We start from the raw sequence: 72,089 nt of genomic DNA, 5'->3' as shown, positions 1-72,089 counted from the left end.
CATCATTTATTAAAAACAATATTTATAATGATAATGATAATTGAAATACTGACAATAATTGAAATACTAATGATAATCAAAATACTGATTGTCATAATATTAAAATTATTAACAATTATAACAAAAATGAATTAAATTGTTAATAATGATATTGGTGATAATAATAATAATCATGAAAATATTATTATTATTAATAATAATAATAATAATAATATAAAGATGTATAATAATGTAAAGAAAAAGAGCTAAAACTCTCAAAAGTATTTTTCAAAGGATGAATAATATAATCATTGCTCCAGGGTGGCCAAGACCCATTTAGTAAAGATGGTCGGGTACCCGGAGGGAATCCTGAACCTGGAATACAATCCTGGATTCCCGGTCCGGGGTTTATGGTTTGATAAAGAGTTGGGAAATCTTGTTAAAGTTGATGAGCTGGGACAGATACTTGTCTGTATTCACGGATTCAGGTAAACATATATCTATACTTGTCTGTCTTCATGGATTCAGGTAAACATATATCTATACTTGTCTGTCTTCATGGATTCAGGTAAACATATATCATACTTGTCTGTATTTGATGGAGTCAGGTAAACATATATCTATACTTGTCTGCATTCACGGATTCAGGTAAACATATATCTATACTTGTCTGTATTCACGTATTCAGGTAAACATATATCTATACTTGTCTGCATTCACGGATTCAGGTAAACATATATCTATACTTGTCTGTATTCACGGATTCAGACATATATCTATACTTGTCTGTACTTACGGATTCAGGTAAACATATATCTATACTTGTCTGTATTCATGGATTCAGGTAACATATAACTATACTTGTCTGTATTCATGGATTCAGGTAAACATATATCTATACTTGTCTGCAGTGTTTCGGATCCGTATCATTTTGATGCGGATCCGGATCCGGATCCGCGGATCCGCATCCGTGATGATGGATCCGGATTCTGACTCTGATACGGATCCGGATCCGGATCTGGATCCGAGGTAACTTTTGATTCTGTGAATCGGATTTTCCCTATTAAATGTTATGCAAGGTTATAATTTATAAACTATATTTATTATATATTCCGAAATGTAACAAAAAAAATATAGACTTTTTGGAGTAATCCTTTGGACAGGCCGATCAATCACTTCCTGAAGAGATAGTCGCTGTTAGCCTTGAGCAGGAGAAGGGCGTCCAACACGTCGGCCTTGATCCGGTTCCGGATTTATTTATTTATTTATTCCATGGTTTTGGTTAATTTTTGGCACTACCCTGATCCATATCAACGTTTCCTGATACGGATCCGGATCCGGATCCGACCAAATGATACGGATCCGACCGGATCCGGATCCGGATCCGAAACGCTGCTTGTCTGTATTCATGGATTCAGGTAACATATAACTATTGTAAACATATATCTATACTTGTCTGTATTCACGGATTCAGGTAAACATATATCAATACTTGTATATATATACAGAGTGTATATAAAGGGTTCCCCACAAAGGATGAGACTATAAAGACGACCTGAAACTCTTTAAACACGACAATGTCACGGATGTATTAAGTTTTCTACCTTGATTAAAGTCTGTTATGGATCAATTAATGATTTTGCAAAGAAATAAACAAGTTTAATTTAACAGGGAATCATTGTAAGGAAACGGACATTATTGATTCCGTCGTCTCTGAGGTCTCATCCTTTGTGGGTAACCTTGCAAATAAAGTATAACTTGGTAATGTTCTTAGCTTGGTTTAGAATTCTCAGTTGAGTGGGTTGACTTTTATAGAGAGAACCCCAGGCACAGTCAGGTTCCCAAGCTAGTCATTTGTCAGTCAGAAATTTTTGAATGGAGGGATATAGTTTAATATATTAGGAGTTCAATCTATTTCTTTGAATTATGTCAACAGTTTAAGTCATTTCAACCTCAATATTTTTTACGTTAATGTTAAATGGTTTACATGCATATCAACGCGAGGAACTCCGGGCAGAGCTTTTATAGACACATTTCTTTAGTTTAAAAACAAAGAAAAACTTTTTTAAAGAAATGATAAAATGTTGGTTGAAATATTCAAGAAATACAACCCGCGTAATAAAACAAAACTGCAAAATGAGAAAAAATTTTTTTTAGAAAACTTGAGAGGGCTGAGATACGAGCTAAATATCCTCATGAAATTCAGAGAAATGACAAGGATAGAATATTTATCATGAACACTCTGTTTAACCTGGCTGAAACCCACCTGCTGGCCAGTATCATCGACTTCATAGACAGGTAAATAGACATGTGTATTCAGGGCTTATAAAGTACCCAATTCCCGGTATTTTTTTTCACAGCAAACAGGAATTCTGAGATTTTACATGCTGAGGGATGTAAAGGAGTTGAGTTTTTGCCACAAACTCTGATTTTCTAATCTCTATATCTTTGTAACCCAATATCGTAGACCTTAGCTATTTCAAACTATTAATACTTACAGATAATCTTAGTTTGAAATATCAAAGATTTGCACCATAAGGTTGCAAAGCTATTGGAATGAGAAGATTTCAGTTTGTGGCAAAAACTCAATTCCTTTACATTCAAATAAATTAGAACCAATGGAAATTTATACCTCTGATGGCGTAGTCTAAGTAAAATATAAGCGATCGATATCGATTTCAATTCGGGATCAGCCAACACCCCAATTCATTTTTCGCAAACACTCCCTTTAACATGAATCTGCCTAAAAAGGTTTCTACATTAGCGGTATTTATAAAGGAATTACAATTTTATGGAAAAGTATGAAAAAAGATAAAAACTAGTATGCTATTTTAACCTCAAAGAAGCTTTGAAAATTACTTGCTTCAACATGGCGCCTCGGTTATTCTCAAATGCAGCAGATAAAAACGTTCAAAATTAATGCCTTCTGAGCTGGAAACCCTTTTAATACGGATCTTTTTTTAATCTGCAGGTTACTTTAATCTTTATTCGATATCCCGCATGGTAATATTACCCCTGCATGGATATCATAAATAAAGAGACTCGAAAGCTTAGAGTCTCAAATCAAAAGTGCTTACAGTGGATATCGAGACCAAACGATCGGGCCGGATCATGAGTATCCATGGCACAGAAGTTTCCAACTCTGATTGAATATTACTTATTTCGTATTTAGTGAGGAGAACATTGTTCACACTGAGAATGGGTGGATTCTGTCAGGGGGAAAAGGAAAGAAAACCTTAACCTTTAAAGCCTTATTCCAGGTAGGGATATTTTCTTTAAAGGGATTATTCACGTTTATAAAAAAAATCAGAATGCATCAACATTTCATTGCAATTTGCAATGAAGTAGGTTATATTTAAGCTACAATAAGAGGCCCTTTGGTTAAATTGTTTTTTCACACGAAAACAACACTCAGTTATAAAATATCATAAAAAATTTTGTTTTTGTTAAATAAATTAATCAGAAATTGAGTCATTAAGTCTAATTTTCTAATCCTTATTTCTTGGCAACCAGATGGTTAAAACCTGTTAAATTTCAAACTTGAAATTATTTGATCTTACACAATTTATAGTTTGAAACATCTAAGGTCTACACTATTGGATTGCAAAAATATAGAGATTAATCTACGTTTGTTGCAAAGACTTAATTCCTTTTTGTTTAACTATAATTTCCATTTTCAGGATTGTAGAGAGACGATTGATTATGTTCACATGGATTCTATGGAACTCAAGAAACTGACAGTTGCAGATTTGCCCCGCTATGTGAAGAAGAACAGCTGTTTGCTGCGCATGCTTAGAAATATCAAAGATGGCGGGAAGAAATCATTTTTATTAACCAACAGTGATTGGTGGTACACGCAGATTATAATGAAATATCTGTTAAATGATGAAAACTCAGATGAAGGTTAGTTTTTCTTGGGTGGAAACTCTTGTATCATGGGACAGTGGATATAGAGATCAAAGCTTAAACTTTTGTAAATCTGCAGATTAGTTAAATCTTTTATTCGAATTCCCGCATGGTAATCGTACATGCAGTCAGGGGTTTAAGGAAAGCAAATTGCGGGAGGAATAACTGAAATAAAGAGATTAAACATTGAGCCTCAAATTAAAAGTGCCCACACAGTGGATATCGAGATCAAGTATCAAGATCAAGTATCGAGATCAAGTTTCGACTGTTCTCACATTGGTCTAATATTGATAATTACGATCTTTTTTAAATAATGGGATTTTCGATAATAAGTTTTCTATTTTCAGATGAATGGATGTCTTGGTTTGATCTAGTTATCGTTGATGGTCAGAAACCTCGGTTCTTTAGCTCTGGAACTCCTCTTCTTAGAGTGGATAAAAAGGTGGTTAGTATTGGGGTATTAAAGTGAGAATTAGACAACTGGGGAATTGAAAGACGACATTAAAGCATTACTTAGGCGTAATTCATGTTTTTTTTCAATGCAAATAGATTTAACTTTTAAAATCAGTTGTTTCTCAGTTGTTACTGTTAGTGAAATGTGTCGTATTACAATATCTATGTCTCATCATAGTTTCAGTAGAAGTAAATATTTCCATTTACTGATAACGCTGATTGAAGGATTCATAAATCTGATTAGATAATGAAATAGATAGAAAGATAGATGTTACCGCCATACTATTTCTATATTGGTTCAGAATAGACAAGAAACACATGACTGAACCCTGATTGGATCAGGCGCTAATGGACTCGGCATACACGAGTGGTTTCATGTGTTCATTGGACTTTTTTATGTCATAACTGAAGCTTAAAAGTCGTCTTCCTATTTTAGAGTTTTTAAATTCTTACTGTAGAGTTAGGAAACTTTGGTTAAATAAAACACTTGTGAAAAATCTTGCCTTGAAACAAATTGACCACAATATCTTTACAATCTGATGGTAAAAAATATGGTATTTTAAATATTGACCATTTGATTTTATATTAAAAATGAGAGGTCTGGAAACATATCAAATGTTTGCACCATCTGATTACAAATATCAGGTTGGGATTAGAAAATAAGAGTTTGTGGCAAAAGCTAAATTCATAAATTTTATCTTGTGAAAGTATCAAGTATTGCTGATTACAGACCCTGGAGAAGATTCCAGTAGATTCCGTTGCATTAGACTCTAATCCAGGAGGGTTGGTTTACTCGGGAGGAGATCATACAACTTTTACAAACATGCTGGGTGAGAAATATTGATTCACTTTTTTATACTTTAAAAAGACAAATATATGTGTTTTTAAATAGTTAGCATTTTCAGAATATTGTTGTGTATTTTTGAACCAAATTAACAATTTAATAGTCCAATATTATATATAAAGATTTTAATAACATTAGAATGGAAATACCAAACTGATATTTTTAGGAAAATTAGGATAAAATAAATATTATAAATGTGTTTTTGAATCATATCATTTATTTTAGTTGTCTATTTAATGTTATATATGGATTGTGGAAAAAAAATTTTAAGAAAAAAATCTTTCAAATTAATCCAGGATGCTATAAATAATATAAAACATCCCGCCTCAAATCTCGACCATGGTGCATAAATTGTCATTATTAGTGCTGAGTACTGTTCTCTCTAGCTTTTAAGAAACTTAACAACATTTTAAGAAAAGTTGTATGCTCTTAAAGTTTGCTTTTATTACACTGTTGAAAACTTCGACCGAAGATATAAGCCAGAATTTGTTTTCAAATCTTTTTGATAACGAACGTTTGGTTTTGCTTTGTTAAGGTTTTTATCCTTTAGAATTAATATTTTGCATAATTTTATCATATGAAACTTGTAGTGCATACAACCTTAAGAATGTTGAGTCCTTGGATATTTTGTGTAGTCACCTTAAAGCCAAAAAAATAATGTTTAAAAACTGATCAAAACATTTATACCAATTTAGTCACACATAGATCCAGACTGCTATGAGCAGTTTCAAAAGTTTCAAGACTGAGTTGACTTTAAAGTGTCGCAATGCCTTGGACTTTGATTTACCTTACTCACTTTCTTATGCTTTTTTAAACCCTAATTCACATTAATATCCCCTGATTCATTTGGCGTCCTATCCCGTTTTACCGTCTTAAGTCTGTATGTATACTTTAACAACTTGTACATATATGTCTATAGCTGTTTTATACGAATTGATACATTACTTCAAATGAACCAGAGTTTTAGCGCTAGTTTTTAATAAGTAAGAAGTAAGGAGTACTTGAACTTGAAATAATCTACATCCAAAGAGAACTTGAACCTGAAATAATCTATTTTATCTTAGGAGTACTTGAACCTGAAATAATCTACTGTGGAGACCACCTCTATGCCGATGTTGTCAAATGCAGGTTAAAAATTTTAAATTAAAAATACTGTTTTCATCCAAATATTTACGCACAGTGAGAACCAGAAAACTCTAGAATATAAAAATGACGTAAAGACTCTTGTTATGACTTTAAATAGTGCAATAAACATGGTATATAGTAACGGAGCAGTATAAACAGACCAATTGAATTAATAAGTTATTTATAGTAAACATATTTGTTTTGTAACAACATCCAATACACTTAATTATTACTTTAATGTCTTCTTCCTATTCCACAGTTTATTGGTTTAAACTGTACAAATTTACGAACTAGGTCAGCTAGCTAGCTATAAGGTCAGTAGCAGGGGTAACGGCATGTTCAACAGCGAGTTTTATGACCGTCAATTGTTGCATATAATACCCTTTCAGAAGTTAAATTTCACAAATGTTCTAACTTTAAACATGAAACATAAAAATTATGGAGCTAATCTATTTTTGAAAATTTTGTATTTCAAATCGAATGGATCCTTAAATATCCCTAGATATATACGTGAGCTAATTGATCGTGTACTCAAGTTGACAATAGAAGGCACTGTAGAAAAAAATCGCATATTCTAGCCATCAATAGATTTCTGTCTTTCTTATGTCTGGTAAGTTGTACGATTCAACCCTTAAAGCCGGCCAAACAGCTGAACTATTTTTAGAAAACTCATGGTTGCTCTATTTTTTTTTTAAAATTCGAAAATCGAGATTTAAACATTTTTTCTTTACCCCAAAGTGTTTTTAAAATTCCACGGGCAACACGAGCTCTTCCGTAAGTATATATAATAAAGCTTTTCGCTCATCAATATATATCGATAAGTTAGCTATACCTGGCCAAACAGCTTGACCAAATTAGCTAATTTCTTTTTTAATTCAAAATTTTTCAAACGCGTTATTCTTTAACATCCTCTGGCAACGCGCGCCGCCGCCGTGCACTTTAATCCATAAGTACAAAGTATTAATCTTTCTGTGTCTGTTTGTTTTTGTTTGTATGTCCGATCATAACTCAGGAACCCCTTGGCCGATTAGAAAAAAGCAAAAAAAATTGTTTTCAGGAAGGAATGCGACTGGAGAACTCTTCTTGTAGTCCCGGAGTTAGTGTATGAGGTAATACAACTAATGTTTGTAAATATAATTTTGTATTTTTTATACTAAAAATTGTTCAAAAAGTTAGTTTAAGTTATACTTGATATTTTAAAAATAAATATAAATTTTACAAGTTTAGCAGGGAAATTCATTTTTGATTTTAAAACATCTTGCATGAGGATGAAACTGACATTTAAAATAGGATGAATTGTTAATTTTATTTTTTAATGTTTTATTAAATCTAAAAAAAATTTTAGGGGTTAAATTATACATTGTGTTCCGACCAAGGAATCAAAACTGCAGTCCAGACAGTAAATTATTTCTTCATCTAGGGGACAGTAATTCAGAATGAAAGAAATATCTTGAAAGAGCTTCATCATCTTGAATCCATCCTTAAAGAAGATGTTCCGGAGGAAAATGTTTATTTACAAAAATCTAAATTTTCATTGGGACCCAAAAAGTTGTCTTTCAGTATTGGTAAGCCAATAACACAGATAAAGAAAATAGGCTTAATAGTTTCAATTGGAAAGTCCATTTCATTTGAATTTAAAATCTTTAATACTTTAAAATACAACTTGTTCTTTTGTAGAGATTTTAATAAGGATAATATTGTTTTAAATCCTTATGTGCATTCAAAAAAGTTTCTTTTTACTCTAAAAAAAGAAAGCTTGAGAAGGTCTGAGGTCCCAAAGTCCTACCAATAAATCAGCAAACATTGAGATTTAACTTAATACAGTGTGTACACACAGCATTTAAAGGGACTGTAAACGTATTTTTAAGTAAACCTCCATTTAAAGAGGTCATGTCCGAAAAATTTCTTTCGGCCGGTGATGTCTTCGGATTTTTGTTTCATACAGAAATCACGATTGAAAACATGTAATTTACCTTATTTTATGGATATCTCATTCATCGATCAGAAAAAAATATTTATGGTTTAAGGCCCACATGTCACTTCATCGTTGAACATTCTTAAATTTTTAAGTTCAACATTATATTTGAATAAATAAAATAAACGTTATATGCAGCTGGAGGATGTAAGGATAAAGGTTTCTGATTGTATTCAACGCTTTGACACAGCTTTTAGCGAATCCGGTTCCCTTTTTAGGTATCTATTTATCTATTTATCTAATTATCTATTTATCTATTTATTTATTTTTCTATTTATCTATTTATCTATTTATCTATTTATCTATTTATCTTTTTATCTATTTATTATTTATCTATTTATCTATTTATCTATTTATCTATTAATCTATTTATCTATTTATCTATTTATCTATTTATCTATTGATCTATTTATCTATTTATCTTTTTTATCTATTTATCTATTTATCTATTCATCTACTCTTCTATTCATATATTTATCTATAACTATAAAGGTAGATACACCACATTTTGATGTGAGTTTTGTCATTATTTATTTTAATCATCATGTTTCTTGGAACCCTGTAGTTAAACTCATTTTAATCTTGCCAAAAGAAAATCATTTTACAGGTGTATCATGTAAAAATTTAACTATATATAAGCACCTCAACTCATCGGTTTAGACATCGGCAGTTGCAAAATTTTTGTGAAATTGTAAAAGTAAAAAGAATGAACGAAGACTAAGATGATTGATTTGATATTGTTAGGTCTGGGAGTTGATTGATTTTAAATTGTTAGGTCTGGGAGTAGATTGATTTTATATTGTAAGGTCTGGGAGTAGATTGATTTTAAATGGTTAGGTCTGGGAGTAGATTGATTTTATATGGTTAGGTCTGCGAGTAGATTGATTTTATATTATTAGGTCTGGGAGTAGATTGATTTTATATTGTTAGGTCTGGGAGTAGATTGATTTTATATTATTAGGTCTGGGAGTAGATTAACCTACTTTGGATTCCAGATGTTAGCCTGGGCTGATTTATATACAGGTAAAATATAATTACTAATAATTTTATTAATTCCTGGAAGTTGTAAAATTATTTCTGTTAAAATATATCTACAAGAGAAAGAATTCAGGTATGCTTCTATAACCCCCCTCTCCCCTCCTATATTCGTCAAAATTCTATTTTATTTTTTTCCCGAATTGCCATTCATAAAAATTTTTAATTAGTAAAATTTATTTTTCAGGAAGTGTAGCGAACCTTGGTAGGTACAGCTTAAACCAGAGATTTGTTCCTCCGCCTCTTGTCCTTCCTCATGAAATTATAGAACCAGTCCATCATATACCCTCATGAGAACCAACATCCTTCCTCATGAAACTATAGAACCAGTCCATCATAAACCCTCATGAGAACCCTGAACCTACTTCATGAAATCATGGACACAGTCCCTCCCTCATTATTTACCTGGCCTCATGATATCATGATATCATGTTATCATAGAAATAAAATTATTGAAAGAATCCTGAATTTCTTTCTCTTGATTCTCCCTGATGTATATCTATTGTCCCCTACATCCTCCTCCTCTCATCATAGAAACCGCAAGTTTATGCAAGTTTTTTCTTACATTAATTGATAGAAAAAACTTATCAAATTTCGTTGAGGAAAGTTTCTATAAGAATTGTGATTTAAATAATTTTATGTTAGGTTATTGACATTTTAAGATTGTGATAAGTTTTTATTTATTTCTCTAGATTTTGTGTTTTTCAGGATTTAAAATAATTATTATTGACGAAGTTTCAATTTTTCTTTATTGTAATATCTAATTTAATTGAAAAGCTAAACTTTATATTCCCGTAGTGCACCTCCAATTTGCCAAGACGAAATTTCGGAATTGACAATTCCTGAAAAAAATCTAATGATTATTTAATATCTTTATTGCATATAAAATAAATGCAAATTAATAATAGTCAAAAAAAGAAAAGTCTTTCGCGGGGCAAGAACAGGATACTGCGGGGATTGGGCACTGGGCAGGTTTCTGCTAACTAGCTGGGTTTGTGGGGCTCACGGCCGTATGGCCCCCTCCCCCCACCAACCCTATCTCCCCTCTCTGAAAATATAAAAAGTATAGTGGTTTCTAAAACTTAAAAGTTTAAGCCCCAGAGACAAATTTATCACGACGACCCTGAACAAAGTGAAAAATTTGAGTGCGAAAGTTCGCAGCAATATTTAAAATCAGTTTAGTGATTTGAACGCCCAAAAATCTTAATTTCGACAAAAAAAAGAAATATTCGCCCAAGAGGTGGAATCGAGCTACTGCGCCTCATGACGCCTACAGGTTTGAAGCCAGCACCCTAGACCACTAAGTTCGCCCGGACAAGATATTTTACCAAATCTTCTATTTATTTTACTGACAGTGTCGTTGAGTATTTTCACTAATTCCTTCAAAAATACGCATATTTTTTATTCTAAGCATTAAACGGTTGAAAAGATATTTTCTTACAACAGTTTTTTCCTGGGAAAAAAATAAAATTAAATTTGCAATGATCACAAAAACATCAAATTATCAGTAATTTAAAAACTCTGTTTGTCAGAGTCATCTAGCGGCCGATTCGAACAACTTACATAAACATGAAATGCAGTTTTATTCAATATCACATCATGCAGGCCTGAAGAGGGAGGGAACACCCGGACGCCATGAGCCTCTGCTATGCAGACACGCAGAAATGAGCATGCGCAATACATCAAAATGTGCCTGTATATAATACAGTCACATTTTTCTCATTTTTTTGTATCTTGCAGATTTTTTAATAATTATTTTTCTGGAATGTTTTGTCATAATTCCTTCATTTATGAATGTGCTTTGTGAAATTTTGGGATTAAAACATTTTCCATTGATTTTGGAACAAAGTTGAATTTGTCATAATTTTTCGGGATTTTTTTAAAAGCTAATATCGTTTTTTACTCACCCTATAGTAGGCTGTCTCATATATGTATATCATTATAGTATAATGTATATTGTAAATGCAATACGCATCTATATAAATTATACAATATGTAAAACATGGGGGGTGGATTTCAACAAATCAGGAGTAGGTTATAGGCTAGTTCCTAATCTAATAACTTTTTTATTAGATATTTTTTATGGAATTTCTGTTAAACGTTTAAAAACTAGAAACTAATATACTTTTGCTTTCTGTATGTGATTCTAAATCCATCAAAAACGGGGAATTACATAAATTCCGACTAAACCACTTTAATGGAAATCACAATTTTGTTTAGTCGGATTCGGAGAAAACGTTCAATTTATTTCTATCTTGACTAATCTCTAATCTCTAATCTCTAATCTCTATGCCCGGCCCATTATCGTCATTTTAAAGTTGCATATTTTTGCTAAATAGGTTTAGAAGATATTAAAATAATTGCTTCTGGTTTATACCAGTTTAAAATCAGCTCAAGACCGTACCATGGTGTAATATTGATACCAGGGCTCCGGTTCTATATTTTCCAGTCTTCATAAACAGACGGTACAGTGAGGATCAAAAAGAATAATTAGTGAATTTAATGAACCTAGAGGTGATGACAAATGATTGAAATAAGGTATTTTAGTTATAAAAAGTGCAGAATTATTTTCAATGCAATATAAGTAGAATTGAAAATTTTATAGAGCAATTTTCTATCTTAAAATAAACTAGCTGTAGTACCCGGCGTTGCCCAGGTTTATATTATTATTCATATCTGTCTATCTCTCTATCTCCCCATCTCTCTATCTATCTACCTTTTCTATCTATCTATCTATCTTAATCTATCTATCTATCTATCTATCTATCTATCTATCTAAATCTATCTATCTATCTATCTAAATCTATCTATCTATCTATCCATCTATCTGTCTGACTATCTATCTATCCATCCATCCATCTATCTATCTATCTATCTATCTATCTATCTATCTATCTATCTATCTATCTATCTATCTATCTATCTATCTATCTATCTATCTATCTATCTATCTATCAATCTATCTATCTATCTATCTATCTATCTATCTATCTATCAATCAATCTATCTATCTATATATCTATCTAGCTATCTATGTATGTCTATTTTCCTATATTTATTATTTATATATCTATTTATCTATCCATCTAGCACTTTGTGTAAATCTATTTTCTATATTTTGCTATCTGTCTATCTATCTATCTACATTTTTATCAAGCATCTAAGTTTCTATCTTCTTGTAAATGAATCAATTTAGAATCTTTGAAATTGTAAATCTATTTAATTGATTTTCATTATTTTTATAGATGAATTGGGACCTAATCTAATTTATTTGAGCTATTCGATGATTCAAATTTGAACCGGTGTTAGGCAGTTAAAGTTCATTAAATTTGGTCCTTGGTTGGATAATGATATTATGAATTAGTATTTTTATTGTCTAGTATCTGGTGTCTATTAGCTAGTATCTAGTGTTTTGTATCTAGTGTCTATTGTCTAGTGTCTAGTGTCTAGTGTCTAGTGTCTAGTGTCTAGTGTCTAGTGTCTAGAGTCTAGTGTCTAGTGTCTAGTGTCTTGTGTCTAGTATCTATATTGTCTAGTGTCTAGTGTCTAGTGTCTAGTGTCTAGTGTCTAGTGTCTAGTGTCTAGTGTCTAGTGTTAACTCCGGGAATGGAACTATTTTAACAACAATATTTCACTGAGCAATATATCATATTGACGAGAACTGAAGAAGGACATGAGAAGGACTAAACTAACTTAATTTCTATCTACAGAACTCATGTACACCACAAGTACTCAATGACATGAGAACAGCCAATGTTCACAACCGACCTAGTTAAACTATAAAATAGGAATATCTTTAAAACATCTCTGTACATTTAAATCTTTCAGGATGAAAAATGTCGTCTTATGCGCAATCTATCTTTATCTATGGAAATGTCTATCTTTAGAAAGGCTTACCTTTGAAATGTCCTATCTATAAAATGCCCTATCTTTGAAATGAACTTATCTTTCAATGAAATGTCCTGTCTATAAAAAATGTCCTGTCTGTAAATGTTCTATTTATAAAATGTCCTATCTATGATTTTGTTATCTATGAAATGTCCATAAATGTAATGTCTTTCTAAAAACGATAGATTTTCACACCTGAAAAAAAAAATCCCCCCCCCCCCCCAAAAAAAAAACTCTTTTACCATCTGTATAATCTAAAAAATCATTTATAAAATACATTCTCACTATACAGTATAATACAGGTGCATTAGATATATAGATTTCCACAACTAGTACAGAACATCACATGTTCACTGTTCAGTATTGCTAAACATTCATACCGAAAACTTATCAGAATTAATCATAGAGTAAAGAATAGATTTAAATAAGAGTTTTCTTCGAACCTGAAAAGGAGTTCAAAGTGTACAATGTACATTTCTAGTGAATGTTCCAGGAACCACTTAAAGGGAGTGTCTGGCTGAACAGTAGACAAGACAAGGTAGTTGAACTGAGGTCCAGTGCCCCGCCACAACCTGCGAGCGCCAGGAGGACTTTACAAAATCGATTTTGCGCTCTCACAATAGCAATTATACGCCGTAAAAATGTCTTATAGGTCTAAAATGTTTCTTTAAAAAAATACTCTACAATACTGCACTCTCAGCTTAACTCCCATGTCTTGCCAGACACTCCCTTTAAAGAACTGCATAGGATCACAAGGACTGCAAATAAGGAACTAATGTGAGGAGGAATGCGGGCCTTGTTATCTTCAATCATTCGATTTTTTAATTTATAAATATTACATCAATATTTTAATGTACACAGGAAAATCTCTAATATCCTTTTTCAAGATAACAGATTTTCTGTCCCAGGGCCCAAAAGGTTATCAGCACATAATGTGTGAAGTACGTTTGCAATACGATGACAGTTCAACAAAATGGCGGTTTTACACTTTTTCGGAGTAAATAGCACTAGCTCTATACATATTCTCTACTCTGTGGATTTAAGTTTTATATTTCAATCAATCAATTTCCTAATTCTTTTTTCACGCCCCTGCGCAATTCAAGTGTGCAGGTTTAATAATCTGTGATCCTTCACTTTAGACTTTTTTGAGCCATTAAATTCTATTTTGTGTTTATAAATTTTGTTGGGTTGAAAAAGTGTATCGGTCCAAGGTTAACGGTAGAAATCATTTCATTTATACTAAACTAACTCATTTAGTTGTATTATCAATGAAGATAATAATTGTTCGAAAAGTCATTAAGCATATATACAAAAACACAATTTTTTTGGTAAATTGTAAAATCAATGATTTCACTGATTTTTCTGTTCAACTTGGTGCATTTAAAAAAAAATATAAACATTTTTTCCGGCAAAATTTTTAAAATTTGACCTAGTCAATCAAGGTAATAAGGCAAGGAAAGTTAATTGCGGTTGAGTATTCTCTGCGTACATATTGAATGAAACCAGTTCTCTCTGGGCGGTATTTGTAAACAAGAATTGATGCATCAGTGCTCCTATAGTATCTAAAGAGGATAAAAGCATTTAATCTATATATAAATTTGGCTTGTCTGTCTGTTTGTTTGTATCCAATAAACGTCAAAACGGCTGAACCGATCGGGCCCAAATTTTTTGTGGGACATCNAAAAAATTTGGGCCCGATCGGTTCAGCCGTTTTGACGTTTATTGGATACAAACAAACAGACAAACAGACAGACAAGCCAAATTTATATATAGACTAGCCTTAGAGTTTATGAATGATCAAAATTTCAAATATTTGTCTCCATCAAAATTCGATCTTCATCAAATTTTTGAAAATTTTGAAAATCCACGAAATTTTTTGTGAAAATCCGCGAATTTTTTTTTGTTTTGTTTTACGATGTACACAAAGAGAACATGTTCACAATTAATTTAGAAGATGGGCGCGAAGCGCTCTATAAGGCTAGTTTTGATAATTTTGATAATATGACCAGAATATTTCATTGGTTTTTTATGTGAAAGATGGATCCCATGTCAGGCTGTGAGTTGTGACATCCGTCTTATAGCCCAGAGACAATAAACTGCAGTACACAAGATGCGTACACCTCTAAAAACTATCTTTACATTATTATTCTTTGCTGGCAATAAACCTCTACTGGGTTATTGTGAGTTGCTAGAATAATGCAGGCCCGATCGAAAAACCGGTTTGACGTTTACTGGATTCAATCAAACAGAAGGACGAACTAAGTTTATATATTATATATATATATATTATATATATATAACTTTAAGTTTCGAACGAAAAGGAATTTGAGAACTTTATAAAACGTAGAACTANCACGTGACCACTTTACTGCACTGCCATTGGTGGAATTTCTGGTCAAGTAATACGGACGTAAAAATAATATTATGAATGAAATCTATTGAAAATAGAAACAACAAATATAAAAGTAAACCTAAATTACAATTAGCTTTCTCTGGGATATCATCTTTTTCAGATTGGTTGCTGTTTTTCTGAGCATGGTCTGTTTAAACCTACTATTTCTATACGAAATTGTATATATATGCATTTTCGTACAAGTTTGAAACAGCTTTATATCAACTCTCGAGTTAGGAACTTCAGATAGGCGTCTCAAGGGTCTCGATGAAAAGCTAAAGTGATTAGCTTTCAGCCTATACCCCCTTTCATTTTTCCTTTACTGTCCCTTTAAAAGGAAAAAAAATCATCCTTTTATTTTGGAATATAATAGCCATTTTTGGGAGTTTCAAAAACATTATTTTAATTGCTAGGATATTTGTCATTTTTAGTCAAAGTAGAAGGTTTTTTGAGTACTCAAAAATTTACTAAGAATGTCTCAATGTCAATTCTGTTTAAACAAAATATTAGAAATTTTATTTTTTATTCGTCTTCATAATATCATGATGAGGCCGAGGAACAAGAAGCCTTGATTTTAAATAATGAATTTTTTCCTCAAGCTAAAGTACCATTCATTTATTTTTTATGTATATTGTATATGTAAACTGAAAAGTTTCAGACACTAAAATGTAACCACACTTGTACACTTGTTAAAAAGGTCAGTCTTTATAGAGTACATTGAAAATGTAATAAAGAAAACCATCCCCATAAAAACAAACCAAGCATTGCTTTAAAAAAAAAAAAAAAAAAAAATTTCGCCTTCGGCGCCCTTCTTTGCACCCCCCCTAGAAAAATCCTGGTTACGGGCCTGAAGATGCTGATAACATTTTCAGTATTAGAGGTTCAGTTAAGATAAGAACATTTTAAAAAAGAAAAACATAAGTTGCAAACTGTCAAGACGGGGACTTGGGGGAGATGGGCATTGAAAATTGAAGCCATCCTGGAAAATCTAAAAAGTTCCGATCCCCTGAAAAAATTCTCGTTTTTTTCAGGGGATCTGAACCTGGCCCCCCCCCCCCCCTCCCTATACCTTTCTTGTTTGTGAAGATAGGGGAATTAATATTGATATTTAAACTGAAATTAAGAACATTTTTATTCATCTAATTAAATTTAAGAAATGTAAATGTTTTTAACTCTATCATTAATGCCCTAAATGAAGACAAATTTAAATTCAAGCGGCCTGTAAAGTTTTTAAGAGATAGTGAGGACATACTTTTTGTCATTAATAACAAGAAATTCAGTAGAAGATAACTAGAGAAATAATAGAATAGAGGGGAATTCTTTATAAGCTGTACTTTTCAATGCCATTGTCAAGAAACTTATTTTAATAAATTCATCTCCCCCCCTTTTTCCACGGAGGTGTTGGATGTTTAGTAGTATGAAGTGATAATCAAATCAAGAAGATAAAAATGTTTAGGAATTGATCAGTTTGTGATTTATCCTCAAACATTTGATAACTTCATATTGTATGAAATTGGTTTAATTTATAGAATTTTATCATTGAGACAACAAATTGCTCTTGTATTCATATGTTTAGTTTTTACACAAAGGAATTGAGTTTTTGTTACAAACTGAAATTTTTAAATCCCTATATCTTTGGAACCTGATGGAGTAAACCTTTGATATTTCAAACTTAGATTATTTAATATAACAGTATACTTAGATTGAGATATATTGGGTCTAAGACATTGGGTTCCAAAGATATAGGGATTGGAAAATCAGAATTTGTGGCAATGACTCAATTCCTTTGTTGTGTAATTTATTTTTCATAAATCGAAGCCGATTTATTAACATTTTTTATTTAAAGCTGTTTTTATGCCTACATTTCAAAGATATTAGGTAATTTTAAAACTTTTAAATTGTTCTATGACGAAAAATCCCTTGGGGGTTGAAACTTCTACCAATTTTAATTGTTCTGAGAGTAGAATAAATAACCAACCATACATAGGATACATCAAGGTGCCAATGCAAGGAAAGTTAGTTGTGGTCGCGTATACTCTGCGTAACCAGTTCTCTCTGGGAGGAGTTTGTAAACAAGAATAGATGCATCAGTGTTCGTTAAGTATCCAAGGAGGTTAAAAGCATTTAATTTTGATAATTTTGAAAAATCACATAATAGTTTCCTATGACCAGAATATTTCATAGAATATTTTTGTGAAAATGGATTCCATGTCAGACTATGACATCCGTCTAGTGTTTACTTTTCCGTCCAAAGACAGTACACTACAGTACAAAAAATTCGCACACCTCTGAAATAACTTTCCTTTCATTAGTACCTTGGGATACATAGAAAACTGTTCACGATATAGTTTACACTGTACACTGTACAATATTCGATGTTACAGTGTACATAAATAATAATATACCGCACAAATGTACTTTAAATAGATACGTCAAAGTAATTGTTATTGATTTTTATCCAAATTCTCAATTATAGACATCTAAATTCTACACGTAATGTATATTCAGTATGGCTGAATATGCATATTTTAATTTTAGTAAAGCTCTTTGCATAAAAATTTATATTTGTTTTATATTAATTTATATTTGTGAAAAGGCTGATCTTTTTTAAAGGAACCCATGGGGTGATGTAGTCTTAACAACAATTATATTTTTTCAATTTAATTTCTAAGTGTTTTTAAAACCTACGCAAGGCCGGGTATACAGCTACTTTTCATTGTATTCCATTCCTAGGGGGTGCTTTTAGTTCTCAAACCTTTAACCTGTTTTTTTCAGAAATGTGAAGATGGCAGGAATATTTCTATATATTCTACTCCTGCTGGTTTCCACAGCAAAGGTTAACTTTTTCAAATATATTAATTTTGAAGATTGATTTCTATTTGGAGAGACAGTCGACATAATTTATAGCTAGACTAGATATAGCAAATAGATTATCAAGTATAATAGGTTAAATTTACAGCTATAGACTAAATATAGCAAATAGATTATCAAGTATAATAGGCTAAATATATAGCTATACTAGATATAGCAAATAGATTATCAAGTATAATAGGTTAAATTAATAGCTAGACTGGATATAATAAATAGATTATCAAGTATTACAAGTTAAATTTATAGCTAGACTAGATATACCAAATAGATTATCAAGAATAATAGGTTAAATTTATAGCTGGTCTAGATATAGCAAATAGATTATCAAGTATAATAGATTAAATTTATATCTGGACTAGATATAGCAAATAGATAATCAAGTATAATAGACTAAATTTATAACTAGACTAGATATAGCAAATAGATTATCAAGTAAAATGGGTGGCAACAGAGAAATGAACAAATTATATTTGACGTAACAAGTGTCAATAATAACAAGGAAAACAACATTTTCTCCCATTACTGATAATGTTTTCCAAGATTAAATAAAAAAGATTAAAAACAGAAAATAAAAACACGAAATTGCAATTATTTTACTGTAAGATAAGCACTTTATTTTCACTATTATTAAACATGTTGTCGGACACACAAAACTGTTGACACTTGTGACGTAAGAATTTATCTGTTCTGATAGCGTACAAATTCTACATTACCATCAATTTACTTGATAATCTATCTGCACTCTGCAGTATTGGAAAAATATAAGTTCTCTTTGTAGAATCTTTTTTAAATGCTTAAATCCACTTTTCTGAAGAACAACGCTTGAACAGAAGTAAAACTAGGATATGTAATAATTCTTAAATTGAAACTCTGTACGTCGATAGTTCCATCAGACTGTTTTTTTTAAAATACATCCTCGATATAATTTTTTTATGAATGAATAGTTATTGTTTTTTTTTTATAAAAGAGAACGTAAGCGTGCATGGAAGTGACCCAAGCTATTCAAGAATTGTATTGTCTGATTCACAACGGTTTTCGTTTTTTTTTAGGTTTAAAAATGTTTAATTTTGATCATTCCTATATATGTTCCTGCAGTAGAAATGCGCAAATCACCTTTTTAGAGAAACCTCAATTGAAAATAACTAGTTTTAAAGATTATAAACATTGATTTCTAATCATACTTGAGAAGACAAAGCTTTTAAGGTACCGTTGAAGTTTCGTTTACGGTCCCAAATTGATATTTTTATATTTCAGGGCAATGTTCTCGATGAAGTAAACGCGAAAACAGATGAATATAAAGAGGCACAGAGTTTTAAACAGCAGTTCTTTTCTTTTAACTTTTATTACTTTTTTCATTTTCATTGTACTTCAATCTTTAACCATACAAAATATGAGGCATTTGCCATTTTCTGTTGTGCGCGCATGCCCCGTAAAATTCCAAAACAGAGAGAGGGGCATTGAATTTTGTAGAATAATATCTGTGGGATGCCTGCGTAGAGACTAGCAGCTGGTGGGGTCGTAAATGTAAGGCATCTGGCCGCAGCGCTCGGCTCCCTAGCATGTCCTGCGCTCAACCCCAAAAAGTGTCATAACTTAACCTAACCCGTGGCCTGTCCTAGCCGCAGCGCTCGGCCCAGAAAGTGTCTTAACCTAACCTAACCCTGTATAAATAGTAATTTAATTATTTTTCTGGATCTACAAAATTCAATCCCCCTCTCTCTGTTTTGGAATTTTACGGGCATATGCGCACAACAGAAAATGGCAAATTTTACAAACATGAAATAAAATAAAATTAATAAAACTCTCTGTGCAGAAAATCCATGTTGTAGACAGTTTAGACCTACTTATCTACCTACTACTCCTAACTGTAGGAAAATAATGCAATCAGTATTTTAAAACAAATGTTTTTATTAAAAAAAAAACTTTTAACTGGGAGTAACGATAAATAAACATATTTGGTATTAAAAGTCATGGAGAATAAAACTAACCCTGTTATTTAGGCTAAACCCATGATGATTGGTTACTTTGGAAATTTTTTAACAGTGATTTTGGCGTAGATTGATTAAAATATTGGATCTGATTATATTATTGTATTTTCCAGCTATAATTACTACCTGGGTGTTTAAGAAGCATCGTCTTAAGTTTATCCATGAGTCGGGAGTATCTGTTATTCTTGGTCTTGTGGTCGGAGCTATACTTAGGTTTACAGGATCCACTAACAGGTATAGCTGGTGTATCTATTCTTAGGTTTACAGGATCCACTGACAGGTATAGCTGGAGTATCTGTTCTTAGGTTTACAGGATCCACTAACAGGTATAGTTGGAGTATCTGTTCTTAGATTTACAGGATCCACTAACAGGTATAGTTGGAGTATCTGTTATACTTAGGTTTACAGGATCCACTAACAGGTATAGTTGGAGTATCTGTTCTTAGGTTTACAGGATCCACTAACAGGTATAGTTGGAGTATCTAATATACTTAGGTTTACAGGATCCACTAACAGGTACAGTTGGAGTATCTGTTCTTAGGTTTACAGGATCCACTAACAGGTATAGTTGGAGTATCTGTTATTCTTAGGTTTATAGGATCCACTAACAGGTATAGTTGGAGTATCTGATATTCTTAGGTTTACAGGATCCACTAACAGGTATAATTGGAGTATCTGTTATTCTTAGTTTTACAGGATCCACTAACAGGTATACCTGGAGTATCTATTCTTAGGTTTACAGGATCCACTAACAGGTATAGTTGGAGTATCTGTTATTCTTAGGTTTATAGGATCCACTAACAGGTATAGCTGGAGTATCTGTTCTTAGGTTTACAGGATCCACTAACAGGTATAGTTGGAGTATCTGATATTCTTAGGTTTACAGGATCCACTAACAGGTATAGGTGGAGTATCTGATATTCTTAGGTTTACAGGATCCACTAACAGGTATAATTGGAGTATCTGTTATTCTTAGTTTTACAGGATCCACTAACAGGTATACCTGGAGTATCTATTCTTAGGTTTACAGGATCCACTAACAGGTATAGTTGGAGTATCTATTCTTAGGTTTACAGGATCCACTAACAGGTATAGCTGGAGTATCTGTTCTTAAGTTTACAGGATCCACTAACAGGTATAGCTGGAGTATCTGTTCTTAGGTTTACAGGATTCACTAACAGGTATAGCTGGAGTATCTGTTCTTAGGTTTACAGGATCCACTAACAGGTATAGGTGGAGTATCTGTTATTCTAAGGTTTACAGGATCTACTTAAAGGTTTAGCTAGATGGTACATGTTTTAATGATTTCAACCCACTTTGACATATTTTTAGATTTTGCAGAAAACCCCAAAGTTTCACGTTTTTCATGATAGTTTTTCATTAAAAAAGGTTAATTCAGTGTTCCATATTCAGCTTTCGCTTAGTTTAAGCTATTTGTTGGCAAGGTAGATGAATAGCTTTATCTTTAAAAAAGTGTACTGCAGTTCTTGGGATGAATGTACGTTAACAAACTTAGTTATTACATGGGCAGAGTCTTGTTTATATTCCTCTCAAAATCTTCAATTCAAGGGAATTAACTGTATACTTGCCTCTATAGGATATACTTGGAATATAATACTCTAAATTGGATACTCCATTGATAATAATATTCCTCTCAAAATCTTCAGTTCAAAGGAATTAACTGTATACTTGCCTCTATAGGATATACTTGGAATATAATACTCTACATTGGATACTCCATTGATAATAATATTCCTCTCAAAAACTTCAAATTATCTGTTTTCAAACAAATATTGATTGTTTGAGTAATTGAAAGGAAGACGAAGTTTGAAGGAAAATAAATTTTTGTATGTTTTCCCCCTTCAATAATACATTTACAACTTAAAATGTGCACTTATTTATGTAAACTAATAATTTCAAATGTTTTAACATTGTTTTTTATGTTTAAAAAGTGAGCTGAGTTGATGATAACTTTAAGGGGAGGTGAATTGTCGCAAAGGAGTCGATCTGATACAGGACACCGGCTGTTTTTTTTAAATCACGAGTACTCTGCAAGTTTTATCGCATAATATAAAAGTTTAGGGTTTCATTCAAAGATTTAATAGTTATTCTACAAAAGCTGAAAACTTTAGAATTGTGGATATCGAGATCAATGCTTGATCTCTTCTTTTTATTAATCTTATGCTAAAATCCAGGATATTGTCTAAACTGCAACCAATCAGAGTGTTTATTGTACAAACCAAACATCCAATCAGAAGCCAAGAAAAATCAAAATTTTGGCGCGTTATCAACGAGAGAGCTCTCATTGGTCCGAAAAAAAGCAGGGAAAAGAGAGTATTAAGTAGAAAATCGCAGTTACATAGATTTAGTAATCGTGATATCCAATACACGAGTTTTCGGCTCTTAAGTGAATTTATTTTCTTGGAAATTGTGGGAAAATTGTAGAAGTTATCTTAATCAATGAATCAATTTATTTCAGTATAACTGTTCTTGATGTTGCTCCTAAACCATCTTTCTCCGCTGGAAACGGAAGCTATATCTTCTCCCCTCCGGATATACTGAGGATGAATATTAGGAACATAAATCAATTCATTTATTCTTTTATCATGAAATTTGTTAACATTTTAAAATTTGTTAGTATTCATTTGCTTTTGGTTTTTCTGGATTTTGGGTTGTACTATAGCTATAAACCAGATTGTTATGTACAGTAGCTATAAACTTGTTTGAATTGTTATGTACAGTAGCTATAAACTTGATTGAATTGTTATATACTGTAGCTATAAACTTGTTTGAATTGTTATGTACAGTAGCTATAAATTTGTTTGAATTGTTATATACTGTAGCTATAAACTTGTTTGAATTGTTATATACTGTAGCTATAAACTTGTTTGAATTGTTATGTAATGTTGCTATAAACTGTTTTGAATTGTTATGTAATGTTGCTATAAACAAGTTTGAATTAAGTACTGTAGCTATAAGCTTGTAGGACTATTATATCTGCATCTTACTTGTTTGAATTGTTATGCACTGTAGCTATAAACCAGTTTAAATGGTTAGGTACTGTTGCTATAAGCTAGTTTGAATTGTTATGCACTGTAACTATAAACCGGTTTGAATTGTTATGTACTGTAGCTAGCAACTTGTTCGGATTTTTTTGTACGTAGCCTGATACCGGGTTTAATTGTTATGTATTGTATAATTTAACCGGATTGAATTGTTATGTACTGTAGTGGACAAGTGTTTATCTACTCTATGTCTGGACCTCAGGCTGATGTTGAAGCATCTCAGGAGATAACAGAAATACAGGTGCAGTACATTGTACACTTTACAGTATATAAAGTGTACAGTGTTCAGTTCATGAATTTCTGGATTGCCGATAAATTATAAATATGAATGTTCTTAAGGTATTTTTTTTTATTTCAAAAATAAACATTTGTTTTGTCGTTTTTTTTCTACATTCCATAAAACAGTTACAGGATTTACAAAAAGGAGATCTGTTTGCTCCTCAAAAATAAAGAAATAATTTGTTGTTTCATTCGTCCAAATTTTCACTTAATAACAGAAAAATATATTTAAGAAAGATTTATTGAGAAATAAACGATACATGAGTAAGATGATTAAATATCTTGGAGTAATCGGATTTCACATTTTACGATAAATAATTCTTGAAAAATAAAAATCTTTTTACCTTTTGATCTGTTTGATTTTTTTTCTTTTATCAATCTGAGCTTGACATTTTTAAATCGACGAATTGAGCTAAACCTCGTTGAAGGGTTCATAAATTCTGATCAGACAAGGATTAAAAAAAATAAAACCAAAAACAGATATAACTACTTTAAAATGTGTTAGTTATACAGAAGACAGTAAAAATATTAACCTGCTTCTTTCTGTAACCTAACAATTTTGTAAACTTGGCAATTTGGTAAATCTAAACATTTGGTAATACTGAAAATTTTGTAAAATTGACAATTTTGGTAATTCTGACATTTTGGTATTCCAAAAAAATTGGTAAACTTGACAATTTGTGCAGGAAAAGGCGACCTTTGATGCTGAAATATTCTTCTACATGATCCTGCCTCCAATAATATTCAATGCTGGATACTCAATGAGGAAAAAACATTTTTTTTCAAACATTGGCTCAATTCTAACCTTTGCCCTGCTAGGTAACAATGAAAATTAGGTTCGTTAGCAATTCGGTGAGAATAAAAAGCAATTCCAAATTCCAAGCATGGGGTTTACGTTCCCTAGTTTTCAGGAAATTGATAATTTACAATTTCAATTTCTGGATAAAAGTATAAAAGTGACTGGCGAATTTATAAATCTGAGTATCAGAGTCAATTGGGATGATAATAAATGAAGAATTAACAATAATAAGTATTGATCATTTGTTGTTAAAAATGGTGTTTTCCTTCCTTTAAGTACAGATTTACGTATTGTTTACTTTAAATTTTCATCAATAGTTTCTATTTATTAATTGTTTATAAAACTTTTCTTTTTGTTTTTGGAACTTATCATTTTTTATTTAAAAATTACATGACTTAACTTTCCATCATTTATTCATTATCAATTTAATTTTAGGAACTGTCATTTCGACTTTTGCTGTGGCCGGTTTAATGTGGATGGTGGTTCAGGTATTTTTTTTTGAAAAAATATTAGAATTTTGTCAAAAAAATTTAAAGTAAAGGGAGTGTTCGCGAAAAATGAAAGGGGGTATAGGCTTAATGCGATAAAAAGCGCTTTTGATCGCTACTAATCTTACTTCTATCTGTTGCAAATGTAAGGAGAAAATTGTTAAAAACGACTAACACCGAAGAACGTAGTGTTCATACAAATTCAGAAAGATGCTACATACGACTTAGACCGTAAAACAATCTTGTTAAAACAAATTCGAAATATAAGGAAGACGATTGTTCCGACTCAAATGCCGATGTTAATTCCCTGGATGTGTGTGTACACTGAATACACAGAATCCTTTTCCGCCATACAACACACCCCACATGTCAAATCTCCGCTCAACCTAGCTCCCGCTTCACCAGTCAGTCAGCGGAAAACACTCATTGGGAAAATATTTCATAACCTTTTGTTTTAATAAATAAAGATTAGAAATACCATTAGATCTCTTTTATTTCATTTTAAAGTCAACAAATCTATTTAATTTCAAACAAATCATTCAGATATTACACCCTATGGTCATCGATTATCTTTCGCCACATTTATATATAGTTGATTTTTCATAATATGTTTTGATTTTATTTTTTAAAATAACATTCTGCTTCCAACCTGTTTTCGAACATTCCTGGAAAATATGAAAATGTCGTCTTCATTTCCACAAATCCTCGAAACAGGAATAAATGTATAGAATAAAGTATAAACTCTTAGATCATAACAATTAAAACATATTATGAAAAATCAAAAGCGAAAGATAATCGATAACTATAGGTTGTAATATCTGAATGATTTGTTTGAAATTAAATTGATTTTTACGGTCTAAGTTGTATGTTGCAATTTTCTCAATTTGTATGGGCGCCATGTTATTCGGTATGAGACGTCTTCAACAATTTTCTCCTTATAGACGCAACAGATAGAAGTAAGATTAGAAGCGATCAAAAGCGCTTTTTTATCGCATTAAGCCTATACCCCCTTTCATTTTTCGCGAACACTCCCTTTAAAAAAAATGTTTAAAAAATGATTTTTCTAGTTGATCAGTACAAAGATGAGGTTCTTGGACACCCTGTATTTCGGTGCTATAATCTCGGCTACTGATCCTGTTACAACCCTGGCTATATTTACAGATCTTCATGTAGACCCTACACTCACAGGACTTGTACTAGGTACATACGAGGTCGGATTTTATGAATAGCCAGCATTAGCTGAACTAGATTGTGCTGGTTAAGCTGTTTCTCAATTTTTGGCCGAGAGTGCATGAGAGAATCAGCTAACCAAGGTCAACCCACAAAGAATGAGATTTCAGAGACGACTGTAAGGAATTGATTCAGTATTCTTCCTTACGCTCATAATTCATGCTTTAAATAGTTTCTTTTCTTTGAAATATCATTTAGTAAATTATTTACAGTCTAAACTCTATTCAGAGACCTAAAGCTGACCTTCATAACTTCTTATCGTTTAATTTAAAGAGATTTAGGTCGTCTTTTCCTTTGTATACTTCTAGCTGTTGAATAGAGCAGGAAATCTGATTGGTCCCTATTTTATTTCTTGTTAAAATATGAAAAGTTAAACCAAATTTTAAATATTAATATTAAAAATTTATCAGAGTTCGATATTAATGAATTAGTTGAGTTAGGTATTTATTTTTTTAAGATTTAAGTTTGTTACTTTAGGTTTAAACAAAATTAAATTTTTAAAATTAAGATTAGCTACAAAATGTCTGTTGATTCAAAGAATTCGAAGAAATTGTTAACACTTTTGTTCAATTCTTCTTACTTTTTATTGACTCTCTCTCTCTGACTCATGTAAAATTCCTGGTCCACCTTCCATGACATAATATAAGTCATTTTACGCATCATATTTTTGTTTGGGTGTCTGTCTGTTTGTTTGCTTGTTTGTCCGATCAAAACTCAGGAGCCCCTTGACCGATTTTCCTCAAATTTTGATTTGGGAACTCGGGAGAGCCACGGGAATGTTCTTAGCTTGGTTTTGAGATTCTAAGTTGAGTGGGTCGACTTTTATCGGGAAAAATAGCTAAAATTTACGACCAAGTGCGGGTAAACGGTGTAAGTAACTATGAGTAACCTGGGGAACGCGGGTTCCCAAGCTAGTAACTTAACATTTCTTATTTCTAGGAGAAAGTCTGCTAAATGATGCTGTAGCAATAGTGCTTTGCGGAGCAGTTGAAGATTATTCAAGATTCTTTATTCAAGGTAGAAAATATCTTATCTGCAGATTAAATATTTAAAATTGATCAAAAAATATTTTACGTAACAAACATTGACAAACAAAATACGAATAAAATACTGATTACTTAACCCCCCCCCCTCCCTCCGCCCTTCACCTGTTTTGGAACAAACGTAAATATTTCAATTATTTTATATTCATTATTTCATTCATTATTATATTACATTCATTATTTTATTCATTAATTTATTCAATATTTCATTCATTATTTCATTCATTATTTCATTCATTATTTCATTGATTATTTCATTGATTATTTCATTGTTATTTCATTCATTATTTCATTCATTATATCATTAATTATTGCATTGTTACTTTATTCATTATTTCATTCATTATTTCATTTATTGTTTCATTCATTATTTCATTCATCCTATCATTCATTATTTCATTCATCCTTTCATTCATTGTTTCATTCATTATTTCATTCATTATTTCATTTATCCTTTCATTCACCTAATCACCTATCCTTACATTAATTATTTCATTGTTATTTTATTCATTATTTCATTCATTATTTCATTCATTGTTTCATTCATTATTTCATTCATTATATCATTCATTCATTGTTTCATTCATTATTTCATTCATTTCACCTATCCTTTCATTCACCTAATCATTCATCCTTACATTCATTATTTCATTGTTATTTTATTCATTATTTCATTCATTATTTCATTCATTGTTTCATTCATTATTTCATTCATTATATCATTCATTATTTCATTGTTATTTCATTCATTATTTTATTGTTATTTCATTCATTATTTCATTCATTCTTTCATTCATTGTTTTATTTATTATTTCATTCATTATTTCATTTATCCTTTCATTCACCTAATCATTCATCCTTACATTCATTATTTCATTGTTATTTCAATCTTTATTTTATCCATTTTTAGGAGACCCCGATTCTTTTGAGGTTGTGGCCTTTTTTCAGACAATCCTGAATTTTTTCACAATTTTCTTTGGATCTGTCGGACTCGGTTCTCTCCTTGGCGCTATCACTGCTCTAATCACAAAAGTAAGTTGGTTAAACTGTTCTTAGACTAAAAGGTTGATGGAAAGACAAACTTTGACCTGAGGTTGTTTGTGGAGTATCGACATCACTTTATATCTGCAATTTGGGCACTTTTATATTTGATGATCAATGCATGCTTGATCCTTTTATTACAGTTATCTCTTCAAGGTATGACCACTCCGGGATATCTTAGTTAAATTTAATTAATCCGTAAGTCTAAAAAAACTGGAGATCAAAGCCTTTTCTAAAAATGATATTTTAAAATTTAACAACAATATTTTAATTCATTTAATTATGCAAAGCTAAAATAGGAGACACATTTGAGAACATTTTTAAAAGTAGCATCAGATTTTTGATTGGGTCAAAAAGTTTTGTAGGTTTTTAAAAAAATGTTGCAGTACACTTTTTATGTAAACACAAATGTAAGTTTCTAGTGCACTTTTCTTGATCTTATGTTGGGGGGGGNTATTTTCTTATCTCAGAATTATCAAGCCATACAAAGATTTCTAGTTAAAATTAATATTGTTTAGTTCACACATGTCCGAGACTACACCATCCTGGAGACATCTATGTTCTTTCTCCTCTCCTACTCCAGCTATCTATTCGCAGGAACTAATTCGTTTTTTACAAAATAAAATTACAAATAATATTTTTATATATTTTTCAATAATTTAAACAGAAAACCCTTCTAAATATTTAAAACATTTTAAAGGACAAGAAGAGTTGCCAAATACGATTTAACCATTTAATTTTTTTGTCTGTCATTGCAACTCTATTTTTAACATTAATACTGAAATACATTTTTTTTGCCAGCTATATTCAAAAACCTAATTATTTCTCTTCTAAATATTTAAGCTTGATTAAATTTTTAGAATTTTCAATTTATCTTATCTTTATCTCTATTTTTTTATCCTATTAAATACAATTTTCTGAGAAATTACCTTTTTTAATATTTTTATCTAAAACTGAGAAAAGGTTTTATTTAGATCTGCCCCCCCCCCCTCCCGGAGCCCCCCACACTCAACCACCACTCCTCCTCTGTTCAAAACTTTTTTAAAACCATTTTGTTTGTGCAGAGGTTTGCTCTATGTCTGGGATTGTATCAGTTCTCTTCTGTGGCATTACTCAGGTGTTAACTTCACTCATATTCTCAAAAGGAATCTACATTCTTTATATATACTTTGCTTGTCTGTCTGTTGGTTTGTATCCAATAAACGTCAAAACGGCTTAACCGATCGGGCCCAAATTTTATGTGAGGCCTTGCGTGACCCAAAAGGAAGTTTACGGATGATTGATTTTTCAAAAATTTTCTTTAACAAAATTTGATTTTCAAAATAAAAATCACAAAATAACCTTTTTTCTGCCATTTCCCAAATGTAGTCTGCTCTATTGTGGTTTTAATATTACCAGAGAAATGCATGATTTTGCTCCAAATATACGAAAATGTTTTTATTCAATTAAATATAATTTTTTTTCATATCTTTGGTAATTTTGAAAGAACAAAAAATAAATCATCCCAGACGAAATAATATGACTGACATTTGATGTTTTAATTTCAACCATTTTATTCTTGTTTGCTAAACCAACTTTTAATCTTATTCTTGATTAAAATACATGATTTAACTGTTAAAAATTAATACAAATACACGCAAATCAAGTTTTCAATTTTAAAGGCTCCGTTTTAATTGCTCTAAAATAATAATCCTCTTTTAACTGTCTTCCATCGAATAAATGTAAAATAAATATTGTTTTTCAGGTTTATTTAGATTTCTTTTTAGATCTATCATCTTTTTTAATTCAATGAACATTGATTTGTTAGGATTCACTTTATTCTTCTTTATTCAGCATTTGCTCGTTAGACCGGGTATTTTGTTGATTGTATTTGAAAACAAATTTGATTGACCCCTACCTGCTTATTTTACATACAAAGACTTCATGAAGTTTTTTTACTTTCTATATTTTCACAGTACTTTTTTTTGACGCCCCATCACATTTAAAGATTCTTTATCTATTATGCTGTTCTAGGCCCACTACACTATACAATATATAAATCTTCTGTTCTAGGCCCACTACACTATTGTTTATATGTACAATATATAAATATTCTGTTCTAGGCCCACTACACTATTGTTTATATGTACAGTATATAAATATTCTGTTCTAGGCCCACTACACTATTGTTTATATGTACAATATATAAATATTCTGTTCTAGGCCCACTACACTATTGTTTATCTGTACAATATATAAATCTTCTGTTCTAGGCCCACTACAATATTGTTTATATGTACAATATATAAACATTCTGTTCTAGGCCCAATACACTATTGTTTATATGTACAATATATAAATATTCTGTTCTAGGCCCACTACACTATTGTTTATATGTACAATATATAAATATTCTGTTCTAGGCCCACTACACTATTGTTTATCTGTACAATATATAAATATTCTGTTCTAGGCCCACTACACATTCCACAATCTGTCTGCTGAATCAAAACTAAGAACTCGTCAACTGTTCGAACTTCTCAACTTTTTGATGGAGAACTTTATATTCTCGTATATAGGGGTCAGCATGTTCACTTTCAGGTCATGACAGGGAATCTTTTCCTTTTTATAAATACACATAAAACTCCCAATTTTTTTAATTAGAAACATATTTCATAAAATGGTTCGATATTTTCTGCCAAAATGATCGATCGCGTTTCGTGGATTATGAACATTTTTTTCGTGTTTCATTATAACAAGATGGCATTACCCCCAAAGAATGAGTCTTCAGAGTCGTCTGTACATATTTTTTTCAGCTTTTTTGTCAGATTTAAGGTTCCTTGCACCTGTAAATTTCTTTCTTTTTAAAAGAATGTGACAAAAACCCTAAATTCAAATTCCATCCTCCAATCACTGCAACAAAAGAGGGATTATCAATTACAAGTTACAACCTAAAGAAATAATTTTAAAAGTTTCACAACAGCAGTTACGAAATCATTGCAAATGATTGTCACAGAAAATTGTTTGAACTTTCTCTTTTTCTTTTTAGTATACAGGGTGTCCCACATCAAATTAGACCGCGTCAATGGGATATACAGGGTGTCCCACATCAAATTAGACCGCGTCAATGGGATATACAGGGTGTCCCACATCAAATTAGACCGCGTCAATGGGTCTAAATTACAATTTGGGGGATAAATCAGAAAATTTAAGAAGAATCAATCATTTTAAAAAATTTAATAGGGCTAATAGAAATTCTTTTTGTAGAAAATGCTAGATTTTTCGAGTCTTATGGGCGTATTTTGGCGTTAAAGATTGGAGATAATATAATATGATATGGAACGCTCTGTAGTTTTATCAAAGCCAAACCAAACACTAAAAATTATGAAATTTACAATTTGAAATTGTGTTTAGTCGGCACAAGTTTGAGTTTATCTTCATACTCGGAGCAGTTCTTGCAATAGGGGTTGCTAGAGCTCTTAACATCTATCCTCTTAGCTTACTACTCAATCTGGGCAGGTTAGAATATTTAACATCTTAGTTTTAAATGTTAAATATTTGAATTTTTTATTTTCCATAATTTTAGGAGTAAACCGATCCCATGTAAGTACCAGCACATGATGTGGTTCTCAGGACTCAGGAAAACTAACTCAAAACAAAACATGAACTCAATCCACTCACAATTCTTATCCTTCTTTTACTTGAAGGGACTGTAGGCGTAATATTAAACGACCCTATAATTTTCATAACGTGTTAATGTCTAATGCCCTTTAAAAAAACCTTTGTCTGATCAAGAATGAATAAGATTTCATTTTTTTCTGTAGAAAAGTAATTTTCTCTAAATAGTAGTAATAGTAATAATGATAAAAGTGCAGCTACAAAGATAATGAAGAAAATTGTCAGAATTTAACACGCTCTAAGGTTGAAAAACGCCGACATCTTTCATAGTGCTACTCAGATAGAGCTTTTGTGTACTAGACAATGAACATGCCTATCTGAAAATGAAGGTTTTTTAAATTAAGTCTACAGTCACTTTAAACATTCAACTGGAATTCATGTGAATTTGTTTGTTCTTGAGCAGAGGTGCTCTTGCATTCGCGCTGGCAATCAAGAACACTGTGTCTGAAGCTAGACAGGAACATTTCCTAACTTTATTTTGAAAATTAAAAAAATATCTAAATATATAATCCTTGATTTAGGTTTCTCAAAATATACAGAATGTACCAAACTGGAAGTTAAAATTAATAGCAATAAGTAGTTCTACTAGGTATTGCTAATTAAACTACTTCTATATTTTGGCAGAAGGTGCAAAAGCGTTGTTCAATTAGTCTTACATAGTTCAAATATGCTATTCATCAATGTTTGCCAAAAATTCTTTTCAATTGCATTCACTTTATAGTTTTTCTAAGAAAGATTTAGAGAAAATGCAAGTTTAGATAATATTGACGACAACCTCACTGATTGCCATTGTTACTGTTATATTCTGCGGGGGATTGACCCCACCACTCCTAGGACTTCTGAAGGTATACATAGTTTACAGTGCGGTCATGGATGGTGTACCGTGTACAGTTTATATGGTACGGTCAGATGGTGTACAATGTAAGGTACTGATAGATGGTGTTCAATGAATAGTACAGGGTTAGATGGTGTCGCAAATATAGTACGGGCGGAGGGTGTACAATGTGATGGTGAACAATGCATTGTATACAGGACGGTTAGATGGTTTGGAATGCATATTAAGGTCAGATGGTGTACCGTGTATTAAGTACGGTTTGATGGTGTATGGTGTATTGTATTGTTAGATGGTGTATGATGTATAGTGCGGTTATAGTGAGGGTGTACGGTGTACAGAACTGTTAGATGATGTACAATGTATTGTAAGGTACAGTTAGATGGTGTAGAAAGTACAGTACGCTCAGATGGTGTACCGTGTACAGAACGGTTAGATGGTTTACAGTGTACAGAACGGTCAGATGGTGTACAATGTATAGTACGGTTAGATGGTGTACCATGTATTGTATAGTACGGTTAGATGCAGTAAACAGTGTATATAGTACGGTTAGATGGTGTAGAAAGTAAAGTACAGTCAGATATGTACCGTGTATAGTACGGATAGATGGTGTACAATGTATTGTACAGGACGGTTAGATGGTGTACGGTGTATAGTACAGTTAGATGATGTAGAAAGTATAGTACTGTCAGATGTACCGTGTACAGTACGGTTAGATGATGCACAATGTATTGTATAGTACAGTTAGATGATGTAGAAAGTATAGTACTGTCAGATGTACCGTGTACAGTACGGTTAGATGGTGTACAATGTATTGTATAGTACAGTTAGATGATGTAGAAAGTATGGTACGGTCAGATGTACCGTGTACAGTACGGTTAGATGGTGTACAATGTATTGTATAGTACGGTTAGATGCAGTAAACGGTGTATAGTACGGTTAGATGGTGTACAATGTATTGTATAGTACGGTTAAATGATGTACACTATACAGCAAAGCTAAGATGAAATACCTTGTTTACACAAAAGATAAAAGTTAGGTTTAATTTTAGTCTTCACATTGAAGATTCTATAAAATATTCAGGTTTGATAACTATTATTTTTTAATTTAAAATGTTATCAGCATTTAAAAAAGATTGTTTTTCCTATTTTTAGATTCCTATCGGTGTAGTTGATCCTGGGTCGGATGAGACCCAAATAGAAGCAGGAAGAGAAGAAGAGGAAGGAGAAGGACATGAACGTAGAACCCAAGGACAAGGAGAACTAGTAGGAGGAGAAGGAGGGTGCTCTGATAGTTCCATTGAATCTCAGTCATTCAGCCAGGAGGTTAGGGGGTTAGGGACTTGTCAAAGATACTGTAGACGTAATTTTATGCGACATTGTCTAGATTCACAACAGTACCCTTATATACATTCGACTGATCATTGATGATGAAGGTTTCCTGATTTTACCTATATTATGTAAGATGTTTTATCCAGTCGTCATCGTATATATCAATATAATGAGAACTACTTTCGATCTCAACTTTTGATTTCTACCAAGCTTAACATCATTACTTATTTATTATTTATTGAACAGCATGGATAAATCAAACATGAAAAAAGAAAAGCTGTCAATTCAGAGTTTCGATTTGATTTGATTTGTAAACTTGTAATTTGATAACAGAAATTAAAACGTAGATAGAAAAGTCGTCTTCATTGTATTGATGAAACGCCGACCACCATATAAAAAAGCACTTTATTCCAAGAGTCACAAGAAATATATCTTTTCATTCGAATTTTCAAAAACACCATATTGGACATTTCAGGGATACATAAGTGTATCCTATATAGCTTGAACATAAATGTTAGCGAGAAAATAACGGATTTCTCTGCCGTCAATTCGCGGAAACAAGTTAATTTGATTTTTTTAAATATCTTTTGTGAAGGAAATTTTTGAACGTTACGTCTGAGACTCCCATAAATGGTGATAATGGTGTCTCAATAAATTAAAAAAAATATTTTAAATCATATATTTAAGGTTCCTAAGAGTTCCCTAGCTCGACACTGGAAATCTCTTGATAAAACCTTACTTAAACCTTTACTTACAAACTCACAACCAACCCTCCAGGTAAACATGACGCACTCGCCCTTTAAAACCTTTCATATGGCACATTCTCCCTTTAGGATTCAAAGTTGACGAATGTTCCCTCTAAAAACTGTTAAATGCGCATTCTCAATTTTATATTTTGAAATCACACATTTCTTAACATTGTTGATCAATGTTTGACGCATTTTCTGATTATAGAATAATGCATTCTCCTTTCTCCAAACATGGATAATTATTTTGCATCCGTTTTTTGTCAAAGTTTCCTAAATCCTAGTAATTATATTTAGGAAACGATGGCCTGGCTCGGACCTGTAGCGCGCTGGTTAACTACTACTGATCAAATGGCGGGGACGTATATCACACGAGGGTAAGATTTAATATCTATATAATGAAACAAGACATTCGTATATATATATGTTGCGTATAGCCAGCTAAACGGCTGGACCGAATGGGCTTAATTTTTTTTGTGGACATTTTTTTTCACGGGCAACGCCGGGCCCTTCAGCTAGTATATCATAAAGTTAAAATTTGAACGAAACCCTTTTACCTCCTTTGACTCCGCCGAGGTGTTTTATCTTTTACAGTTGTTTAACAAAATGTAAAGTTTAGAATCCTTAAATTTTCATTTTACAAAGATAGGTCAAACAATTAATGCTGCAAATTATTTCTGAGCACAAAGGTTTAACTTACATTATTTGTAATGTATTTTTTCCTACTTATTCTCATGGTTTTATCTTCTTGATTGTGAATTTTATTGTCATTTGATAAAGGCTGCAGCCCTGAACTGTCATTTATATTTTAAGGGAGGTTAAGCGTAACCCTCCATGTAAAGATGCAATGCCCGATTTACAACGGTACCCTTGAAACCTTAATCTGATCAAAAATGTGGAAAATAACGTCCTTTTCCTGACTCTAAAAGTGTTTATATCTGTGAGTGCCTCCATTGCTTCTTATAATTCAGAAATGCGCAAGTTATTTTTTCAGAGAAATTGTAAATAAAATCAAACAATTTGAAGATACTTACTTATATATGGATATATAATTCATGCTAGATTAACAAAGCGTCGGGCATTGCCACCTTTTTACATAAAGGGTCACTTGAAATACGCTTACAGTCCCTTTAATTCTATGATTGGTTAACATTTTATTGCTTAAAAACTAATATTTTTAGAAATCTGCCAGGCGGAAATGAATCATACAGAGAACAAACAGATGTCTCCAACCCTCAATATCAAACCTCCAATCCAACCCATCCTCCAATACTGCCTCCATAGCTAGAACTGAAACCTCCCAGGCATAGAAATATATAAAATTTATTTTTGGAAAATTATAGATAACAAAATTTAATTCCAATATAATTTTCGCTGAACTTTTTTTTAAAGCTTTAAAAATTTCTCGATTTATTTTTTGAGTCTTCTAATCTAGTTTAATTCGTGAATAAAGAATGACGCTGTTAGTCTCACCCGTCTCCCGTAAAGGAACTGTTATTTTAAATAAAACTTCATTTTTAACGTGACATAACCGATTAACAACGGTCCCCTTTAAAACTTAGATTGGTCAAGGATGACACAGGAATCTTTATTTCATGAGTAGAAACGCTATCGTTATATTAGCACACAAAGAAATACGGAATTCTCCGCCGTCGAATATCAGATAAAGGTTTAAAGGGTACCGTTATGAATCGGACTTGCCACACCACAACTCGACAATTCCTTTGAAGTATTATTTACATAAAATATATATATCTCTTTAAAGAAGGAAACAAGGAGAAGATATGGAGTTTACAGTCTACAATACATTCTCTAAACAATCTTAAACGGACGAAATATGAAAATCAGAAACCATGATCTAATGATCTAGTGCAGCGGTACTATTATATGTATAGGAAAAAGTAGAGTCCTCCGATCAAGGTTGCTTGATGTTGTTTGTTTGATGTCACACAAGAAACACAAATTTTTCATTTATCTCATCTTTTTACTTAAAATATATCGATTTATGACTTGTTTATAGAAACATTTTTTATAATGTTTAGAACAATTTTCGCATTATAAAATAGCTGTTATACTTAATTTCTGTATTTTGTTGCCATATAAGTTTGTGTGTTTTAATATTTTATTTATTTATAAATTTCTGTGATAATTTTGTTGTTCAATCTATATATAAATTTGGCTTGTCTGTTTGTTTGTTTGTCTGTTTGTTTGTTTGTATCCAATAAACGTCAAAACGGCTGAACCGATCGGGCCCAAATTTTTTGTGGGACATCTAGGGAGCCCAGGGAAGGTTTATGAATCATCAAAATTTCAAATATTTGTCTCTATCAAAATTCGATCGTCATTAAATTTTTTAAAATTTTGAAAATCCGCGAAATTTTTTGTAAAAATCCGCAAATTATTTTTGTTTAGTTTTACGATGTACACAAAGAGAACATGTTTACAATTAATTTAGAAGATGGGCGCGAAGCGCCCTCTAAGGCTAGAAAGAAGGGCGCGAAGCGCCTTGAATTTCTAGTGATATAAAATGATCTCCAGGAAATGTTTATTTGTGTAAAAATCAAAATTTTTTATAAATTGTCTTGTAATTATTTATCGTTTTATCTATGTAATATCTATTAAAGATATTAATATTTATCTTAATTTTAAAGCAAAAAATATATGTTATATCAATGTCTATCCATTTTTTAAAGTTGCTGAAATCGATGTTGAGACGCTTCTATTAACAATTTTTTGGCTCTTGGTTTTTTGTTTTGAACTTGACCATTTCTAATCATTTTCAAATTTTCCCGGATTTTCTGTTGAAATTGGCGCATTTTCAAAAATAAGAAAAGTCGACAATTTTCACTGGGCAAAATTGTTCAACTTTGTATCTAGATCTCTTTGATTATTTTTAATTCGATAAAAGCTTGTTAACAAACAAAACTTTATTAAAAAAAATCGTCTTCATTGTATTGATATTATCGCCATTTGAAAGCTAAAAAATACACGAAATAGGTCCAGTATTTTTTACAATTGCCATTTTTACAGTTGATCAAACTAAAACTTTCCTATCTGTATGAAAGTTTAAATAAAACGCAATTCTCAGATAAAATTTGAAATTTTTATGCACAATTTAAAATAATGCGCTTTTCCCCCCCCCTGCTCCAACACGCAAGGTATTAAGTTGACCGACTTCCAGTATAAAAACTGGCCATTTCTTCCATTTTAATACAGTTGAAATTGAACTATCAATTCTAATACATCTAACAAAACAAGATGAAGATCTTCATGCCTGTATTCGTTTTCACGGTAAGACCATTTTATTTTTAAAATTTTATACAGTGCGAGTCGGCATGCATGAGATTGAATTCTAATAAAAAGCTTCTTCCATGATTTTATATTAAATCAATATGATTTAATTAAAGAGAATCTCTGTTCTGTGGATTTAATACACAAATTTCATTAATGATATATATGCGCGTTACCGAAGACTCTTTTTGCGTTACATAAACTAATTAGGGTTTTATTCATTGTTAAATTTTCGTTAATTCATAACTTTTTTGAAAATTTTTCCAGACCTTCCTTTCTTAAGAGAATTTTAATAGATGGCTATCTAAAGTTTTAAACTTTCGTTATGGATAGAGAATATTGAGGAATATAAATTCTATGTACCGTGTTACACGACTGGATCAATAAAATGAAGACCACTTTTGATTTTAATTTTGATGTATAACCAGCTTTTAAACTGCATGGATATTCACAAACATGGAAACAGAGAGAAGCTGTCAATTAGAAAAACTCCACTTTAATTGCTTGTAGAGTTATAATTAGAAAAAAGCTTGTTAACAATTAAAAAATAAACAAAAAAGTAATCTTCCTTATAAATTGCTATAATCGCCTACAATCGTAGAATAATTTCAAAATTAAATTTTGTTTGAAATGAATCTAACAAGTACAGTAAATAAATTGACCAATAAGTTGGTTTGAATTTTAATTACAAAACATAATTTTTTTTTTACATATTTGACGAAATATTCTGTTGCAGGTTCTGATTTCTCTCGTGTTTTCGGACCCATACCCGGAGCCCGAACCTGAACCCAGTGCTCCCGCTAGGTTCTCACTTGAAGAGGAGCCAACTGTCTACCCTGCCAACCCTCTAGTTAATATCAGGACCAAGAGAGGGTTTGGGAAGAAGAAGAAGAACTACCAGAGAAGACCTAGGATTTCAGGACAGTATATTCAACCTGGCCCAACCTACTACTCTGTCCCGAGCTATGGAAGATCAACCTATTTTTCAAGACCTAGCTTTGGAAGCTATTATAATAGTCCTAGATATTACTCAAGAAATAGCTATTACCCACAAGCTAGCTATTAGGCTAGTTTCAGACTAATTGTAAAATGTAAAAATACGAATTTCAGAAACAATAAAATTAATTTATAATTTTTGTTGCTTCACTAAATTTTTCAAAAGAAACAAAATTCAAAACTAATGATTTTATTTAAACCCCCAAATCTAAGAAAGTCTTAAGTTTGTAAAATTTAAAACCTGAAGGTAACATATTGGTCACACTTATACTTCAGACATCAAATTACAAATAAATATTTTAACTATTTATAAATTAAACCTTGTACAGTACATTAGAATTTGTAGTGGATCGAGATAGATTTGTACGTTTTGTGAGTTTTCTAAACTGTGATTTACATTCTTTTTACCTTAAAATCTACAAAAGTGATGGCCCACAGTTTTAAACTGTGAACGTACATGAAACAGAAGCTTTATACTGCATTACTATCATTCCAAAATGCAATACATTTAAGATACTTCGCACTCGCAGTACATTATAAAAAATTCAATTCTACAACTTTAAAAGAGTTAATTAGACTTTTATAATTTGTTACCCAAATGCCGAATATAGTGCATTTAAGATATTTTTACTATTGTTGTTTATCATCTACACTAGCTATAGCTATCTTTTTTTATGCATTTGAATAAATATTGTTAATTATCCTGTTGATTTGAGATAGAGCTTTAACAGTACAATTTTTGAAAACAATTATTAATTCGTTCTTAATAAACCGCGGTTTGAAATGTTGTTTTGTTTAATATATTTGGTCTGAAAAACAATTTTGCATATTGTAACACTACCAGAAAATCGGACTTTGCTGTAGGTTTGAAATAACAAAGTATTTTAATGCAAAAACCTTGAATGTTCAAAACAATGACCTCCAGTAATATTAGTACAAATATACAGGGTGTCCCAATAAACATGTGAATTGAGAGACGACTCGAAAGTCGTCTTTAATTTCTGATATTTAATGCATGGCATAAAAAGTAAAATCTGGGCTGTACGTCTGACGAGCTTTTCATAACGTGGTCTACCTTTCTTGTATCTTAAAGATTGACAAAGATATTAGATATTAAGACAATTTTGATAGATAAAATATTTAAATAAACTGAAATTTGTGCAATATCTCCATCAATTTTGAAGATAAAAAAATGGTATACCACATTTTGAAAATCTTAAGACCATGTATTTTCGATGTTAAATGCTTTAGCTGGAATACAGCAATAATTTTGATCATGAAAAAATGCTGCATGGATCGAAGACGATTTAAAGTCGTCAATAAATTCCCACGTTATATTTGGGACACCCTGTACTTGATACTGTGTCTTGTGATTATTAAAAATATATTTGCCTTGATTTGGGGGAGGGAGGGAGTGTAGAGGGAGGGAGTGTAGAGCCACCATGAACCCCGCGAAATGACCTCCGAAGCCTCCTGATACGCAAAATCACATTCAAGCCAAGCCAATTTGTCTCCGCTTGGTTTTATAGGTTAACCAGCCTAAAGATATCAAGAATTAGACCACATTTTGGAAAGCTTATTGGTGGATCCGCATTTGAACTACTGCCGTTTGAACTACTGATCATATGAACTATTGATCGCTTGAACTATTGTTCATTCTAACAATATTTCCTCATTTGAACTATTCGAACTATAAGCAGTTTAAAATTTATATTTCATGTAGAATAGTTTGATCAAAAGGCATATTTCACATGGACTTTAAAAAAGTTAAAATAAAAAAAATGAAAGTTTAAATAAACCAAAAATAATTCAAATGAAATAGTTCAAATAAAGCAAAACAAATAAAGCATATATAATAATGGAAGTTCAAATAAACAAACATAAAGCATAACAACAGTATTTTACTTCAAATGAACAAACAAATTGTTTAAAGAAAAAAGTTGTTCAAATGAACATAAAAATAGTTCAAATGAGCCAAAGAATAGTCTAAAAAATGTAATGTCCTGCATAAACTAAATTTCATATTATTTCAATTCTTTTGTTTATTAAATATTTTTTAGTTCATTTAAACTATTTTTTTTGTTCAATTTAAATTTATATTCATTTGAACTAAAATTTTGTTCATTTGAACTTTTTTGTGCATATTTTTGATTTCATTAGAACTACTTTTTGCTCAAAATTGAACCAATTTGAACTAATTTTTTTTGCCATTTCTATTTTTTATGCTCATTTGAATTATTTGTTTTCTCATTTGAACTATTTTTTGGTTCCTTTGAACTATTTTTTGCTCATTGGAACTACTTTTTTGTTCATTTGAATTATTTTTGGTTTATATGAATTATAACTTTTTTGCCCATTTGAACTATTTTTTTGCTCATTTGAAATATTTTCTGGTTTATTTGAACTTTTTTTGGTTCATTTGGACTATTCTTTTGCTCACTTAAACTATTCATCTATTCTTTGGTTCATTTGAATTTTTTTTTGGCTCATTTGAATTTTTTTATATTTCAAATGAACAATATTTCACATAAACATGAAAAAAGTTCAAATAAGCACAGAATTTTATCGTTTGAACTAAAAATTGGTCGTTTGAACTTTATTGCACGTGGTACCCCGTGCAATATTGTTCAAAAAGTCTATAGTTTAAACGGCAGTAGTTCGAACACAATAGCATCAGCTCATCAGACAAAATTTCTTTATGCCACTTATCAATAATCGAAAATCAAAGGCAATTCCCATGTTTATTAGGAGACACTGTAGAATCCACAATAGTTCCAAGCATAGTTTAATCCACAAAGTTCAAATATAAATTTATTCAATTGATCTTAAGTTTTAACTTGTTTTCTTGTAAAAAGTTTAGACAAATAATTACAAATTAAAAGCAACAATTCAAGTATTTCACAAAAACTATTTTTTTTTGTGAATTGGTGCTTATTATATAATTTGATTCGGTCAAGATATCACATGTAAAATAATACAAATTTCTCTATATAAAACTGCAGTAGTTAAGGAATTTGTGAAATTTAGAAAACAAAAATAAAATCTTAATCTCAATAAAATAGACTTATAAATGTAAAAGCCAAATATCTTTTGTTGGCGATCAATATTCGGGGCACGGAGACAGAATGGCGGAGGCATGGAGAGGTAACGAGAGGCGGGGAGACGGTTTTGCGGGCCTAAGAGGGCATTAGCTACGTTTCAGGAGGCTCCGGAGGTCATTTTACGGGGCTCATGGCGGCCCTGAACTCCCTTCCTCTTTGGGGTCAAGGCTTTTATTTAGCACTACAACAATGCATCATGTATCTGTGCATAGTTTTTCAGATAAGGGTTATTTGTTCTTCAAAGCAATTGCTCAGTCTAAAATATTTAGCATTTTGGTTAAGAATAATTATATTTCCTTACAACTTTAATTTATTGATATCTTAATATGTATTAAGTACATGTAGGGTTGATGATCGCATTGGTTCGTTTTTGAAGGTTTTTGAACTCTAATAGGTTCCGCGAACATCTGAAAAGATTTACAAATTTCAAAATTGTTAAATTCTAAACATTTGCTTTTTATGACACTATGCCAAATATTGACCCTAAGATAAAATAAATGTAAACCAAAAATAAACTTAAACCAATCGATTTAAAACGTCCGTTGTTTGGTATGTTTTATTCTTCGTATATATCAATACCATGAAGACAAGACCACTTTCGATTTCAAGACAAACTGCAAAAGAATTCAGTTTTGAAATGACTGATTTAGAAAACAGTTCTGAGCAGCAATAATTGGCATGAAATTTAATAAAACACTCGAATTTGTCAGATTTTGCCGAGTTAAAATTTGTCGAAATTTTGCAAGATGAAGTCGAGTTTGTCATCTTTTCTGCTGAGTTTACAATTCTCAAAATTTATGAAATACTCGTATTTTTCAACCATGTTTTTGTCCAGTTTGCCTAAAGAAATGGTGGAAAAATATTCTTTTATGGAAGAAAAAACAATCATTTATGAGTACTTTATTTTCCTAATTTTGATTTGATTTCAGGTAAAATGGAATCAACGAGGTTTTGTCTTCTCAAGGAGGAACATTTTAAAACTTTGTTAAAAGGTAAAACCAAGAACAAAGTTACAGAAACTGGTAAATACAGTGTTGTTCAGAAACTGGTAAATACAGTGTTGTTCAGAAACTGGTAAATACAGTGTTGTTCAGAAACTGGTAAATATAGTGTTGTTCAGAAACTGGTAAATACAGTGTTGTTCAGAAAGAATGAGACTTTAGAGACGACTGTAGGGAGTTATTTTTCTTACATCCATGCCTTCATTTAATAATATATTTTTCTCACATCCATGCCTTCATTTAATAACATATTTTTCTTACATCCATGCCTTCATTTAATAACATATTTTTCTTACATCCATGCCTTCATTTAATAACATATTTTTCTTACATCTATGCCTTCATTTAATAACATATTTTTCTTACATCCATGCCTTCATTTAATAACATATTTTTCTTACATCCATGCCTTCATTTAATAACATATTTTTCTTACATCCATGCCTTCACCTAATAACATATTTTTCTTACATCCATGCCTTCATTAAATAACATATTTTTCTCTACCAAACCCTTTAGGAAAGTATTAAAATAAGTTAAAATTTATCATTTAGATTGTCATATTCAATATTATTATTATTTATATTGCAAATATGTATATTGCAAATTCTCATATTCCATAATTTGCGGTTGTGTAAAATACAGAAAAATTCCTGTATGTTTAATTTTTAAAAAATCCAAAATGCTTTTTATAAGCATTCTCGATATATATAGCCTAGATAAAGATGATTATGTTGCTTGAAATTAGCATATGCCATTATTTCTATATAATAAAATGTCGTCTTTTTCATAGTCTGAAGATTTTTTCCAATAATTTCTCTTTAGTATTTATATTATAAAAAATGTCGTCATTAGCATAGATGAAGAATTATTTCTATAAAAAGAGAAAAAATGTTGTGTCTTGCATTGTCCGAAGAAATCTCGAAAAACTACTCTTTATTTTTACAAAAAAATATGTAAAACTAAATTCCGTAATCAACATGTGATGCATACAGTGAAACCCTTAATAACGAATACATCGAAAGAATTTATCAAATGTCGTCTTGACAATTTTTCAATGAGTTTTATACTATATTACGTAAATTTCAGTATTTGTGAAAATGAATAAATAGCCATGAATATGCGGGAACAGTTTTAAAGAGTTCCATATAATCATTTAATTGAAAAACTAAATATCTGCAACATTCCATTATCAGAAAGTGAAGAATACGACATTTGATGAATTCTTTCGATGTATTCGTTATCAAGGGTTTCACTCAGAGTAATACCGCTGTTATCATGTATAAAGAAACGGAAAATATAAATATTCATTTAAAAAAAATTATTATTCATATTCCTATTCAGTGTCGTCTTTTTAGTTTCATCCTTTCTTTATGTCACCATGAAACTTAATATAGTAAATAGTCTAATCTGAATTGAACAATGACACGATTATGCAAACAAACTGTATATTCACTCGTTTAAAAATAGAAAACAATACTCATTGAACAAAATGTGATAAGAGTAGAGATGAACACTTCAGGAATTCCCTCGCCTCGATTGGCACTACTCAAATATTAAGTCTTTTAGATTTTTCAAATTGTACAAAAAATTTGATCATTTTATGTTTTTCCTTGACCAAATATTGGTTAATTCACATTGAGAACAAAATCTAATATGTACATCCAAGAAAAATAAATGCAAGAACAAAATTTGGCTTGGTTTCTAGGTTATTTAGCTCTATGCGCATAAAGAAATATATGCAAAAAGTCCATTTAAGTTTCTCCCATGGTAAGATTTAGAGATAGAGTTATCAAAACATTTATAAATTATCTAATAATATTGATAAACAGATTTGGTAATTCGTTTAGTGAATGCTTCTGTTGGGTTTTTACTAATTTCTACAAAACCGACCCATAATTGTTAAGAATATGGCCTTTTCAGGCTAAAAATAGAAGAAAGATTCATATATTTGCCTCTCATTCAAAACCCATAAAGATATATGCTGATCAAAATAGTAAATTTGTTTATCATGGCTTTAAGATAATTTACAAACGTTATAAACTTTCTAGCACTAAAGCTGACCGTGGGAGAAGCTGAAATGTGCTTTTTGAACATATTAATATTTGCTCATAAAGCTAAATAACCTACAAACCAAGCCAATGTATTTCTTTTTCTTGAATGTACACATTAGATTTAGTTCTCAATGTGAATTAACCAATATTTGGTCAAGGAAAAACATAAAATGATCAGATTTTTTGTACAATTTGATAAATTTAAAAGACCAAATATTTGAGTAGTGTTGGCGGACGTTTTCTCCCAAAACCAACTCTTCCAACCAACCCCTTCATTGATAATAACCCATCAGGGTTTTCCGTCCGTTATTCCCGACACCTAGTGCAGAATCCAATAATCATGTTTTTATCTCTACTCTCTTCAGCTTCCAGGTGCCTGGACCCGCCTAACCGTTATCCCGAGTTCTAACGTTATTTCTAGCTGGGCATTATTTTTAAAACTTTTCTAAAAGGCAACTAAACCCCGGCTTGGGTTTGGATCCGTGTACTATTTTAACAAATTATGTACAATACTGAATATGTACAACACAACAGGTATGAAACCGTGCTGGTTTGCAGTATATACAGGGTGTCCCAATAAACATGGGAATTCAGTGACGAATTTGATATCGTCTTTTTAAATAATTCTTTGATTTAGTATTGTGATACCTACTATGTTCACATTTTGTTTGTTTATGTTTTGACTGCATACGGTTGTACTTGTACTTGTACGGAGACATTAAAGACACACCTTTACAGTCTTTTACATTTTTCATGAAATAAACTCTAGCAGACATAATAATATTATGGCTTTTGAAATTAGGTATTACAATGCTAATTCATAACAAAGACGATATCAAATTCGTCACTGAATTCCCATGTTTTTGGGACACCCTGTACAATAAATCTAAGCAGTTTTTACTTTTCAATCATTTAGGCACAATCTGTTCTACATCAAAGTTTTATGGACCCTTCTCACTGGTTATAATATTTGAGAGAAAAAATGATGCAAATGATGATGATTATGACAAGTATGAAAACTATGTTGTTCTTGAGGTTGGTATTAATGCTGCTGAAATTAAAATCAAGGTTGGAGGGGAGAAGCGCTCCTTGATCAAAGTAACTGGTGATCAGGGATTAGATGTAGGGGTGACACAGACGTACTGGTTCTCATATGACAGAGATGGGAAGGTGTTTAAGTATGGGAAAGGACACATAATGGAGGAAACAACGCTGATGTTTTATGATTTTAATGTGAGCTATGATTCAAAATTAAGAATTTTCTTTGACATAAATCCTGGCGCTGAGAGGACTATTCTTCTCTACAGCAGTAGAAATGACTCTGAGATGAAAGAAGATAATTTTGATAAAACAAATATTGGATCCATTAATTTTGAATCTTTGATTCATGTTACCAGTGATCCCTTGAACTTCAGTCCATCTCCTTTTCTGAAAGAGTTTGAACCATCAGTGGAATGTTTGATCAATCCTGAGCACACTCATTCCAACAGTCCCCATCTACCTCCTGAATGCAAACAGATTTATGAAAACATTAAGAATATCCTGGTGCTTGATACTCTGCTAGTTGATCAAATCAGAAACAGTATCCAAACAGAAGGTTATATCCTCAATAAGTTTCTGAAGAAGAAGGCATATCTTAGAATAACCTTCGGTGATAATCAGGGAAACTCTCCTGGATGTCCTAATGTTCTAGAGATATGGCCAGCAGGGGCGGAAAGTCCAATTCACAATCATGGAAGGTGTAGCGCCGTGATCAAGGTACTTCATGGTAACATCCAATGCAGAATCTTCAACAAGATCACAAATCCTCCTGCTAAGAACCCAGCTCCTATTAAGGAGTTTACTGCAAGCAAGGGTGATTATACCTGGATGAATGACCGCTGGTTCCAGACTCACCAGCTCAGGAATATATCAGATGACTACTGCGCTACGCTTCAGTGCTACCAATATGCTCCTGAAGATGGTACTCACTATCCTAAGTTTGATTTTAAGTCCCAGGAGGTGCTTGACGGGTTTCATCCTGGATCTGATCTTTCATACCAGAAAATGAAGGAAAATGTTATGCAGGAGTGGACAACTAGTTTGCTAGCTCGAGAAAATCTCCGGCTACAAGAGGAGATCACTGAAAATTGTCTGAAAATACAAAGATTGGAGCCCGATATCACTAGTTTGAAGAATCATGTCAGAAATGTAAAGAAGAAAAACAAGTGTTTTGATACTGTAAACAAGACATGTGGACCGCTCGTTGGAGTTGTTGGTGCAGTAATTGGTGGACTATTTGCATTTTGTGGGCCCATATGTGCACCCTATTTTTAGGATCATTTCTTATATTGCATTTACTTATGAAAAATGATGATAACCATGAAAGGGAAAAAAACATTTTAACTTTATTTTTAACAGATGTTTTTTCTCTGCATTAATTTATCTATTTATCTTATTTATTTAATTATTTATTGTTGTTTTTACTTGTAATTATTTGAATTATTACTTATTTTCTTAGAACACAATGTTGTGCTGATATATGTTACAAATATAAAAGAACATTAGTCAACTCTGTAAATGTTTACAAAGGACCTCCTGGAGTTTGTAATAACTCTTTTAATAATAGAAATAGATGGTGCTAACTTTGCACCTGTATTCTTTTAATCCATAAGGGACAGAAAAAAAAATTCAACTTTTTTTCTTGATCAGGGACGTAGAAAATTTTTATCTAATGGGGCGCCTAGAAATTTAATTTCACTGGACAACTTGGATTTTTAGGCGCATCTTTTAATAAAAATGGTTCATTTTAGATCTTTAAGCTTTTGAAGACACTTCATAAAGAATGGTATATGGTTTAAAATAAGCTAAAATTATTATTTTCGTCGTTTATGACAAATGAAATCCAAGAAGGGGGTGTTCAGTGAAATTGATTTTCTAGGCACCCCTTCCGATAAAAATAGTTCATTTTGAATCTTTAAGCTATTGAAGACACGTCCTAAAGGATGGTATGGTTTGAAATAATCTAAAATCATTATTTTCTTAGTTTTTGACAAATTAAATCCAAGAGGAGGTGTGTTCAGTTAAATTGATTCCTAGGCGCCCCTTTCGATAAAAATAGTTCATTTTGGATATATAAGCTGTTGAAGACACTCCCTAAAGGATTGTATGGTTTAAACTAATCTAAAATTAATGTTTTCTTAGTTTTTGACAAATGAAATCAAAGAGGGGGTGTTCAGTGAGATTTTTTCTCTTGACGCCCCTAAAAAGTATGAATTATTTATTATTTCAAAGAAATATTAAATATTTTTATGATTTTACTTTCCTTTCCATATTTAATTTTGCACTAATGGCATTGATTCTTCTCCAATTTCAGGGGTCTGATGTGGATATAATGGCCCCCCTGACTACTGGCATTTTAGCCCCTGAACCATACAGGGCTCCTCCTGCAAGCTGAATCTGTCCTTATTAGGCTTTTCTGTCATGGTCTAATATTCTGTCAGACCTAAAATCTTGAAAACAATAATGATTTATCGGCAAAAAATATGTATAAATATAAACACGTGTTTTGTGCCACACACCCTCCCCTTTCTACGCCCCTGTTAATACAAACTCCAGGAGACTAGTGAGGTTCTTATTTTTGAATTATTTTTTAATCTATTGATTATATTTTCAGACCTGGCAGAGTTTTAATAGCTATTTACCCTTGTTTTATCCAATGATGAGTTGTCTACTAATATTAACAGGAAAATTATATATAATTGCTCTTCCCTCATATATATATGTTATATATGCCAAATAATTTTTCAAAGCAAGTGTTGTTAAAATTACACCAGGAACGCCGGGCACTTCATCTAGTCTTTCGCATTGTTATTTATGAAAAGGTTTAAATGGTATGGTTGCAGACAAAAGCTGAACACAAACAATTAATGTTATCAAGTATAGGTTTGTGGTACTTTTAAAGTAAAGGTAAAACTATTTGGCACTTTTTTGATAAAACTGCTCAGTCAAATTCACCTTGCACCAATTCCAACATTTTAACAAATTATTTCAGATTTTTTTTAATAACTTTCAAACTCAATCAGATCTTTGTTTTTTTGTGAAAATCAAATGACAATGTGCCAGAAAAAATTTAGGCTAAATATATCAAGATGGGTATCTGATTATCCGTCTAAAGGCACTGACTTCAGAATCGATAAATTTGTAAAAATCCCTTAAAATTAAGCAAATAACCGTTTTTTTTGTAAGATAGTTTTGATACTATAAAAATACTAGCTTTTAACCTTTAAAAAACAATTTTTGAAAAATCGAAAAACGGATAAATGGACTTGGGACTGTATTCAGCGGTTCAAGGCCTATCTTTCAATACACATATTAACATGTTTTGAAAAAATAGAAAAATTTCCTATTGTGTTTTTTTTTTGCTGCAAAAAGGATTGCACATTTTCGATGTAGTATTGTTCTTATCGATTAAGAACACGTAGGTTTCACATTGTTTATTCGCAATCAATTTACTAACTCTTTTACACTTTGAACTTCACATGGGTAAAACAAAATAAAATATTTATAATCAAATATGTTCAACCATTGAATTATTTACAACAGATAATTTAAACATAAATAATAGTGTTAACACAAATTCAAAATATAAGGAAGACGATTTTTCCGACTCAAATGCCATAGCCTTTTCTCAAGATGTGTGTATACACACGATCCATTTCTGCCATGAAGCACACACATGTAACCCTCGCTCCTTCTTTCCCTGCCTCGCCCTCTACACACCTCAGCTCAGTCAGGTTAGGAGAGTTGAGCTAGTAACAGCTCCGACACAGGGAGCCTCTTGGCTTCTTTATGATGATGACGCAGATACTCAACTAGCAGCAGACAGGCTTACCCGAGGGTTCCCAGTTTATCATGCATTCCACTTCCAGAGACAACATAATCCAGCATGATAAAGCCGCAATCTCTGCCTAATAGGTTGGATAAGCCCTGTTGTTCCAGTTCCTGTTGATCTGCTCCACCAACATGAAGCTCTACATCACTCCCATGAAGTTACCCACAAATATTCATTATTAATTCCTTTGTTAATTTCTAAATCAACCAATTTTAAATCCGCCTTAAATGCAAATATTTCAAAACTTTCGTTTTTTTAAATAAATGTTAGAAATATCCATTTTTAGATCTCTTTATTTTACTATAGTGACTTTTAAAGTCAACATTTTGAAATATGGAAATCTAGGCGGGTTATATCTTGGTTGGTTGGATTTTGAAGTTTCGAATTTGTTTTATTCTTTGTTAAATTAAAATCCCATTTTAATTTAACCCCCAGTAGGGGGTAATGTTAACACAAATTCGAAATATAAGGAAGACGATTTTTCCGACTCAAATGCCGTAGCCTTTTCTCAAGATGTGTGTATACACACGATCCATTTCTGCCATGAAGCACACACATGTAACCCTCGCTCCTTCTTTCCCCGCCTCACCCTCTACACACCCCAGCTCAGTCAGGTTAGGAGAGTTGAGCTAGTAACAGCTCTGACACAGGGAGCCATCTTGACTCCTTTATGATGATGACACAGATACTCAACTAGCAGCAGACAGGCTTACCCGAGGGTTCCCAGTTTATCATGCATTCCACTTCCAGAGACAACATAATCGCTCAAATCCAGCATGATAAAGCCTCGATCTCTGCCTACTAGGTTGGAAAAGCCCTGTTGTTCCAGTTCCTGTTGATCTGCTCCACCAACATGAAGCTCTACATCACTCCCATGAAGTACCCACAAATATTCATTATTAATTCCTTTGTTAATTTCTAAATCAACCAATTTTAACTCCGCCTTAAATGCAAATATTTCAAAACTTTCGTTTTTTTAAATAAATGTTGGAAATATCCATTTTTAGATCTCTTTATTTCACTATATTGACTTTTAAAGTCAACAAATAGCATTTTATTAGACAAATGAATTAATTGGTGAATAAATGGTGTGCTCTGCCATTGGGAGAAAATTTATCTTGGATTTAGAATAAAAATCCCACGACGTTCTTTCCTTGTTTCATGGCCTGAAAGTTTTGACGAAATATCCGGATTTATCTTGTTTTCCCCGGGATTGATAGATTTTTTCACAGTAGAGGCGGTCGGAGTTTTCAAGTCCAGTTTACAGATCTTTGAGGTCGGCGCCGGAAGAATCTGAAAAAAGTGCCTCATTTTAACTATTTTGTCAAAATTAATTAAAATCAACGATCAAAACGGATGCTCTGCTCTTATAAGCTTATAGTAGCATTAACTTATCCCTATTTCTGTAATTTGACATAATTTTTTTCTCAATATTTTCTTTTTCTAATATGTAATGGCTTGTTTTAACTTTTACTAAATGTAAATATTTTTGTATAAAAAATATGGGAGGTAAGGGAAAGGGGGGAGGGTCAAAAGATATACTCGCGTTACTCTATAAAAGATTTAAAAGACAGCTTTACCTTCCTATATCTGCCGACCAATAGTGATTCATTCTGCTTAGTTCTTTCATCTTCAGGAGAGGGAATAGGTTTTAGGTCTTCTTCAAGTTTTTGATTTCTTCCCTTCCAGTTAATATTTTGTTTATTGGGGGCAGAGATTGCAGGAGAAGTCTCTACATTTCGCGCATTTAAACTTAAAATCTAAAATATTGATCAAATTATTTAGAATAAAAATAAAAACTCAAATTTGTCGCAACAGTTTTTGTGACAAAAAAATTAGGCTTTAATGACGATCGTTTATTTATTGAGTACCGAGCGCTACACGCTACACGCTACACGCTACACGCTACACGCTACACGCTACACGCTACACGCTACACGCTACACGCTACACGCTACACGCTACACGCTATTAATTTGAGTTAAGGTCTTCTTTGTTTTAGCTCTTGATAATTTATGTAATAAAACAAGTTACTTTGTGACTACCATCAACAATATATTTCTTAATACCTGCTCAGGGCACATTTTCAGAGTTAATAGTTACATATATATAATATATATATATATATTGAAAAATTCCTATCGTTGTGTTTCTGAATAAAAGACACGTGTCTAAAGACGATTTTCATTTAACTTTTTTTACGATTCTAATTTGGCCACGAAGTATACAGCTATTCTCAATATGTAAAAAAAAGGGAAGTAATCTGCGCAATCGTCTATAAACTATTATTTTTTGTGAATTGTGGGTAATCTGGTCTCAAATTAACAAACAAAAAGTAATCTAAAATAATGCTTATTTTTGAATGGGCGTTACTATCTAATTTTTTAGTCTAAATTTTTTTAATACAAGGATTTAAAATTATGTTTTAAAAAAACCACATTTACCTTTCCCTCTGTCCTGAAGTTTGAGAAGGTTGATGTTCTGCTCCCAACACAATGATTCTTCTTGTGAATTCTAATCAACAAACTGTTGTTAAGTGCTCGGTCCAATAATCAATATCTTCTCGTCTTTATAAATTATTAAAATGCTAGTTGTTATCAAATGTTCATGACACGATGAAATATCACAAAGGCAAGATGAAAAATATATAAAATTTTCCTGTATCCGCCCCTCAAATTCTCCCTGTACAATAGAAAAAGTAACAAAAATTTAAAACCATTAAGCATCAACAAACTATTAAATAAATTATTTAACTATAAAAAGATAAACAACTATAAAACAGGTAAACAAACTGTTTAAACGATAAAAAGGACAAATGATAAAAATTAACAAAAAATAAAAAATATAAACAAACGATAAAAAATGTTAGTTCTATTTAAATAATTGTTAAATAAAAGTTGCTACCTGAGATATTTTTCCTTGACATTATTTCCGCAACTTGGACAGTCCACCATCTTGTTTCTCTCTCTGATCGTCTTCATTGAGTCCATGGGGCAGTGGTGGGAGCTCAAGTGTTTAACTACCTGAAACGGGACGGATCACTACCTGATAAAGGGACTATAAGCATAATTTCAAGTGACTCGCCATGCAATAAATCATTAAAGTTAAAACTGCTTGATTAGACAAAGGCATTTCAAGGGTAACATTGTGAATCGGGCATTGCTATCTTTGCATGGGGGTACTTGAAATTTCACTTAAAGTTCCTTGAAAGGGGGATAGGAGGAACCATAATTAAGAGAATCTTATGATCCATGTACAATATTGATATTTCGATGTGATGTTTATTGAAAATTAATCTCATGAAATCTCCGCATATGCATATGCTAACTTAAAGACGAGGGCGAGAGTATTTTGGAAATATATTTTTTCATTTTTCTATTTTCAATCTTCTTGATACATTTAAAAACAAAAACAAAAAAGTTCGTGGATTTTGTTAAAATATTTCGTGAATTTTCAAAATTTAATAAAAATTGAATTTTGTTGGAGGCTAATATTTGAAATTTTGATCATCCATAAACCTTTCTTTAGGTCATGGTCCCACACAAAATTTGAGCCAGATCAGTTTAGCCGTTTTGCCATTTATTGGATACAAAAGAAAAAGACAAGCAAAGTATATATATAGATAATTCATTGTACCTTCCCACACATCTCGCAAGTATCAACGTTTTTGAGAGTATGATATTTCTCCTGATGGGCCTTTAAATTCATAAACCTAAACAAACAATAATTCATAGATTCCATATTTGAATGAAATTAATGCAAATGAATTAAAAAAGGGTTAAAAAAGCAATGCAAATGAATGAAGATGAATGAAGATGAATGAAGATGAATTTTTTTTTGCAAATTAAAGAAAATTAATAAAAACTAATGGAAAATGAATCAATGTAAAAAGATTGAAACTGAAAGAAAACGAATAAGTTCGTAAAAAACTAACAAAATTATATAAACAAATTAAAACCAATGAATAAGAATAAATTACTAAAGAAAACCATCTTTACCTGACACCGCAGAGTTTACATTTTTGTTTAGTTTTACAGTGAACAGTTTCAATATGCCTCTCCGTGTGATGACCCATATTATATCCTCTACAAGAAAAAGAGGTAAACAAAAAAAATATTACTATTGTTGTCATTTTTTATTTAATGAAAGAAAATTGCTGAGGTTGTTCCTGGCCCCAGGCAATCCCATTCATCAGCACTCCCCCTATCGATACGCATATTCATCACGCCTGGGGTAGCCTGGTTAGTCTTCTTAAGGCATGTAATATTTTTAAACCCTGAATGTAAGCGTAAGTGTCATAATTATTAGATTAATATCGTTGTCATAATTTTTAGTTCTAACGAAAAAAAAGCCAAATACTGGATAAGCTGTCAGGTAAAATTTTACAGAAAATATCCAGGTTCTGTACAAAAAAAAATCCAGGACCCGGATATTAACTAATCCAGGATCCGGATATCAACTAATCCAGGATCCGGATATCCAGATCAATGATCTGGATCCGCATCAAATATGAAATATCTTGAAGATGAGACAAAAAAGGACTTACTTTCCACAATACGGACAGGGGTAAACACCCTTCAGGTTTAGCTGAGGCCTATGCCTCCTGAAGTGGGATAGTACAGATGCATTGCCTGCTCGTATATTCTCATTACAAATCCTTAAAATGTATAAAAATAAGATTTAATATAAAAACCGTCATAAACAATGGGTTCAGAATCACGAAAAAATCAAACTTGGCCCATCTTTCCTTCTACATCTGTGCCTGTCCCTCTCAGACTGTCTCCGGAACTACCAACGATGCTGCCTCGGAAACCTTTAAAGCTAAATCCTGTACCTCCGTTTTCCTCCGATACTACTTCCATTTTTTCCTCTGATCCTGCAACCATAAATACTCCGATATTGCTTCCGATAATGCTCCAAATGCTACATCCACTGCTATTTACAATACTTCCTCTGATGCTGCCTCCAATACTACCTCTGATGCAGAATCTTATACAACATTCGATACTGCCTCCGATACTACTTCCTATAACCTGCATTAATATACATTCCGACTTCAATACTACCTCCAAACACTATCTCCAATACTGACCTGCACATTATGTACTCATGGATAGATTCAATGACAATCTCATCTTCAACCTCATCTTCATGCTGCTGCTCCAGCTCATCTTAAGTAAAAATATCATCATTAAGACTGTTTACAGGGTTGATTGAGTCTTCTCTTTTCAAGTTAAATCAAAGGGTAAAAAAATTACTACAAGCAAACTATATGATATAAACATTTTGATAAAGGTTTAAGGCGCTTCGCATTTCGTTTTTTAATGTTTATCTGGATAAGTTAGTTCGGTATTTCTCTTACGACCCTTAAATTCTCCTGGTCCTGGTTAAGCAGATATAATTGTTTGCATTTTTGTTGATAAGAAGAAAACCAACCAGCTTCGGCATAAAAAGGTAGAATTTTTATTTCTTAATGTTAATTCATAAGTAAACAGACTAGTTTAACAGAAGATACCCCCTTTAAACTCCGAGACAGTACACAAAATAAATTATCCCCTCTAGTAAAATTTATGTGCCCCCCCCCCCCCTCCAACAGTCACACCAAAAAAATTATTTCTATATAAATAGTTCCTACCTATTTGTAGAGGAGATTCAAGATCAAACTCCTCCGTCATTTCCTCAATACCGAGCTGAATCTCATCCTCCTCCTCCAGTTTAACCTGAACCTCCTCGTCCTCCAGGGTCTCCATCTTGACCTCGACCTGGCCGAACCTCTCCAGGTCCTCCTCCTCCAACTCATCCTCTTCATCCCAGCTCAGTGGGTCGGGGTCTATCTCCTAATCCAACATATCTTCAAATCAAACTAACTTTTTTTCCTTTCAAGTATATTTAGCATAGAGAATAGAATATATAGAGGAATTAAAAGAATCTCTCGGTATGAATTTTCCCCCTATCCTCAAGAATTTCTAATATTTCAATGGGTGGGAATTATATAACTGGAAACGGCTAATTCTATTAATTCTATTTGTAGGATTTTTAGAATGTACTTAAAAGATTCTACCCCCCCCATACACATTCGTTTAGAAAGTATCGCGAATGGTATTGGTTCCCCTTCCTTTTCCAATACATACTCAAAGCCCCTGCCCCCCTCCCTCGTCTCCGATTTTAATCCCCCTGATTTGATTTAAGATTTGACTAATGTGTCTCTCGTGTCAAAATCAGAGCTGAGATAAGAGCAATTAAACATATCTTCCGAGGTATCTTTGCATTCAAGATTAGTTCTGGAGAAATCAATCTGATCCAACGTGATTCAACCAATTCCTACTGAAAAAAAGTAAAATTTCCAGTAATTTTTTCTGTTAATATTCCTCAATTTCTTAACTTTTTATTTAATAAATTAAAGAAAGATAGAAAATAATCAACAAAATTTACCAAAGGTTTTAAATCCGACAAATATGATATAAACCATTTTTGTTGTTAATATTTAATATTTGAAGATATTTTCCTTGTGTCGTGGCTGGAACAGTAGTTTGGGATTATTTCGCAATACTTCAATTACTGGGACACCCGGTAGTATTATACTAAACATACACTTTTAAGGGAAAGGACGATGTATCACTTCTTTCAAGTCGAAATTGAGCTAAAGATATTTAGTTTCGGTGACGACTTGCTGATTACATAAGGCTGTGGTTTTATTGTTTTGAGCTCGGTTGGGGGGGGGGGGGGACATTCATTATTGAAACAAAATAGTTGTCAAAATAACAAGAAAGTAGTTCCCGGGCGTTTAGTATTAGAAGACACCTTTAGATTTTGCTCGCAATTATATGACCGAACGAATTTTGTAATTATTAAAATATTGTTAGAAATTATAAACATCATTTTCTAAATATATGTTTGAGAATATCTTTCACATTCTTCTCAAAATTCCTAACTAACGTGTTTTGAAAGTTCTCAGTAATTCAATATTAAAAACAGAAAGTTTTTTTTAACAATGTGCATACATACTACATAGGGCGCAGCTACCCCGTTGAAAGGTTGAAAGGTTGAAATTTACCTCATTTGATCTTGTTGAGTTAACTCCTGGTTTTTTACACAATAATGTCTTGAGAGAAAATCAGGGGGAACCTGCCCGCCACAATCTTCACATTCTACTACATAAAATAATAATAATGATAATGATGATAATGATGATAATGATGATAATGCATGATGATAATGATGATATTGATGATGATGATGATAATGATGAAAATGATAAAAATGGTGAAAATGATGATAATGATGATGACAATAATGATGATAATGATGATAATGATGATAATGATGATAATGATGATAATGATGATAATGATGATAATGTTGATAATGACAATGATAATAATAGTGTTTCTATAATAAAATATTTGTTTAACATACGTTAAGTTAAATTAATTGCAAACGTCAGAATTATCATGTCAGACCATTATAATTAGTTTGATACGAATCAAAACGAATCAAAGATAAAATTCTTGTCTTTATGAATTTTTAAGTGTATTAGCAAGGGGTTGCAACACTTCAGAGTTAATCCGGTCTAGAAAACTGAGGCTTAATTTTTAAAAGCTGTTTGGATCTCTATGGTGAGTGAAAAAGAGGAGAAACAACTTATCAACTTATAATATAAAAAATACAGGATATATTTCATTGCTACAATTAGTGAACAGTGTAGGTAGATATACATCCCCTATCATTCTATGAAGCACCCCCCCCCCCGTCCCCTCAAAAATTCCCCCATTCTTTACTACACTGGCCCGAGTCTTCCCATCCTTTCTTAAAGTGGCTCGAAAACCCCCCTGTCCTTCCATTAATGTGGCCCGAAAATCCCCTTGTCCTTCCATTAATATCGCCCGAAAATCCTCCTGCACTTCCATTAATGTGACCCGAAAATCCCCATGCACTTCCATTAATGTGGCCCGAAAATCCCCCTGTACTTCCATTAATGTGGCCCTAAAATCCCCCTGCACTTCCATTAATGTGACCCGAAAATCCCCCTGTACTTCCACTAATGTGGTCCGAAAATCCCATATTACAGCAATATTATTATACCTGTATCTTCCACGTCCAACCTACTGTTCTCCAGTAGGGTTGAAGGTTGGGGAATAAACTGGATAAATCTTTGCTCTTTTCTCCTGCTCATCAAATACACATTCAAGATCAATTTCACAATGTAAACTTGGGAGTTCGAGTTTGAGCCATGTCCTTGAACCGTCTCTAGTCCTAGCTCAAAATCATTAAATTTGAGCAATCAAAAACAAGACAAACCAGATCAATCAACAATATAACTCAAGATCAATCAAACATTATAACTCCAGGTCTATCAAACAATATAACTCCAGATCAATCATCAATATGACTCCAGATCAATCAAACAATATAACTCCTGATCAATCAAACATTATAACTCCAGATCAATCAAACAATATAACTCCAGATCAATCAAACATTATAACTCCAGATTTATCAAACAATATAACTCCAGATCCATCAAACAATATAACTCCAGATCAATCGAACAATATAACTCCAGATCAATCAAACAATTTAACTCCAAATAAATTTGATTTATGTGGTTTATCTGTTCACAGATCATTTAATCAATTTACAGGATAACAAACACGACTTAACTAAATCAATTAAGAATGGTTCCACGGTTTTCAGAAATCTTGAAATTAACTCGAAGTGAATCTTTTATATATTAATTCTTAATTTTGTTTATGAATGCCATGGTTTATTGTGTGTATCCCTAAATTTATCTGGGGGAGGTTCAATGTTAAACTTGTTAGTATTAACAACCCTATCTCGGAACAAATTCAATTTTACTTCATCAAACTCCGGTTCAGCCCTCTCCGGGTTTCCTCTGCTCGACGTTGAAGTCTCCAGGTTTAATTTAGCACTGATAGGAACAAGATCAGGAATCTTTCTCTTCTTCTCCTTTAATACTTGTCCTACAGGAGGGGTTGGGTTCTCTTCTCTAGGTTCTAGTTTGATACTACCCAGAGTAACAGCTTTTGTAATTCTCTGAGAGCCAGGAGTTGGTTCATTTCCTTCATCTCTCGGTTCTTCCTTGATTTTTGTAGAAAAAGGAACTTCAGGTTTGATCGATTTCGGAGTAAAGTTTGAACCTTTAACAGTTAGTGGTTTAGGATCAAGCACTTTTTCCATGAATTTGGTCCAAGGTCTGAGAAGGCTGGCCTGGGTTGGTTTCACGTTGATATGGTTTCGCAATGGTTTTTCAGGATGACGATAGGAATTGCTTCCTAACAAAACATTTAAAGTTCAAGATAAATAAAGTTTTCAACTTGAAGAAAAACTATTAAAAGAGAATTCTATTTTTTTTTCTCTTTGACCCTTGCTGAACTGCAGAAGGCTGAGTTTGCCGGATTTATAAATAATGAAAAAAAAGTTCTGAAACTAAAATTTTACTACCTCACCAGATAAAGAAATACAAAGAAATTCTAGAACAAAGAAGGTATCCTTTAAAGTTTTGTCTTACCAAGAATGAATGAGATATCCATGTTTAACGTTTTAAAGTTCATTGTTTTAAACTGTGGGGTATCTAATCTTTAAAAGTAACTTGCACATTTTCGACGCGGATAAATTGTGAGAATATTACCAAAATTAATTACTTTCTAAGCTATAACTATAATTTTTAAAACTTGACGTATATTAAAGCAAAATTGCCAATAATAAAAAATAATAATGCAGATATGACACTGGATAATTCGCTATTGTTTCTTACCACTTCGGATAAATTTTGTGCTGTTAAGATATCTATTTTACGACAATAAACATCAATTTTGCACTTTGTTTGTCTAAAACAGATTTTCATCACACGACACCAATTCAAAAATATATGTATTCTCTTGTTTAAAAACTTTACTATATTTAATTTTTTTCACAAAAACAAATATAAGAATTTTAAATAATGTTTTGCCTTGTAAAATCACATGTTTGGATCTTTCTGTGACTCCAGAAATATTCTGTTTATTCCCTAAATAGCATTATTTTTATAATAACCTGTTCAAGGATTAAAAACACTTAAATATGTTATAAATAAATGAAATATTAATACTTCACGAGTTTAAAAACCAATATTAGAATTACATTTGCAGAGATGACAAACTTTTAACAGGATTTCCTTTATAATTCTTAAAAATAGAGTATCCACCTAGCTTTCTCTCTGTGTAAAAATTATTGGTAATTTCCTGATATACGATTTTTGGACCCCTAACACCCCCCGCCCCCTTCCCCCCGCCTATCAATTTTGTACATGCATGGATCTTATATGTAATATGAATATAATTGACCACATTTGGCCTCAACGCCGGCCCCTAGCCTGTTCAACCCTCAGCGCTCGGCCCCCTAGCCTGTCCTAACCGCAGCGCTAGGCCCAGAAAGTGTCTCAACCTAAACTTATCCTAAATATATACTAATTTTGCTGAAAATTGTTGAAAAAGTGGTCATGTAGAAAACTGATAGGAGGGGGAGGGGGGGGGGGGGGTCCAAAAATCGTATACTAGGACGGACCCAAATTACTGAGACATCCTTTTTTTCACTGAAAATGGAGAACATAAAAGTGAGCTACGGAAAGCTTAGCCCAGACAAAGAGAGCCGGGTCCGTCCTAGAGAACGATTTTTAGACCCTCCGCCCCCTCTCCTATCAATTTTGTACATGATCACTTTTTCAACAATTTACGATTAGTATTTATTTAGGGTTAGGTTAGGTTAATTGACACTATCTGGGCCGAGAGCTGCGGCTAGGACAGGCTAGGGGGCCGATCGCGCTGCGCGGCCAGGGGTTAGGTTAAGTTAAGACACTTTCTGGGCCGAGCGCTGAGGCTAGGACAGGCTGTAGGGGACCGAGTCTTACATTTAAGATCATGTAAAAAATTGATAGGGGGGGGGGGGGGGGTTCCAAAATTGTTCTCTGGGAAATTACCGAGAGAAATTGCCTAAATTATAATCTCCTTTTTAAATAGAAAATTATAAAATTATTTTTACTTTTACCTTGAGTATTTCCAAAGATTTTCGGGGTTAGATTTACATGTTGAACGTACTCCGACGATTTTAAATGGTCGTCTTCCGATGGAACAATCTTATCTTCCGGGATTTTTAACTTAACATTTTTGTGGGTCAGAAGTTTTGAATTCAGGGGTTTAATATCAAGTTTTAACTTCTTGGGTTCAGACTCCAAGCTCGGATCTATTTCAGCGGGAATCACAGACGGTTTCAAAATAACGTTTTTGCGTTTTGGGGGATTTTCGTCTATTTTATTGCCAGCAATTCCATCTTTATGTGTCAATGTGACTTTTCGCAGCGTTGCCATTTTCAGATAAATTATCACAGATGGCAAATTTGCAGTTATACTTAATTGTATAAGTAAGAAAATCCGCGCGGTTTGAGATGAATCTATTTGAACCAGATAACAGGTTGTAACAAGTTCTTGTGTTTGCACGCTAGGAAGGTTTATGTTAAACTAGTTCACTTCTTCTTATTAAACACTAGGCTGCACACAAAAATATACTGACGGAGGATACAAACCGGTTTTACTCAGCCTTGTCCCAGGAGGAGTAGAGTAGTAGAGGAGAGTAGGAGAGATGAACCGGATTTGACCCCCCCCCCACAGACACTAGCCAGCTACAGGATCACTGCCTAGGCTGGGGTAATGATCCATACCATACATTTTATTTGTATATATATATATATATATATATTGTAATATGTATCTGCAGCAATCAACAAATAAAATACACTTTTCTTAACTTTCACTTATTAACTGGGTGATAAAAAAAGGTGAAATAGCTGAGATCAATTGCATATAATAAAGCTTGTCTTGGATTCTCGTGTTATGATAATTATATGTATGAAAGTTTTGATTTTTTTAAACAGCAATCTGATAAACCCTTCTTTAAAAATCCACGAAACGATTTTTTACTGAAAATGATTCGAGTAGAAAAACTTAAACGCTAAAATATTTTTTTCCTGTCACATCTTCAAATCTTAGATTATGAGTAGTTTTAAAGAAACTTAAGTTCAGAAAATCAGCAATCCACATAATAATTAATGATACATGCACTCTTTGAGGGGAATTTTCGTGATATTCTACTTTAAATTTGATTTCAAAATTCACATTAAAAAACGAATCTGAAAAGAATAAAAAACAAATTGATTTTTTTTTCTAAAATAAAATTGCGGATTTTCTGAATTAAATTACAAATTAGCTAGTTTTATTCCGACTGAAGATTGGGTCACAGAAGTTTATCTACAGGGTGTCCCAAAAAAACATGGGAATTCAGTGACGAATTCGATATCGTCTTTGTTATGAATTAGCTCATTGTAATACCTAATTTCAAAAGCCATAATATTATTATGTCTGCTCGAGTTTATTTAATGAAAAGGGTAAAAGACTGCAAAGATGTGTGTATAATGTCTCCGCAAGATGAACAGTGAATACGGACAAGTTTACTCTGTTTGTATACTGTAATTTTCTTTTTTTACTAAGTACAACCGGTTGCATTCAAAACATAAACAAACAAAATGTGAACATAGCAGACGAAACTCTTATAGATTACAGCTTTCTCAGTAGGTATCACATTACTAAATCAAAGAATTATTTGAAAAGACGATATCGAATTCGTCACTGAATTCCCATATTTTTTGGGACACCCTGTACAATATAGATTTATTTAAAAAAAAGATTTCTTTAATATCCGGTGTAGTGCATGGAAACACCTCCCCCTAAAGTTTTAACCATTTCAACACAATACTGGACATAAAAAGCAATTAAAAACATTAAAAATTTTTAAATGACATTTATCAAATGTATTTAAAGATGGTAAAGGCAAAAAAAGTTATTTTCTCTTGAATGTTGTCTTCTTTTTAAATCATCAAATAAATAATATTTACTCGAGAAATAGATAACTTTTAATATGTTTTTCCAATCAAAATATATTAATAATTAAGTTTTTTTTTCAATTAATATAAATCTTTTTGATTTATAATAATTGACTAAGAATTAAGATTTTCTCAAAATTCCAGATGGTTATAAAAGAATTCCCTTTAATATATCTGCAATCATTTTAATCAATTTTAAAATAGATTTTATAAATGTTTTTAAACATAATAATTTACTAAAATTGAATGCCGGATATGGGAATTTGAACAATTCATTTTCAAGCCATTTGTAAATTTTCGTAAGAGTTTTATACTATATTACGTAAATTTCAGTATTTGCGAACATAATAAATAGCCATGAATATGCGGGAACAGTTTTAAAGAGTTCCATATAATCATTTAATTAAAAAACTAAATATCTGCAACATTCCATTATCAGAAAGTGAAGAATACGACATTTCATGAATTCTTTTGATGACAAAGATTATTATAATAAGAAAATGTACGAGTTTCTGAACTGCATACTTATCCATTCTAATATTAAATATCATATATAGTACAGGGTTACCCACAAAGTATGAGACTCCATGAATATTCGTTTTTCTTAACAATGTTGGTTCCTTGGACCTTGATACTTGTTCAACTGTGAAATCCATAAAACTGTGAATGAGAAAGATATATGTCACTATATATAATGTTTTGGTAAAGCTAAATTGGAGCCCCGGCATCAAATTCTCATACGTCTGTTCGGTTCAAAGGTCTAGGGTGCACTGTTGAATCTTAATGAATCAGTTCAGGTTAACTACTCCGCATTCATTAAAAGAACAAAGAGATAAAGGTGTGAGGCTGGGGGAGGTTTTTAGCATGAGTCACCTATACTTTAAATATTACATGGTAACTTTGCTAAATTGGCTTGAACACTTCTTGCTTAGAACTAAAACAATAGAGAAATTATCAGAATGATGATGGAGAACTTAATAAAGATAACGATTTGAAGGTTAAATTTGATATTTTACTTTATATAATATATATCTAGCCTTTAATTTACCTACGAAATTATTTGTCTTTCAGTAATACCAATAAAATTTTTGAATAGGAAGACGACTTTCAAATACAATATATCATTTTAAATATTCCGCAGAAAATTAATTACAGAAATTGAATGTGAGCATGGAGTACGTGAGTCAAGCGCATTGGAACAAGACATTTTAAACTTTGTACTCCCAAGGTTTAATTCCCAATGGTACTTCTCCCGAGGTTTCAGTTCTCAACGAACCTCTTCCCAAGGTTCAGTTCTCAATGATCCTTCTTCCATGGTTTAGTTCTCAATGATCCTCTTCCCAAGGTTCAGTTTCAAATGATCCTTATCCCATGGTTCAGTTCTTAATGATCCTCTTCCCAAGGTTCTCCTAACGCTCCATTCTCGATGATCATTTTCCCAAGGTTCAATTCCCAATGATCCTTCTCCCAAGGTTCAGTTCCCAAATTTCATTTTCCCAAGGTTTAGTTCCCAATCATACTCCTCTGAAGGTTTAGTTCCAAATGGAACTCCTCCCATGGTTTATTTCCCAATGATACTATAATTTCCAAGGGTCAGTTCCCAATGATCGTCCTCTCAATAATACTTCTTCAAGGTTCAGTTCACCCTAGTATATAACTACATATAATGTACTAATCTCTATTTTAGTGTTTGTTTGTTTCTAAGTCTGTTAATAATGCAAAAAAAAACTTGACGGATTGCATTGGTCTCAATTTGTTTTGGGTAGTTCGTTAAACCACGGGAAAGTCCTTATTTTTTTTTAATCAGTTGGATATATATAAAGTTGACGCCTTGGACGACTAAAATTTCCTTGAAAGACCCATTATCTATAGATTTTAAAACTTCATTCATGTGAGAAATTTTTCAGAAAAATGAAAGGGCTGAAAAATATATTCTTTTTAGATATGTAAGAGACAAATTAGAAACTAACATCTTTAAAACTTAAGTTTTCATAAATTTCTTATTAAATTTTGAGTTACTTACTTTTCTTACAATTTTTTGTACATTTTATAATCAGATATAGCTTAAGTTATTTTAAAATTATATGATCAGTTATTTATAATTAGGTATATGATTAGAATAATAAAAGTAACCAGAGATGGAATTTAAAGAATTTGAGCCGCGGTTTAAATCCGCCAAAACCCGTTTTAAATCAAGCGCCGGCTTAAATCTTGACACATTTGATACAATTTTAAGTGGAACCAACCATATTTAAGCCGCGGTTTAAATTTAAACCGCCGCTCAATTTCTTTAAATTCGGCCACTGGTTTGATATTTAATTGAAAAAAATTCATTTCCTAGCAGCATTCCTTGTGCTATCATTTAGGAAGAAAAATTGAGTTTTTGACACAAACTCTGATTTTCTAATCCCTATATCTTTGCAACCTAATAGTGTAAACCTTAGATATTTCAAACTCAGATTATTTGACATAGCAGAAATATTTCAGGTCTACGAAATTGGGTTGCAAAGATATATCAGCGATTAGAAAATTAGAGTATGTGCCAAAACTTTATTCCTTTTTTTCCTTGATTATAATTATTCTTAAATATTATAATTTCTTCTCCCCCTCTGAACTTAACACTGCACCCTTTTTTATTAGTCGGCCCGGCCCGGCACTGGTTTAGTTTAAATTTGAATGATTTATCTTTAACTTTAATTTAGTAGTATTGCATGAGATTGACACTTGACAGGGTAGTAAAAACTAGTAATTAGTTGATATATTGTCATCAGAGGGGAGGAATGCCAGCCATATCTTTTCCATATCCGAGCCACATTCTCTCCATTTTTTGTTTCGAGCCACCTGTGATGGATCCCACCTGTGATGGATCATCCTTGTTATTTTCATTTTTTTAACCGACGAACCCTTCAGCTTGCAGTAACTCTTTTATAAAAATCTGGTCACATGGGCATTATTCAAATATTGAAATTTCATGAATCGATGAAAAAGTTTCATTGATTATCAATATTTTATGTCTTTAAAGTCAAACGTTGCACTATATACAATGTACATAAAGGCACAAAAGATTTAAGGTTTAACTATATAACAACATACTCTAAATATAAAGGGTTAAGACAAGATTAGAGTTTAAAAGATCAAGAAATAAAGACGTTAGAAGAAGAATTTTGCAATGATACGCATTTTAAAGTGGCTTAGAAGACAAAATTGTGCAATTGTGGCACGGTTACTGAAATGATAAGGTTTGCCACCCCCCCTCGTCGTTGCAGATATTAAACCTGTTTATGTAAAACTGTTTGAAGTAAGAGCACGTTACCTCCAGTCTAGAGTAGAAATATACAATTATATCTAAAAAAGAGTACGCGGAAGATTTTGGATTGTTTAACTTTGCCGTTTAAGTCTTCTATATATATATACTAATTTCTTGTTTGTTTGTTTGTAACCGGTAAACGTTGAAACGGCTGCTGATGAACCGATCGGGCCCGAATTGTTTGTGGGAACTCATCTAATCTCAGAGAAGGTTCATGGATGCTTAGAATTGAAAAAATTTGCCTTAACAAATTTCTTTTTTTCAAAATCCACGAAAAAATATCGATAAAAGAGCTAGACTCGCTAGACTTTAATTTAAATGTTAAATTCTTAAAGTTAAATACGGATGTAGCAGATGATGATTAAAAGTGCTTTATGAAATAAATATCTAAATGTTATTGCTATTTAAGTTTCTCAGGCTATTGTCGGATATTCATTGGAATTTAAGCAAGCAAAGAATATTTAAAATAAAATTTAAATTGATTTAATTAAGTAAAATATTTTCATTAGCATTAGAAAGTTTTTCTCTTTACGAATTGGAGATATAAATGCAACTTGAGGTAAGAATCGGTTTCACATCTTTCATATCTTAACATAATAGAATATATCAGAATATATCTTAACATAATATAATATATCAGAATATATCTTAACATAATAGAATATATCAGAATATATCTAATATAATATATCAGAATATATCTTAACATAATATAATATATCAGAATATATCTTAACATAATAGAATATATCAGAATATATCTTAACATAATAGAATATATCAGAATATATCTTAACATAATAGAATATATCAGAATATATCTTAACATAATAGAATATATCAGAATATATCTTAACATAATAGAATATATCAGAATGTATCTTAACATAATAGAATATATCAGAATATTTACTTTGTTGTAAACTTAATTTCAAGTGATCCTATAATCATCGACGTAATCGGACAATACGGACAATATGTAATAATATTATCAATTATATCTATTAAAAATGCAAAATAAAAATTAAACAATTATAATAGGAGCAAACCTAAGATTCTCAGGCTCCTGTGGGATAAAATTGTTTTTAGATTAGTTGCACATTTGCTGAAAATGATCTGTTTAAGCCTACTACTTTTATACAAAATTGTATATAAATGAATTTTCGTATAATTTTGAAACAGTTTCAAATCAATTTCTCGAGACAGGAACATCAGATAAATGTCTTATATGTAACGTTCAACGCCTGAGATTCTCAGATTTTATCCTATTCCCCCTTTCATTTTTCTTTACTTGCGTACTTCTTCATGGAGAAATTAATAGAATTAACTTTTTTTCAAGCTAGAAAGATGACGCTTTTTCACATTGTTGATTAGTTTATGGTTTCCAGGGTACCGTGGTGAATCAGGCATGCGGGCCCCTATTTTTTTGATGGAGTAACACCTTTAATTAAAACGATTATCACTTTAACAAATAAACTTGCAATTAAAAATATTATTACTTTCTTACAGAAGAACATTGGAAGCAGAGCACATTTTGGAAGTCTCAGAATTTAGTAAAGGGATAATCATCACATCTCACTCTTGTTTGAAAAACCTTAGCTTTTAAGAAACAATTTCTATCTTAATTTGTGCAAACGAGCCGTTGGAAGCCAGTTCGCGCCAATATTCCCAAGCTTTGAACCGGTTCAGATTTCCAATAAACTGGATTTATAAAGATTCTAGATACATCTTGACAGATGTCACTCAAATGATAAATATTAAGTGCATCAATCAAAGGTATATATGTATAATTTTCACACCTAGGGTAGAATGATAAATTGATCATCATGTATTCCGAACCTGGGTGGGGCAGAATGATAAATTGATCATCATGTATCCCGAACCTGGGGCAGAATGATTAATTGATCATCATGTATTCCGAACCTGGGGCAGAATGATAAATTAATCATCATGTATCCCGAACCTGGGGCAAAATGATAAATTGATCATCATGTATCCCGAACCTGGGGCAGAATGATAAATTGATCATCATGTATCCCGAACTTAGGGAAAAATGACAAATTGATCATCAAGTATCCCGAACCTAAGGCAGAATGATAAATTGATCATCATGCATCCCGAACTTAAGGAAAAATGAAAAATTGATCATCATGTATCCCGATCCTAGGGCAGAATGATAAATTGATCATCATGTATCCCGAACCTAGGGCAGAATGATAAATTGATCATCATGTATCCCGAACCTAGGGCAGAATGATCATATATCATGAACCTAGAGGCCTAGAATGATCAATTGATCATTATATATCTCAAACCTAGGGTAGAATGATCAATTGATCATTATTTATCCCGAACCTAGGGTACAATGATCAATTGATGATTATATAAGGTTTTAATGATTTTTTTGTCAACGTGGGACCTAGGCTGTCTAGTTACATTCCGGAATCTAATTTCACTTTTGAAACGTATTTAAATGAGTCCATAAATGAAAATTTTGTTTTTGCAAATATTACACCTGATATTATTTTAGAAACGGTAAGTAAGCTAAAACCCAAGAACAGCTCAGGAAGGAGATTATTGATTGTATCGATTATCCTATGGCACATTTATTTAATCTTTCGTTTAAATCCCTAGCGAGTATAAATGTGAAAAAATTATTCCCATCTTTAGAGCGGATGAAAAAGATAAGTTTAATAATTACAGACCTATAAGTATTCTTCCAGCTTTGAGTAAGCTACTTGAAAAAATTTCTGCAATACAAATGTTCAGATATCTGAATAAGTTTAACATCTTTTACAAGCACCAATATGGATTTAGACCTAAACAGAACACATAATCAACCACTTTTGCATGTAATGAATAAAATCTATAAAAACCTTAATAAATCTACACCAGAAGTTACTCTTGGAATATTCTTAGACTTAAAGAAAGCTTTTAATTGTTTTGATTTAGACATACTTTTAAAAAAACTTATTCATTATGGTTTCAAAAATGTGGCCAAAACCTGGTTTAAAAATGATCTTCTTCACAGAACTCAATCTGTGTGTATAAATGGAGTTTTTTTCAACAGAAAAAATTATAACCTGTGGTGTTCCTCAAGGAAGTGTTCTAGGGCCCCTGCTGTTTCTTCTTTATATAAACGATTTGCCCCTAGAAACATCTTTTTTTACCAGCCTCTTTGCAGATGACACTAGTTTTTTAAAGTCATCTCCTGACATTGCAAGCTTAAAATTTAAGTTTGTTCAACTATTTTCATCGTTTTTTCATCGTTTAATGTAAATTATTAAAAAAAAATTTGAATTTTTGTTTTATTTCGGGGCCCGTGGTTTGAGAAATTTAAGAAAATGCCGCAAGTTTTTTTTAAATGGAAAACCTAGGGTAGAATGTTTCATTGATCATCATATACCCCGAACCTAGGGTAGAATGATTAATTGATCATCATATATCCCGAACCTAGGGTAGAATGATCAATTGATCATCATATATCCCGAACCTAGGGTAGAATGATCAATTGATCATCATGTTTCCCGAACCTAGGGTAGAATGATCAGTTAATCATCCTATATCTCGAACCTAGGGTAGAATGATCAATTGATCATCATGTATCCCGAACCTAGGGTAGAATGATCAAATTATCATCATATATTCCGAACCTAGGGTAGAATGATCAATTGATCATCATATATCCCGAACCTAGGTTAGAATGATCAATTGATCATCATATATCCCAAACCTAAGGTAGAATGATCAATTGATCTTCATATATCCCGAACCTAAACTAGAATGATCAATTGATCATCATATATCCCGAAGCTATGTTAGAATGATCAATTGATAATCATTTATCCCAAACCTTGGGTAGAATGATCAATTGATTTTTATATATCCCGAAGACTATCAGAACAAATGTTCTTAAACACAGAAAAACAAACAGTTAAAAGCAATAATTATTACAAAAATAGCTTGAGGCATAAATCAATTCTGTATCAGGACAACTTATTATGTCATAACAAAACAGAGATCCAAATAACTTTAAAGACAGTGACCAGCTAGAATGTTAGACATGGCAGTTGAACTGAGAATGCCGTATTATAAAGACACAATATAAGATTCAATTGATACCAATGAGACGTTTTTACGGTGTACAATGGTTGACCTGTCACTTGAGGGAGGGGTACGCAGAATGACCCCCAAGCCCCTCGAAACTTCTCCAAGCCTCCGCCATTCTGATTCCACGTCCCGCATTTTGGCTTTTACATCCACCAAAAGCCTTTTTTTAAAACAATCTCAACAGTCAACACGGTTAAACAGTTTTTAATAATACAGAAACAATTTGTTTTGAAACGTTTTTGGTAATTGAGATTAAGATTTTTATTTTTGTTTTCTAAATTTCACAAATTCAGCTTAACTTTGTGAATAACTATTGCAGTTTTATATAAAGACAAATTTTATATCATTTTACAGATGCAACCATGGACGAATCAAACAGTATGAACACAAATTCATAAAACGCAATAGTATCTGTGAAATACTTGAAATTGTGCATTTATTATATTATATAAGCTCGTTGGGATCAATCATAGATAAATAAATAAACATAGATAGCTTATGTACGCAAAATCACCAAGAATTGTACAGTCCGCGAACTCATACTTCTAGGGGTCAAAGTGTATTTCAATGTTAAGCGGGGTGGTTTGGTGTTTTAATGGATTTCATAATAGAGTGTAAAATAACTCCGGGAATGGAACTATTAGAACAATATTTCACTGAGCAATATATCATATTGACGAGAACTAAAGAAAGCCATGAGAAGGACTAAACTAACTTAAATTTCTCTATACAGAACTCATGTACACCACAAGTACTCAATGACATAAGAACAGCCAATGTTCACAACCGACGTAGTTAATCTATATAATAGGAATATCTTTAAAACATCTCTGTACATTTATATCTGTCAAGATGAAAAATGTCGTCTTATGCGCAATCTATCTTTATCTATGGGATCAATTGAATGAACTAATATTTGAACTTGTGGATTAAACGATTCTTTAAATTATTGTGCATTATACTATAAAGAACATCTTTATGCAATTAAGATGTTGGGGTTGATGGTTTAAAGAATTATTAAAATTACTAATATTTGAACTTGTGGATTAAACGATTCTTTAAATTATTGTGCATTATACTATAAAGAACATCTTTAAATTATTGTGCATTATACTATAAAGAACATCTTTAAATTATTGTGCATTATACTATAAAGAACATCTTTAAATTATTGTGCATTATAATATAAAGAACATCTTTAAATTATTGTGCATTTTACTATGAAGAACATTGATTGGTTAACCATAAAAGGCAAAGACTCTCTATATAAAGATGTGGTGTCGGAAAATCAACGCAAATTCAATGCACTTTGTTTCGTCTAATAAAGATTGTGAACAAATGTCGTCTTCTCTCATAAATAAAGGCCTTTTTTGCTTGCTTGTAAGTTCCATTCCATTCAATGATTTATACTTTTTAACCCAAATCCCAACAAATCAATTGACGAGTCAATTGGTTGGAT

The 72,089-nt window shown here is 31.9% G+C and overlaps 5 protein-coding genes across 7 annotated transcripts in view; 4 read left to right on the top strand and 1 right to left on the bottom strand.

Annotated features, from left to right (window-relative positions):
• The window catches only part of LOC111698331 (cytosolic purine 5'-nucleotidase), a 10,263-nt gene extending 241 nt beyond the window's left edge, over positions 1–10,022 (top strand). The window contains exons 2-13 of the mRNA XM_023468647.1: positions 300–467; positions 2,137–2,277; positions 3,152–3,239; positions 3,660–3,882; positions 4,233–4,327; positions 5,069–5,168; positions 6,247–6,310; positions 7,365–7,416; positions 7,728–7,808; positions 8,421–8,500; positions 9,244–9,305; positions 9,505–10,022. Coding sequence (XP_023324415.1) covers positions 300–467; positions 2,137–2,277; positions 3,152–3,239; positions 3,660–3,882; positions 4,233–4,327; positions 5,069–5,168; positions 6,247–6,310; positions 7,365–7,416; positions 7,728–7,808; positions 8,421–8,500; positions 9,244–9,305; positions 9,505–9,611 — 1,261 coding nt within the window. The 3' untranslated portion in view covers positions 9,612–10,022. The remainder of the gene's footprint in view (positions 1–299; positions 468–2,136; positions 2,278–3,151; positions 3,240–3,659; positions 3,883–4,232; positions 4,328–5,068; positions 5,169–6,246; positions 6,311–7,364; positions 7,417–7,727; positions 7,809–8,420; positions 8,501–9,243; positions 9,306–9,504) is intronic.
• Positions 10,023–11,772: 1,750 nt separating this feature from the next.
• LOC111698313 (sodium/hydrogen exchanger 9) lies at positions 11,773–36,982 on the top strand. Of its 2 annotated transcripts, none has more exons than XM_023468623.1 (24): positions 11,773–11,855; positions 18,373–18,433; positions 19,723–19,770; positions 20,282–20,339; positions 20,570–20,690; positions 22,936–23,031; positions 23,687–23,762; positions 24,487–24,619; positions 25,035–25,087; positions 26,155–26,287; positions 27,257–27,334; positions 28,271–28,392; positions 28,920–28,998; positions 29,466–29,518; positions 30,854–30,981; positions 31,795–31,899; positions 31,967–32,020; positions 32,462–32,516; positions 32,817–32,903; positions 34,045–34,215; positions 34,909–34,998; positions 35,265–35,344; positions 36,149–36,271; positions 36,733–36,982. In XM_023468623.1, exons 1-23 carry the CDS (start codon positions 11,842–11,844, stop codon positions 36,249–36,251), a joined length of 1,998 nt encoding a protein of 665 aa, XP_023324391.1. In that variant the 5' UTR covers positions 11,773–11,841; the 3' UTR covers positions 36,252–36,271; positions 36,733–36,982. The 2 variants fall into 2 exon arrangements, with proteins under 2 accessions (XP_023324391.1, XP_023324392.1); XM_023468624.1 differs by lacking the exon at positions 11,773–11,855 and adding an exon at positions 16,276–16,294.
• Positions 36,983–38,157: 1,175 nt separating this feature from the next.
• LOC111698319 (uncharacterized) lies at positions 38,158–39,391 on the top strand. The gene is made up of 2 exons (XM_023468631.1): positions 38,158–38,258; positions 38,995–39,391. The coding sequence occupies exons 1-2, from the start codon at positions 38,226–38,228 to the stop codon at positions 39,322–39,324; spliced, it is 363 nt and encodes a 120-aa protein (XP_023324399.1). The 5' UTR covers positions 38,158–38,225; the 3' UTR covers positions 39,325–39,391.
• A 3,780-nt stretch (positions 39,392–43,171) lies between these two features.
• Positions 43,172–47,822, top strand: LOC111698311 (uncharacterized). Its single transcript, XM_023468620.1, has 2 exons — positions 43,172–43,347; positions 46,327–47,822. The coding sequence occupies exons 1-2, from the start codon at positions 43,290–43,292 to the stop codon at positions 47,724–47,726; spliced, it is 1,458 nt and encodes a 485-aa protein (XP_023324388.1). The 5' UTR covers positions 43,172–43,289; the 3' UTR covers positions 47,727–47,822.
• Positions 47,823–51,279: 3,457 nt separating this feature from the next.
• On the bottom strand, positions 51,280–61,995 carry LOC111698318 (uncharacterized). 2 transcript variants are annotated; one of them, XM_023468630.1, is made up of 15 exons: positions 61,327–61,995; positions 60,254–60,310; positions 59,063–59,576; positions 58,366–58,448; positions 57,338–57,431; positions 56,789–56,864; positions 55,919–56,120; positions 55,376–55,454; positions 54,830–54,940; positions 54,282–54,368; positions 53,920–53,995; positions 53,188–53,306; positions 52,728–52,797; positions 51,864–52,043; positions 51,280–51,576 (listed from the first exon to the last, which is right to left on the bottom strand). In XM_023468630.1, the coding sequence occupies exons 1-15, from the start codon at positions 61,643–61,645 to the stop codon at positions 51,397–51,399; spliced, it is 2,247 nt and encodes a 748-aa protein (XP_023324398.1). In that variant the 5' UTR covers positions 61,646–61,995; the 3' UTR covers positions 51,280–51,396. The 2 variants fall into 2 exon arrangements, with proteins under 2 accessions (XP_023324398.1, XP_023324397.1); XM_023468629.1 differs by having other exon boundaries at positions 57,338–57,434; positions 61,327–61,994.
• Positions 61,996–72,089: the final 10,094 nt, after the last annotated feature.

This window comes from Eurytemora carolleeae, unplaced genomic scaffold (genome assembly GCF_000591075.1).
Source record: "Eurytemora carolleeae unplaced genomic scaffold, Eaff_2.0 scaffold206, whole genome shotgun sequence".
Classification (NCBI taxonomy): Eukaryota; Metazoa; Arthropoda; class Copepoda; order Calanoida; family Temoridae; genus Eurytemora; species Eurytemora carolleeae.
This window is presented reverse-complemented; position numbering and strand designations above follow the sequence as displayed.

Excerpts from the sequence above, each read along its gene's own strand:
- LOC111698313 (XM_023468623.1), top strand. Across the intron at positions 19,771-20,281 it reads AAACAGATGAATATAAAGAG|AAAATCCATGTTGTAGACAG; the intron begins GCACAGAGTTTT and ends CTCTCTGTGCAG. Across the intron at positions 25,088-26,154 it reads TAATGTGGATGGTGGTTCAG|TTGATCAGTACAAAGATGAG; the intron begins GTATTTTTTTTT and ends TGATTTTTCTAG.
- LOC111698319 (XM_023468631.1), top strand. The coding sequence starts at position 38,226 with ATGAAGATCTTCATGCCTGTATTCGTTTTCACG. Across the intron at positions 38,259-38,994 it reads TGCCTGTATTCGTTTTCACG|GTTCTGATTTCTCTCGTGTT; the intron begins GTAAGACCATTT and ends ATTCTGTTGCAG.
- LOC111698311 (XM_023468620.1), top strand. The coding sequence starts at position 43,290 with ATGGAATCAACGAGGTTTTGTCTTCTCAAGGAGGAACATTTTAAAACT. Across the intron at positions 43,348-46,326 it reads TTTTAAAACTTTGTTAAAAG|GCACAATCTGTTCTACATCA; the intron begins GTAAAACCAAGA and ends TCAATCATTTAG.
- LOC111698318 (XM_023468629.1), bottom strand. The coding sequence starts at position 61,645 with ATGGCAACGCTGCGAAAAGTCACATTGACACATAAAGATGGAATTGCT. Across the intron at positions 59,577-60,253 it reads CAAACATGTGATTTTACAAG|GAAGCAATTCCTATCGTCAT; the intron begins GCAAAACATTAT and ends ATGTTTTGTTAG. Across the intron at positions 52,044-52,727 it reads ACTTCAGGACAGAGGGAAAG|ATTTTAAGTTTAAATGCGCG; the intron begins GTAAATGTGGTT and ends TCAATATTTTAG.